This window comes from Leucoraja erinacea, chromosome 6, assembly GCF_028641065.1.
Source record: "Leucoraja erinacea ecotype New England chromosome 6, Leri_hhj_1, whole genome shotgun sequence".
Lineage (NCBI taxonomy): Eukaryota > Metazoa > Chordata > Chondrichthyes > Rajiformes > Rajidae > Leucoraja > Leucoraja erinaceus.
Window position 1 is genome coordinate 332,287 of NC_073382.1, and position 72,089 is coordinate 404,375.

The 72,089-nt window shown below is 45.1% G+C and overlaps 1 protein-coding gene and 1 long non-coding RNA gene across 2 annotated transcripts; one reads left to right on the top strand and one right to left on the bottom strand.

Annotated features, from left to right (window-relative positions):
* Positions 1-19,221: 19,221 nt before the first annotated feature.
* Positions 19,222-24,217, bottom strand: LOC129697816 (uncharacterized). Its single transcript, XR_008723580.1, has 2 exons — positions 23,247-24,217; positions 19,222-19,357 (listed from the first exon to the last, which is right to left on the bottom strand). It is a non-coding gene; the product is annotated as an uncharacterized LOC129697816 (long non-coding RNA).
* A 26,195-nt stretch (positions 24,218-50,412) lies between these two features.
* LOC129697789 (P2Y purinoceptor 8-like) lies at positions 50,413-51,932 on the top strand. The gene has a single exon (XM_055636418.1). The coding sequence runs from the start codon at positions 50,431-50,433 to the stop codon at positions 51,517-51,519; it is 1,089 nt and encodes a 362-aa protein (XP_055492393.1). The 5' UTR covers positions 50,413-50,430; the 3' UTR covers positions 51,520-51,932.
* Positions 51,933-72,089: the final 20,157 nt, after the last annotated feature.

The window sequence follows — 72,089 nt, forward strand, 5'->3', positions numbered from 1 at the left end:
GGTGGTGCTGGCTCGAAGGATCGAATGGCCTACTCCTGCACCTATAAAAATAATTGAAAAATAAAGAAATAATGTGGGAGGAAAGCAGAGCATAGTAGTGAGGTCACAGTGAGAAGGTGCAATCTGAATGCAGACAGCACCCGAGGCCCGTATTGAAGCCTGGTCTCTGGAGCTGTGAGGCAGCAGCTCTACCAGCTGCACCACTTTGCTGTCTGTGGATTGCAGCAACAAGAAGGCTTTAGCTTCAACCCTCAGTCCAGAGACATAGAAACATAGAAAATAGGTGCAGGAGGAGGCAATTCGGCCCTTCGAGCCAGCACCGCCATTCATTGTGATTAAGGCTGATCGTCCCCAATCAATAACCCGTGCCTGCCTTCTACCCATATCCCTTGACTCCACTAGCCCCTAGAGCTCTATCTAACTCTCTCTTAAATCCATCCAGTGACTTGGCCTCCACTGCCCTCTGTGGCAGGGAATTCCACAAATTCACAACTCTCTGGGTGAAAACGTTTTTTCTCACTTCAGTCTTAAATGACCTCCCCTCTATTCTAAGACTGTGGCCCCTGGTTCTGGACTCGCCCAACATTGGGAACATTTTTCCTGCATCTAGCTTGTCCAGTCCTTTTATAATTTTATATGTTTCTATAAGATATCCCCATCATCCTAAACTCCAGTGAGTACAAGCCTAGTCTTTTCAATCTTTCCTCATATGACGGTCCTGCCATCCCAGGGATCAATCTCGTGAACCTATGCTGCACTGCCTCAATCACAAGGATATCCTCCCGCAAATTAGGAGACCAAAACTGTACACAATACTCCAGATGTGGTCTCTGAGAGTTGCTAAGGTTGAGAGTGGCGGCACGGTGGTGCAGCGCTAGCTTGGCTGCCACTTAGGCGACTTTTCAGGCGACTGCTGGGACTGTCAAGTCACCGGCAGTTGCCTGATAAACCGACAACAGGAACGGCGAATGTCTGAGTAGAACACACACATACATCGCTTCCTTCACCAGCCCGTTATGCAGGCGGGGGACAGGGCAAGTGGGGGAGCGCAGTCCGAGTGATATTCACACTGTGTGCAAAGCCAAGGTGATACAGACACACACCGCGATGAGCAGGAAGGTTGGCGCTGTAATTAAGACGGTGAAAGCACAGTTTACGGGAAGGGTCACGTAAGACCTTTAAAACAGGAGGGGAGAGGGGGGGCGAGAGGGGAGAAGGAGTGGAGACAACATTTAAGAAGCCAGAGATACACGGCTGTGAAGCTCGGCGGACATTGACATTACCGGTCGGTTATCCTTGGTTTTGAAAACTACTGTTTACGTTTTTTTTTCACCCAATGAGCCAATGAAATTCACCGGTCAGCACCGGCTACAACCTACGAGAACCTTCGACCTCCTGGCGACCCACCTACGGCACGAGAATTCTCGCTAATCTCCATGGCGGCTTCATTCCAGTCGCCGCGAATTTTTCAACATGTTGAAAAATTCTCAGTGACCATAACATCCGGATGCGACTCGGTCTCAGAATGCGGGAACTCCTCCCGGCCACGAATGCCACTACCCACTAACCACCCGCGAACATGTGGTGACCATTAGGCGACTGCATAGTCTCCTGCAGTTGCCTAATAAGTCGACTAAGTGGGACAGGCCCATTACAGTGCTTGCAGCGCCAGGGACCTGGGTTCAATCCCGACTATGGGTGCAGTCTGTACAGAGTTTGAATGTTCTCCCCATGACTGCGTGGGTTTTCTCCAAGATCATTTCCTCGCACACTCCAAAGGCGTACAGGTTTGGAGGTTAATTGGCTTTGTGTCAATGTAAATAGTCCCTAAAGTGTGTAGGATAGTGTTAATGTGTGGGTATCGCTGGTCGGGCGGACTCGGTGGGCTGAAGGGCCTGTTTCCGCGCAGTATCTCTGTATCTCTAAACACTGAACACACAACACAAACTCCCAGTGTTGATCTAAGACAGAGGTGCCATCTAGTGGATGGTGAGCGAAGCTCACACTGTTTGTTGATGTTAAAGATCCTTTGTCTCTATATAGGAGTCACCCTCAAAGTCCGGGCCAATTCTGATCCCTCGTCCGATATTTACCAACATGATCATAATGGGAGTTCTGCAAGTCCCGATTGTCAGCTCAGTAGCCCACTGCAATCCCTCTCCCATCCCATATAACCTTATAACAATTACAGCACGGAAACAGGCCATCTCGATCCTTCTAGTCCGTGCCGAACACATAATCTCCCCTAGTCCCATATACCTGCGCTCAGACATAACCCTCCATTCCCTTCCCATCCATATAACTATCCAATTTATTTTTAAATGATAAAAACGAACCTGCCTCCACCACCTTCACTGGAAGCTCATTCCACACAGCTACCACTCTCTGAGTAAAGAAGTTCCCCCTCATGTTACCCCTAAACTTCAGTCCCTTAATTCTCAATCCCCTCCCCTCCTTGGCCCTCTGCCGCCACTAAAAGAAGATAGACACAAAAAGCTGGAGTAACTCAGGCAGCATCTCTGGAGAGAAGGAACGGGTGATGTTTTGGGTTGAGACCCTTCTTCAGACTGCTCTGGTGAGAAGGAATAGGCCTCCCTCCACTAAACGACGCTTGACCAGTTACACAGTTTGCAACGATGTATCCCTCTTGGATCCTTGGGCAGAAATCCCAGGGGGACACATCACTCCCAGTGGGGGGTGTCAATGTTGTTAAATGTTTCTATTAACATCGTATTAACACGATGTGTCACCAATTGCGTTTTGACCTTCGAGTATTACTGAAGGAGAATTTTTTAAAGCTGTCTAATGCGGGTACATTTACCATTTGATCTAATTGGGTGTATTGGTGGATGGGAAAGATTTAAACAGGTATCGGGTTTAAACGGGTCAGGGCTCCGGTCGAACGGGTTTCCTGGCTGGCTTGCAGGTAGGTCCCTCATTCACGGTCACTCACGTTATTTAGTATGTTTTTCCCATCTCTCTCTCTCTCTCCCCCCTCGAAGGTTGGTTCTGTTTGCCTTTATTTGCTTCAGATTTATTTGTTTAACTGTTATTTATCACATTGTAGCTTTTGAAAGATTCAAACGGGTATCGGACGCTTTCTAAGGGCTGAATCGGCCCGTTCTCGAGGCCTTTCATCGCCCGGTGCAGCTTGAAATCAAATTGCTGCATCAAAGCGATCGAGGCTTCCGATGTTGAAGCCCCCGCCGACTGGTTTTAAGCCATGCCGGGGATGAAAGGCCCCGTGAACGGGCCGATTCAAACCCCACAATTTGGGGCAGACGAAGCTGCTGTTGCTGGAGTTCGGAGTCGGTCACCAACCAGGTTATCTCCCGATGTTACCGTCCACAGAGCCCAAGGCTGAAGCCTCCGAAGCCTCGTGTGTGTGTGGGCGCATGCGCATGGACACCAAGAAATTGTGTCCCCCCCATGTTTTGATGGCAATTCCCGCCCCTGCTTGGATCACACTGCCCCTCGTCAACAGTTGACCTTTCAGAGAACCTCCCTAACCAGAGGTCATCAGTTGCTGGCACTGATTTGTCCTGGTCTTTTCTTGCATCCAGCCCCCCCCCTTCCTCCCCCCCCCCCCCTTCACCTCCCTACAATCAGTCTGAAGAAGAATCCCGACCCAAAATGTCACCTATCCATTTTCTCCAGAGAAGCTGCCTGTCCCAATGAGTTTCTCTTGGAACTTGTTTCTATCTTCAGCCTGCAGCAAAGCTACGACCACACTTCTAAAGTATTGCAAGGAGCACTCACGATACGATACGATACAATACAATGCAATATGATAGAATTCTATTTATCCCAGGAGGGAATTGGTCAGCCATGATTCATAAAACACAACAAGATACACAGAACATGAAATTAACGTGACAAGTGGAAAGTCTAGGCTTGAGGATGTGCAAAGATTGGAGGGGGGGAGGGGAGTCAGTCTACCCCACAACAGGGGCGGGAGGAGTTGTACAGTTTGATAGCCACAGGGAAGAAGGATCTCCTGTGGCGTTCTGTGTTGCATCTTGGTGGAACCAGTCTGTTGCTGAAGGTGCTCCTCAAGTTGACCAGTGTGTCATGGAGGGGGTGTGAGCTGTATTGTCCAGGATGCTCCGCAGTTTGAGGAGCATCCTCCCCTCCAAGACCGACCTCCCGTGAATCCAATTCCGCCCCCAGGACGGAGCCAGGTATGGTGGTGCAGCGGTAGAGTTGCTGCCTTACAGCTCTTACAGCGCTGGAGACCCGGGTTTGATCCCGACTACGGGTGCTGTCTGCATGGAGTTTGTACGTTCTCCCAGGATCGCTGGTCGGTGTGTACCAGGTGGGCCGCAGGGCCTGTTTCCGCGCTGTATAACTCAACTAAACTGAACTAAACCTTGCGATTGTGTGAAACATATACAAGTATAAACATTTATTTTTACTTTACAGGTAGAGGGCGCCAGACCACTGGACTGTTGCAAGACAAGGGAATCATTAAAGGCTCAGCAATATGGTAGATAACCTATCTGACTTAACTGATGTTAGTTACAAACCAAATAACACTTTGATCGCAAGAACATTGTGTACGTTGAGTGCCTGGAATTTAAAAGGTAGTTCAGCGCCACCAGTTGGCCATGGCTTGCAACTGCACAATTAAAAAAAGTTGCCAGTGAATATAAAGAGTAACTCAGCGGGACAGGCAGCATCTCTGGAGAGAAGGAAACGGGTGACGTTTCAGGTTGAGACCCTTCTTCAGACTTCAGTAGTCCAACGTCCACTCTTGCCTCTTTCTTAATGGCCTGTCCCACTGTACGAGGTAATTCAAGAGCTCTCCCGAGTTGGAAAAAAAAACAAACTCGTGGTAACACGTAGAATGTACGTAGCATGTACGTCGGAGATCAGGACGTCTCTTAGCGGCTCGTAACGCTAACGGCAGGTACTCGGGGAAACGCGGTAAGCTCAGGAAGATTTTTCAACATGTTGAAAAATGTCCACGAGAGCCCCGAGTACCTACGAGCGGCTATTACCGTAATTCTCCTAGTTCGAATCAGTGGAAACTCGGGAGAACTCTTGAATTAGCTCGTACAGTGGGACAGCCCCATTACTCTTTATATAAGTGAAGAAACTCTTGCTGTCCTCTTTTATATTATTGGCTAGCTTACCTTCGTATTTCATCTTTTCTCCCCGTATTGCCTTTTAAGTTACCTTCTGTTGTTCTTTAAAAGCTTCCCAATCCTTAGGCTTCCTACTCATCTTTGCAATGTTATACGCCATTCGCCCTCTAGAATCTTTCTTCCTCTTTGGAATGAAAAGATTCTGCATCTTCCGGATTATTCCCGGAAATTCCTGCCATTGCTGTTCCACCGTCATCTCTGCCAGGGTACCTTCCCAGTCAACCTTGGCCAGCTCCTCCCTCATGCCTCTGTGGTCCCCTTTGCCCAGCTGCAAGATCGACACATCCGATTTCACCTTTCCCTCTCAAATTGCAGATTTAAAACTTATTTGATTTAATTTAATTTATTATCATTGTCTTCAATGGAGAGACAACAAAATTATTTTTTCCTTACAGTCATACAAAATTAAAAATAAATAAATAAATAAATAGATAAATAAATAAAATTTAAAAAACACAAAACACAGAACACAGTAGTCCGCAACACAAACATCCCCACAGCAGCATCAAAGTTCCCCACTGTGAGGGAAGGGACCAAAGTCCAGTCAACCTCCTCGCTGATGTTCCCCAATGTTCACCCGTGGTCGGGGCCTCCTGAGCACCGTGTAGAATAGAATAGAATATGTTTATTGTCATTGCACAAAACTGAGCAACAAAATTCCATTTGCTTCTCCTCCGTTAAAAGAAATACAACACAACACCAATGCACATATGTACAGTTAATAGTAGAATATAAATACATTTTTAAAAGAGTTTAAAAGAATTTAGCGGTATTCCTCGAAGTTACTTCTTGCTTCCCAGTGTTCACTATTGGAGTTAAGCTCTTTTATCGCACAATGGTAGAAACTATTTTTTAGTCTACCAGTGCGAGCCTGCAGAGACCTGAATCGCCTCCCGGAGGGTAGCAGAGTAAAAAGGTGGTTGGCAGGGTGGGATGTGTCCTTCTTGATATTTATGGCCCTGCGCAAGCATCGGGCCTTGTATATGTCATCCAAGGAGGGCAGGTTAGCGTTTGTAATGCGCTGCTCAGTTTTTATAATTCCCTGCAGCGCCCTCCTCTCAGCCACAGTACAGCTGGCAAACCACACCAGGATTCCATAGGTGAGGATACTTTCCACGGCGCATCGATAGAAGGACAGCAGCAGTGGCTGTGAGACGTTAGCTCTCCATAGAGACCTTAGGAAATACAGCCGCTGATGAGACCTCTTCACGAGAGTGACGGTGTTCATTTGCCATTTGAGGTCCTGGGAGATGTTTATTCCCAGGAACTTAAAGTCGTTGACTCTCTTCACCATGTCTCCTTTGATGTGTAAGGGAGCAGGTTCCTCTCTCCTCTTCCTCCTGAAGTCAATGACAAGTTCTTTTGTCTTTGATGGGTTTAGTAGCAGGTTGTTTTTGGTACACCAGACGGTCAGTTTTTGGACTTCATCCCTGTAGGCAGAATCGTCATCGTTGTTTATCAGTCCCACCACAGTCGTGTCGTCCGCAAACTTGATGATCCTGTTTGTACTGTGTGTTGGTATACAGTCGTAAGTGTATATTGTATACAAGATGGGACTCAGCACACACCCTTGTGGCGCTCCTGTGCTGAGCGTCAGGACTGGGGAGTAATTGGACCCCATCCTGACAGTCTGTGGACGGTCTGTTAAAAAGTCCTTAATCCATCCACATGTGTTTGCATTAACACCTAAATCAGACAGTTTGTCCACCATTCTGCTGGGGTTGATAGTATTAAATGCAGAACTAAAATCTACAAATAACATCCGCACATATGAGCCAGGACGCTCCAGATGTGCCAGTGCAGAATGTAGAGCTGTGTTGATGGCATCTTCCGTTGACCTATTAGCTCTATACGCAAACTGATGCTGATCCAGGGTGGGTGGGAGTGAGGACTTAATGTGGGCCATGACCAGCCGTTCAAAACATTTCATCACGGTCGAAGTGAGAGCAACAAGTCTATAGTCATTCAAGCTCATAATGAATGTTTTTCTGGGTACAGGCACGATGGTAGCAGTCTTAAAGCATTTAGGGACAGTGCACTTTAACAGAGAGAGGTTAAAGATTTTGCTAAAAAACCTCCGCTAACTGGTCTGCACAGTCCCGCAATACTCTCCCTGGGATGCCATTTGGTCCAGCAGCCCTCCTGGGGTTGACCCTGCGGAGTGTTCTTCTGACGTCCTCCGTACTCACAGCTAGTGGCGGGTTGCCGCTACAAGCGGCCCAATGTCTTATCATATTGTGGTCACCAGCTTCTTCCTAGTGGCTCCTTTACCTTGAGTCCAGTCTGTCTAGCCCTTCATCAGCCCAGCTATTCCATGCATTGGTTTATCACGAGAGAGTAAAGAGAGAGTCAAGAGTGATTTCTTGTCCTATGTCCCAGGTAGAACAATGAAATTATTACTTGCTGCAGCACGACAGAATATGTAAACATAGTACACCATAAAGAATATAATAAACGAGAGAGAAAAGAAAAATTCAGTGTGTGTACATATACACATAGTCACAAATACACGACTGATAGCCAGATTGAAGAAGGATCACCTGTGGCGTTCTGTGCTGCATCTTGGTGGAACCAGTCTGTTGCTGAAGGTGCTCCTCAGGTTGACCAGTGTGTCATGGAGGGAGTGAGCTGTATTGTCCAGGATGCTCCGCAGTTTGAGAAGCATCCTCCCCTCCAAGGCCAACCTCCCCATGAATCCAACTCCAACTCCGCCCCCAGGATGGAGCCAGCCTCCCTGATGAGTTTGTTAATCCTTTGTGAATTAGGAGTAGTCCATAAGCATGTGAGGAAGGAGAGGTTATGGAGTCAATCTAACAGTAGGCGTCGCCTTGATGGGCTGAAGAAAATTCTTCTTTGCCACAAGAAATAATGGCAGCACCACTGGGATATTGAAAATTGAATTGGGAGATTTGTTGGTGTTGTCACCCAGATAGTTGTGAATCTGAGGATTTATCTGCCTCAGAGGGCGGCGGAGGCCAATTCTCTGGATGCTTTCACGAGAGAGTTGGATAGAGCTCTTAAAGATAGCGGAGTCAAGGGATATGGGGAGAAGGCAGGAAGATGATCAGATATGATCACAATGAATGGTGGTGTTGGCACGAAGGGTCGAATGGCCTGCACCTATTGTCTATTGTCAGGAAGCGCTTAGAATGATATGACACGGAAACAGGCCCTTAGGCCCAACTCACCCGTGACAACTAAGTTGCCCACCCGAGCCTATTGTCTATTCATTGAAACATATAAGATTGTTAAGGGCTTGGACACACTAGAGGCAGGAAACATGTTCCCCATGTTGGGGGAGTCCAGAACCAGGGGCCACAGTTTAAGAATAAGGAGTAAGCCATTTAGAACGGAGACGAGGAAACACTTTTTCTCACAGAGAGTGGTGAGTCTGCGGAATTCTCTGCCTCAGAGGGCGGTGGAGGCCGGTTCTCTGGTTACTTTCAAGAGAGAGCTAGATAGGGCTCTTAAAGATATCGGAGTCAGGGGATATGGGGAGAAGGCAGGAACGGGGTACTGATTGGGGATGATCAGCCATGATCACATTGAATGGCAGTGCTGGCTCGAAGGGCCGAATGGCCTACTCCTGCACCTATTGTCTGTTGAGTTAGTGCTGGTCCATAACCAAACCTTTCGAAGAGCTTTGTTGTACCCGTCGATGCACCTTATTTGCAACCTCCTTTACCACTTCCTCTGGCAACTTATTCTATACATTTACCACTCTCTGTGTGAACAAGTTACCCCTCAGGTCCTTTTTAAATATTTCCCTCTCACTTCAAACCAATGCCCCCTCATTTTTACACTACCCTATTCTAGGGAAATGAGCAGGAAACATAGAAAACAGGTGAGGAGTAGGCCATTCGGCCCTTCAACCAGCACCTCCATTCAATATGATCATGGCTAATCATCCAACTCAGTATCCTGTACCTGCTTTCTCTCCATCCCCCGATCCCTTTAGCCTCAACTGCCTTCTGTGGCAGAGAATTCCAGAGATTCACCACTCTCTGTGTGTGAAAAATGTTTTCCTCATCTCAGTCCTAAAAGATTTCCCCCTTATCCTTAAACTGTGACCCCTTGTTCTGGATTTCCCCAACATCGGGAACAATCTTCCAACCCCTTAACAATTGAGGAGTTGGCAGAGAATTCCACAGATTCACAACACTCTGCGTGAAAATGTTTTCCCTCATCTCAGGCCTACCCCTTATTCTTATAATGTGACCTCTGGTTCTGGACTCCCCCAACACTGGGAACATTTTTCCTGCATCTATCCTGTCCAATCTCTTAATTACTTTACATGTTTCTTTACGATTCCCTCTCATACTTCTAAATTCCAGTGAATATAAGCCCAGTCGATCAATTCTTTCATCATACGTCAGTCCAGCATTCAGGGAATTACCAGTAACCTTGTGAACCTACGCTGCACTCCCTCAATAGCAAGAATGTCCTTCCTCAAATTAGGAGACCAAAACTGTACACAATACTTCAGGTCTGGTCATGCCAGGGCCCTGTACAACTGCAGTAGGACTTCCTTGCTCCTATACTCAAATCCTCTCGCGATGAAGGCCAACATGCCCTTTGGATTTTTTTCACTGCCTGCTGGAAGGAACTGCAGATGCTAGTTTAAACCAAAGATGGACACAAAAAGCTGGAATAACTTAACGGTTCAGGCAGCATCTCTGGAGAAAAGGAATAGGTGACATTTCGAGTCAGCCTAAAGAAGGGTCTCGACCCGGAACGTCACCTATTCCTTTTCTCCAAAGATGCTGACTGACCTGCTGAGTTACTCCAGATTTTTGTATCTAACTAGGGAAGTGAGTGGTGGCTATTCAATATACAGTATCTGCGCCCCTTAGGGTATAATATTAATCTGAAAATAACCTCACCTATTACCTGCCATGTTTTGCCTTCCCCTCCTCCCTTCTAACTCTTTCACAGGTGCTGTCTGTACGGAGTTTGCACGTTCTCCCTGTGACTGCGTGAGCTTTCTCCGGGATCCCTGGTTCCCCCCCCCCCACGTATAGTCTTGTCGGTTAATTGGCTTGGTATCAATGTAAAATTGTCCCCACTGTCTGTAGGATAGTATTAGTGTACGGGGATCGCTGGTCGGTGGGCCAAAGGGCCTGTTTCCACGCTGTATCATAAACTAAACAAAAACAGGCAGGTGGTGCTGGCAAATGTTAAAAAAAGAACATGATTCGATGCTGTGTAAACAAATGAGTGATTGACTCTCCTCATAGAAAATAATTTGCAGGAGTCAACATGATCATGGCTGATCTTCCAAAATTAGTACCCCGTTCCTGCTTTTTCCCCATATCCCTTGATTCCGTTATCCCAAAGGGCCTGTCCCACTATATGAGTTTACCCAAGAGCTCTCCCGAGTTTAAAAACAAATCAAACTTGTGGTAAGTACGTAGAACGTACATAGCGGGTACGTCGGAGCTCGGGACGTCTCTTAGCGGCTCGTAATGCTAACGGAAGTTACTCGGTAACATCGGTAAGCTCGTGACGTTTTTTTCAACACGGTGAAAAATGTCCACGAGAGCCCCGAGTACCTACGAGCGGTTATTACCGTGATTCTCCGAGTTCATAGAAAAATAGACATAGAAAATAGGTGCAGGAGTAGGCCATTCGGCCCTTCGAGCCTGCACCGTCATTCAATATGATCATGGCTGATTATCCAACTCAGTATCCTGTTCCTGCCTTCTCTCCATACCCCCTGAATCAGGGGAAACTCGGGAGAGCTCTTGAAGTACCTCGTACTGTGGGACAGGCCCTTAATTCTCCCTTGAAGACATCCGGTGAATTGGCCTCCACTGCTAATTCCCAGAATGTCCTGCATTTTACCAGAAATAGAACAAAACCCATTGAGCTCTTTGTTTCTCGTTGACTCATGACCTAAATTACAAGACAAATCACAGATAATGACTGGGCATGAATTTCAAAATCAATCATTACCACAAATGTTATTCTGTTTCAATGTAAACTTCCATTGAGATTAAACTGTTTTGTGTGGTGTGGGTTTAGGTGTATTCAACAGGAAACTGACTTTAGTCATCTTTACCCATCAGTCATCTCCTTCTATCAGATGTGCCACTGTTGATGAAGGGAGTGATTTTCAGCTGGGTTGCCAGAGTTTGGGGCCATTTTATTCTCCCAGATACATATAACATTGTACAATGTAGCTGAAGACAGGGCAGAACTACCTTCAGAGTCCATGTTTACAGTAATATCCTCTGTTAGTTGACTGTACATTGCAGAGATAGTGCAACAAGCGTGGAAACAGGCCCTTCGGCCCAACTTTCCCATATTAGCCAATGTGTCCTATCTACACTAGTCCCACCTACCTGCATTTAGCCCAAATCCCTTGAAACCTGGTCTATCCATGTACCTTTATTGCACACCAGAAATGTAGTCCATATTCATAGGTCATAGCAGAATTAGGCCTTTCGGCCCATCGAGCCTACTCCACCATTCAATCCTGTCTGATCTATCTTTCCCTCCCAACCATCACCAGGAGGTGTCGCACGATGGCAGCCTCGCCAACAGTCTGTCAGTCTTTTCGTCTTTTTTTTTGTTATTTTTAGTGTGTTTTAAAAATGTGTGTTAAAGTTCTCTGGTTTGTTTTATGTGGGGGAGGGGGTCGGGGGAAATTGTTTTTCAGTCTGCTACCTTGCCGGAGATGCGATTGTTTTCCGGATCGTATCTCCGGACACTCTGCAGCCTAACATCGTGGAGCTGGAGGCCTCGCTCGGGCCTGACTTTGAGCCCCACCGCGGGGACGTGGACTTACCATCGTAGCCGATCCCTTGCCTGGGATCGACGCTCCAACCGCGGCCTGCGGATTTCAACATCAAGGAGCTCGCAGTCTCGGGTAGAGACCGATGTCGGGAAGCTCCAAACGACGCGGAAGGTTTCGACCAGCCCCGACCCAGGGTCAGATTGCCCGGCGCAGGGGAGCTGAGATGCAGGAGCTTGATCGTCCCGACGAGTTGGGCCCAAATGCCGCCGATTACAGGAGCTAAAATCGCCCCGTCAACGGAAGGCTCGAGGCCCCCGACTGCGGGAGAACAAAGATGGGAAGAGATTAAACTTTTTTCCATCACAGTGAGGAATGTGGAGGAGTCACTGTGGTGGATGTTTATGTTAAAATGTATTTTGTGTAGTATGCTCTTGCTTTTTATTGGTATGACTGTGGCAAATGAAATTCCTCGTATGTTGTAAAACATACTTGGCTAATCTTCTTCTTTCGTGTGGCATGCCCAGCTTAAAGTTGTAGGACAACTTGTTCTATTTGATCTTTTATTTGTGCATGTCTAGTTGATTGCATTAGTCGAAACAGGGCGGACCACATGAAGTTTGTAATCCTCCACCCCACTTGGCTAATAAAATATTATTATGATTATGAACCCCATTTTCCTGCCTTCCAGACACATTTGACACCCTTACTAATCAAGAACCTGTCAATTTTTGCTTTAAAAATACTCATGACATGGCCTCCACAGCCATCTGTGTAAATGAATTCCACAGATTCACCACCCTCTGGCTAAAGAAATTCCTCCTCATCTCCTTTCTAAAGGTACGTCCAGATCCATTCAATCATTAGAGCATTGGCTTTTCCAATACTAAATGAAAATCAAACTGCTGATGCTGGACATGTAAAATGACAACTTTACTTGGACCAACTCCGACACCTCCCTCCCCACTCCCCATCTCACAGTCTCCATCACAGGAAATACACTATTGACTGACATCGTACATCTTAAACCTTCCCAGTCTGAAGAAAGGTCTTGACCCGAAACGCCACCCATTCCTTCTCTCCAAAGATGCTGCCTGTCTCTCTGAGTTACTCCAGCATTTTGTATCTATCTTCGATCTAAACCAAATCTACCTCCAGAAGCAGGATAGCGGAAGAAGATTTAGTGGCAGCTTCTTCCTCTATAGGTTCTTCCCATTAACCAAAGTGTAGTCCCGATCCTCCAACCTACCTTGTTGTAGACCTTGCACTTTTTCTGTAACTGTAACTGTAACACTACAATGCCTCAACATACCGTGCATTCTTGTATTTATCTCTGGGCATTACTAGTGTACTTGTGCATGGCTCAACTATAATTATGTACAATATGGTTTGACTGGGTAACAGGGAAAAAAGCATTTTGCTGTGTCTCGATACATGTGACAACAACAAACCAGCACCAAGGACAAGATTAAATGATTCAAAGGGGAACTGAAGATTGTAAGAGACATAAGTTGCAGAACAAAGGGGAAAAGATGGGGAAGTGGGACTAGCTGAACTGCCTTTGTGTAGAGGGGCAATCAGCCAAATAGACTTCATTCTGTGTTGTAACACTTCTGTGATTTAGTAAATCCTGTGGGCAGCTCAGTAGTGCAGCGGTAGAGTTGCTGCTCTACAGCGCCAGAAACCCAAGTTCGATCCTGACTACGGGTGCTGTCCACACAGAGTTTGTACAAATTCTCCCTGTGATCTTGTGGGTTTTCTCCAGGTGCTCTGGTGTCCTCCTACATTCCAAAGACGCTCGGTTTTGTGGGGTTCCTGTCCCACTTGCCGATTTTTTTCGGCGATTGCCGGTATCATTGACTGACGTGTCAGGTCACCGAAAATGTCGCAGCATGATGCAGTGTAATGACATATTGACATATTGACATAATTGCGTTTCCTCAAGTGTTGCAAAATTTTTTTGTCGCCGCTGGATTTTGAAATGTTCAAAATCTTTCGGCAACCCAGTCAATGACGCCGGCAGTCGTCGAAAAAATCGCCAAGTGGGACCGGCCCTTTAATTGGCTTCTGTAAATTGCCCCTGGTGTGTAGTATGCAAATGTGGGAAAACGTGGAACTAGTTTGTGGCCGATCATTGACCCGGTGGCCGAAGGGGACGTTTCTATGATATGATATTTCTAAACTAAGCTAATCGATGATTGAGAGAAATGAGACTAAATGGGTGAAATGATACAAGGCTGCTCTTCCATGAAGTCACTGAATGCCAAAATAGGTTCCCGAGTACAAGTTCCAGTGTTCCCATAACAGAGTGGCCAAAACTAAACACAATACGCCAAATGTGGCCTCATCAATGTAACTTAACCTCTCAACCTCTATATTCATTACTCTGACAAATGAAGACCAATTTGCCGAAAGCTTTCTTGACCTATGACACCATTTTCAAGAAGCAATGTACCTACACTCCTAGATATTTCTGCTCTGCCACTGACTCTCCCTATTACTAGCACTCCCCAGAGCCCTGCCATTCACGGTTAGATCCTACCCTGGTTAGACTTCCCAGAATGCAACAACTCGCCCTTCTTTGTATTAAACTCCATCAGCCATTCCTCAGCCCACCTGCCCAATCGTTGAAGGTCCTGTTGCGATTTTTGACAATCTTCACTATCCATAATACTACCCACTTTAGTATTCCGTTTCCTTCCATAAAGCCATTTTTCTATCCATTCAGATATCTCTCCTTGGATCCCATGCGAGATAACCTTCCAAGGCAGCCCAGCATGCAAAACCTTGTTAAATACTTCGCTGAAACCCATATATAAAACTTTTACAGATCTGCCCTCATCAACTTTATTGGTCACACCTTCAGAATAGAGATAAAATCAGTGAGACACAATCTCCAGTGTACAAAACCTTGCTGACTATATATACCTAATCATAAATGTGGGGTTAACCACTTTGGTAACAAAAACAGGAAGGCAGATTACTATCTAAATGGCGTCATTGGGAAAAGGGGAAGTGCAACGGGATCGGGGATCCTTGTACATCAGTCTATGAAAGTAAGCATGCAGGTGCAGCAGGCAGTGAAGAAAGCGAATGGCATGTTGGCCTTTATAACAAGAGGAATCGAATATAGGAGCAAAGAGGTCCTTCTGCAGTTGTACAGAGCCCTAGTGAGACCTCACCTGGAGTCTTGTGTACAGTTTTGGTCCCCTAAGTTGAGGAAGGACATTCTTGCTATTGAGGGAGTGCAGCGTAGGTTTACAAGGTTAATTCCCGGGATGGCGAGACTGTCATATGCTGACAGAATGAAGCAGCTGGGCTTGTACACTCTGGAGTTTAGAAGGATGAGAGGAGATCTCATTGAAACATATAAGATTGTTAAGGGCTTGGACACGCTAGAGGCAGAAAACATGTTCCCGATTTTGGGAGAGTCCAGAACCAGGGGCCACAGTTTAAGAATAAGGAGTAAGCCATTTAGAACGGAGGCGAGGAAACACTTTTTCTCACAGAGAGTGGTGAGTCTGGAATTCTCTGTCTCAGAGGGCGGTGGAGGCAGGTTCTCTGGATGCTTTCAAGAGAAACCTAGATAGGGATCTTATAAATAACGGAGTCAAGGGATAAGGGGAGAAGGCAGGAACGGGGTACTGATTGGGGATGATCAGCCATGATCACATTGAATGGCGGTGCTGGCTCGAAGGGCCGAATGACCTACTCCTGCACCTATTGTCTATTTTCTATTGTCTATCATGTGTCTATCTAAATGCATGTATACATGTGGAGAGGATGTTTCCACTGGTGGGGGAGTCGAGGTCACAGCCTTAGAATTAAAGGACGTTCTTTTAGGAAGGTGATGAGGAGGAATTTCTTTATTCAGAGGGTGGTGAATCTGTGGAATTCTTTGCCATGGAAAGCTGTGAATGCCAACTCAGTGGATATTTTTAAGGCAGAGATAGATTGATTCTTGATTAGTACGTGTGTCAGGAGTTATGGGGAGATGGCAGGAGAATCGGGTAAGGAGGGAGAGATAGATCAGCCATGATTGGATGGCGGAATAGACTTGATGGGCCGAATGGCCTAATTCTGCTCTTGTTTCTTATGATTTTATGATATCTTATACAAAGATATCCTTCTCCATTCCTTCCACCTCTCCCCTCCTACCCCTTTCACAATGTATTCTGTTCAATTTCCAATTTCAGTGCAGGGTTTTCTCTCCATAGAAACATAGAAACTAGGTGCAGGGGGAGGCCATTCGGCCCTTCGAGCCAGCACCGCCATTCATTATGATCATGGCTGATCGCCCCTATCAATAACCCGTGCCTGCCTTCTCCCCATATCCCTTGACTCCACTAGCCCCTAGAGCTCTATCTAACTCTCTTTTAAATCCATCCAGTGACCTGGCCTCCACTGCCCTCTGTGGCAGGGAATTCGATAAATTCACAACTCTCTGAAATAGATACTGTTTTTTGTACAGCGTGCATCCAATGTTTCCAGTTTTCCATCACTTACATAATTTCTATCCATTCTGCCATTGCCTTTAGCTATCATGAGTTTTTAAAAATAGAAACTCATTTCTCCTTTTCACACGTACTTATTACTTCATGGCAGACGATCAGATGGTGGAGGCTAATGTTTTCACACAAGAAACTGCAGAACCAAAACTACTCTCCAGAGCAAAACACGGAGTGAAAGTTACAAGGAAATCCCGGATGAGCCAATGAGGAATTTCTTTACAAAATTCGTGCTAAGGTTCACTTCTGTAAGAATGATGTCGATTTTCGTTTTACCAAAAGCAACACATGAACCTGTTTCTTTTAGTTTATTGTCACAGGTGCCGAGGTACAGTGAAATGGTTTTGTTGTGTGCAAACCAGTCAGCATAGGTTTCACCTGAAGATGGACACAAAATGCTGGAGTAACTCAATGGGACAGGCAAAATCTCTGGATAAAAGGAATGGGTGGAGTTTCAGGTCGAGGACCTTAACATCACCCATTCCTTCTATCCCAGAGATGCTGCCTGCCCCGCTGAGTTTTTACTCCAGCATTTTTTGTCCATCTTTAGTGTAAACCAGCATCTGCAGTTCCTTCCGACACATTGGTGTCAACCAAAGCAGTTTGTTTTGTCATGTGTACCAAGGTAATGTGAAAAGCTTTGTTTTGCGTTCTACCCCATCAAATCAGATATTGCTATACATAAGTACGTATAATTAAGTCAAATTCAAGTATAATAGGAAGAGCAAAGGGGGGAAGTAAAGATCCCATCTGATCCATTGATAAATTCCAATATCTGGTCATAAGGTCGTAAGTGATAGCAGCAGAATTAGGCCATTCGGCCCATCAAGTCTACTCCGCCATTCAATCATGGCTGATCTATCTCTCCCTCCTAACCCCATTCTCTTGCCTTCTCCCCATAACCCTTGACACCTGTGCTAATCAAGAATCTATCTACATCTGCCTTAAAAATATCCATTCACAAGAATTTGCCATATTCATCACCCTCTGACTAAAGAAATTCCTCCTCATCTCCTTCCTGAATGAATGTCCTTTAATTCTGAGGCTCTGACCTCTAGTCCTAGATTCTTCCACTGGTGGAAATATCCTCTCCACATCCACTCTATCCAAGCCATTCACAATTCGGTAAGTTTCAATGAGGTGTCCCCTCATCCTTCTAAACTCCAGCGAGTACAGGCCAAGTGCCGTCAAACGCTCATCATATGTTAACCCATATGGTTAGCGGTGAAAGCAGAGGGGTAGGATAATGAATGACCAATGTGGGACTGGTCTTTGATCATGTTTTTCTGCTTTTCGGGGGCCGTGTGGAGAGCAGCTGGGGTCAATGGTGGGGAGTCTGGTTTGCGTGATAGAATGGGCTACATCTATGAAAAACCTACTTATTTTAACTACTAAACCAGGTTCGCTTCTTAATAAACAGACACCACACAAACTGTTTGGTAGACCAGTTCAAAACTTTACTTAACATCGGCCGATGGAAGGGAGGGAGAACTCCAGTCAAGTGACCAACACAGACACTTGACTGTCCTCAGCCACCTTCCCCTAACAACAGAATTACATTGCCTTAAATAGGTTTTTTTTGTCCCCTTAGCACATTCCACAGACATTAGTCATGGTCAGAGGTACAGGAAAAGGTTTCCACAGAATGCATCACATCAAACCTTTTGTTTACATGGTACAAGATATACTGAAAACATTGGCCATCTGCTTTATCTCCAAATAGACCACCCTAGCTCTCTTTGCTGCTTCCTCTGTCATTTGGTCCCTCATAAACATAGGTCATTTGTTTTTATGGCATCCTTTATTGCCTCCTCCCCATAAACATTGGTCATTTGGTTTATGGCATCTTACTTCAAAGATATCTCTAGCTCCTTCTCTCTGCCTGTCACTTGGGAGACAATGTTATAGGATTTATTATCTCACACACCCCGCAACCTGAGGAAAGCCTAATTTGACACTAAATATAAGCTGTAAGCTAGCCCAGAAACCAATTTAATATCTTCTTATATTTTTAACTAAAATTCGGCTTCATCATTCCATCCTTTTATCAAAATTTTGATAACAACTACAGTCCTTGCTGAGTACATACGAAAGACCATAAGCATCTCATCAGACAAATTAATAGTACACTAGTAACACAATCAATTCATAGTGGACAATCGTTCCACAAGTCCCTCCAAACATTTTAAATGGCCACCAACCTCCCCCGGACGTGACACTAAGATACTACCATAGGACAGGAAAAGGATCATAAAAATTGCTCAGCCTTTATTCGGCTTCATTTGGAATTCCCCGTGTGCTGGTGTAACTGGTTCATGCTTCTCTTGTGTGGCACTGCATTTGCAACATAACAATGCCCTGTCACAAATATACTGTTTCCTTAAAATACACCAGTGCCTTGGTTGTGGCAAAAACAGGTAGATTTAACTGGCCTTTGCAGACCTCTTACTGTCTGTAGTCAGGGTATCTTTGCTGCGCTTGTCATGTTTGACTTCAATCTTGTTTAAAAGGAGGTGTGTACCATCCTTTAAATGTGGGTTAGTCTGCAAGTTTGCCATTCTGAAGAAAGTTCAGTCCATGTGGGCTGGGCCACCCCAGAATAAAGGAACATCAATAGCCCATCGTCCTTGTTTCCACAAACTGTTCACAGTCAATTCAGATTCAGATTCAGATTCAGATTCAATTTTAATTGTCATTGTCAGTGTACAGTACAGAGACAACGAAATGCATTTAGCATCTCCCTTGAAGAGCGACATAGCAAACGATTTGAATAAAAGCATGAACATCAATCAAATGTATCCAGCGACGATGATCTTTCATCTTTACAGCAGTTCATGTTGTTAGCAACACTTGGTTGTTTCTTTCAACAGTCTCAATTTCTTCTTGTCCCAGCACCCCCATCGTATAGCCTTTATGGCCTTGGTCACTGGTTTCCAGCAAAAACTCCTCCAACCTGGAATGTAGATCTGGCAAGACATGGGTTAATTGCCGACCATACATAATTAGTTAATTGCCCAGGGCCTGTAAGTGGCTTCCCCCCACTCTCCAGGGGCAATAAAAAGTTGTAAATCTTGTTCACCAGCTGAGTTTCTCCAGCACTTTTGTCTACCTTTGATCCTGCATGTTCCTTCCTAACACTTACTTCGCTGTGAATTTATTCTATAATCCGATTATACCCGAAGAGGCTCTCCCCACCTAAATATTCAATTCTCCAAATATGTTCTCTTCCCCAATCTACTTTATCTTCTCACCTTTTATCCCTCATTGTGAGTTCCCTCAAACCTCCTTTTGTAAGTCATAAGACAATTTTTCATCTACCTTCATTTCTCTCACACAGCACATGCTACAGCAACATCTCTTTGTTTGCTTGAAAACAGTAATCTTGCTTCATTTACATTTTAAAAGACAACCTCTGTTATCATATCAAAACAATCTTTCCCAAAAGAACTCATTCAGAATCAGTAATCAATAATACATTTACTTTTCTCTGTAATTTTGACATTTCCAATCTCATTTAACACTTTAATCGGGATGAGTCTTTTTTTTAACTTGGTTCAAAAGATTTATAATCAACCAACACATTAGCACACCATAAACTTTGTCTATTTGCATTTTAAAGGACAAACTATTTAAAGCGACACACAACTTTGCTCATTGCTTTGAATTTCACACATTCCACATACAAAAACATTGTTTTCCAAGCAGTACATATACAAAAACATTGTTTTACCAGCAGTATATAATATTTCATTTTTAAAGACATCTCTTTGTAATTTACTTTCCCTTTTTCTGACAAGACTTCTGTTTACCAAAATCCTGGTTACCTAACCCTAATTGGACATTGATTCAGATCATGATTAGTCAGACTCCCCTTGACTTTTCAGTCTCCCTATCCTATCCTCATTTCACCATTGAATTTTCCTGCATCCCCAATTTTTTATAACATAGTTGCTTGTCAGAAAAAGGATTTACCTCCGGGGTAATTTTGTTTTGCAATCCCCATTGACTCTTTCCACCATCCCAGATACCTGTGGGTGGTGTGTACAGTGAATTGCTGTCAGATATTAAAATGTGCACATTTTTCCTTATTAATAGTGGTTGGTAGAGCTTCACTCCACCTACTAAATAAATCTAAAATCAATACGCAATATTTATAACACTGGGCCCTTGGCATCTCAATAAAATCAATCTGTATGCATTCAAACGATCGTGATGGCATTGGCGTCACCCCTGAGGGTATCCTAATTGGTTTGCCTGGATTATTTCATTGGCAAATTTTACATTCAGAGGCCTGCTTCAGTGCCTCATCAAATTTTCGGGTGCCACCACATTTCCTTTGTTATCCTATCATTCCCTCCTTACCAGCATGGGTAAGACGGGTAAAAATGTATCGTATACACCAACTTGTCCAAGCGGGGTGTGCTGAATCAATGGCACAGCCCTCTTGTTTCCATAGTTGTTTTTATATACAAGAGGCGTCCCTCTGTAATATACATACCTCCCTCATATCTGGCAGGACCGTTCTATTTGCTAGTATCTGTTTACCAGATGTCACCACGCATTTGGATGTACAGGCTGCTTGCTTGGATACACTATCAGCAACTCATTGCCTTTTGCTATAGGGTCCCCAGCACCAGTGTGTGCAGTACATTTAATAATGATCAGCTGTTCTGGTAGCATCAATGCCTTAAACAAATTACACACAGAAAGGCATTCCCGTGCTCCCACTCCTGGAGAGCTTTGTAAGGTCAGAACTTCAAGTTATAGGGATGTTACTGGCGGAACTGTCCCAGGTAAAGATGCCATTGCTACTGGTGGACATCTCCCAAGATTATCTAACGCCTCATCTTCATTACCAAATAGGGTCGTCGTGCCAGACATGAAGTCTCCTCCAGAGGATTTACCAGTACTGGGTTTATTTTTTACTAACCATCACTTGTTTCTCACCTCCTGTCTGTCTTTTAATTCTATTCTCTTGTTCCTCTGCCCACTGGCATTCTAGTTGCAATAATTTCCATCCTTTCCTAGTGCTATCCTTGTTTCTTAACTCTATCTAGCAATGTTACAAAATTGTGAGATTTAAAAAAAATCAAATCTGCAATTTATCCCATCAGATAAAGCATAACAATAAGTTTAATTTGACACCTAATTCACTTTCATATCTCAAGTAATAAAAAACGGTATGGCCATTTTCATACTCGGAAATTAGCATCTTGTTCCCTATTGATTTTCTATGGACATAACAAAAAAACTGTGATCATGGACAGTCAAAAGCCCATAACCTTCTTAAAAATTAAGAGAACTGAATGAAATTTTCAGTTATCATAGATTGAACCATTCTGACACAAATATAAGATAATCTTACTTGGATGACCTGAAATGAAAGCATATAATTAGTTAGTTACCCAATTGTAGCTAATTTCAAACTTCAATTACTAGATCTAAACATCTATCCATTTCTTAATAAATGATTAACATTTTTAAATAGCCTAAGTGTCCAAATAATATTCACAAATAATTCACAATAAAACATGATTTTAAAATCTCATTTACATCAATTTATAGGCCGAATGGAAGGAATTTAGTGTTCAATTGCCGTAAATCAAAGTCTATGTTAAATCAGCTTTCTAGTGGGTTCCTGTGAAGAAAAATACTGCGGGATATAAAAAGCCCAAAATGAGCTACTCGCTATAGAAAACTTTATTTACAGGGTTCTTAAGAAGCCCCTTTTAATGTAAAAATAAAGTACATACCGGTACTTGTTTGCTTTATAAAACCCTGGGGCTGCGAGAGGTCGCGGGTTTAGAGAGTGATATTTAAACTACTATAACTATTATACAAGGCCATAAAAACTAATAATACCTTTTGCGACGGGGTCTTTCAGCGATTTTCCGTTAATGATTTACTAGGCTGAACATTTTCGATTGCAACAGCCTAGTAAAAATCGCGTTTTAAACCTGCCCCCTCTAAACAGCGCCAAAATCACGCACACGGCCTCTTCTTACATGCAGTATCCATCCAACTTCGAACTCTACTCTCCTCTGTTCCTGATTTCCATGTTTTAATTCCTTTCTTTCCCATATCAACACCTCTGCTTTTTTAATTGTCTCAACATTCCATGTGCCCCCTACTGGCCAGGCTTCATCCCCCAACCATTTGGTCAACTTGTAACTTAACATTCTAAATTTCTTATTATACTTAGGATTCAAATAACACATATATAGGACTGGTTTCCAGAGCATTCCCCATAGATAGAGAAGAAAGAGAGAGAGAGAAAAAACAGACTTCTTAATTCCGAATCGTTCCAAATATATCAACCAGGCCGACTCGCTACTCGAGACCCCAGTTTCTCAATTTGGCTGACCTTTTTTAACTCTTTAATATACGACCCAAGTGTCTCAACGAGGCCGACTCGCTAACCAAGACCCCCGTTTCTCAACCTGGCAGACGTCTTAACTCTTAAAATAAGCCCCAGGTGTCTCAACGAAGCAGACCCGCGAACCGGGACCCCCGTTTCTCAACCTAGCAGACTTCTTAATTCTTTAATATACAACGCCACTTATTTCTCAATCCGACAACGCTTCGGATGTCTCAATAAGCCTGACGCACACCTCAACCCCCGTATCTCAACCCGACAAATCACGGATGTCTCAACGAGGCCGATGAGCCCTTAGTAGAGAGAGAGAAAAAGAGAAAACAAAGAGAGATAGACAGAGAGAGAGAGGAAACCGCTCAAGTCCTTCTTAACAATATACACAAGCCCTTCTTAAAAATACATGCACAATTCTGTCTTAAAAATACATACACAATATCCCTTCTTAAAAAAAAAACCATATAAAGCCCAACTGGTCTTACCTGTGTCTGTTTCTAAGAACCTCGGCAGGGAACCAATTCAATGTCTGATGAAGGATCACAGATGTTCCCGGGAGTTTCTAGGGAGTCGGTCTTACAAGGGGGCCGATAGAGCTCAGTTATCTCCCTTCCAATCCCGGCAACCTCCGCAACCTCTTGCACAGTCAGCCGTTGATGTGGTCCCAGCGAGGCCTGCATAACTACGCCAATGAAAAAGCTACTTATCTTAACTACTAAACCAGGTTCGCTTCTTAATAAACAGACACCACACAAACTGTTTGGTAGACCAGTTCAAAACTTTACTTAACATCGGCCGATGGAAGGGAGGGAGAACTCCAGTCAAGTGACCAACACAGACACTTGACTGTCCTCAGCCACCTTCTCTTAACAACAGAATTACATTGCCTTAAATAGGTTTTTTTTGTCCCCTTAGCACATTCCACAGACATTAGTCATGGTCAGAGGTACAGGAAAAGGTTTCCACAGAATGCATCACATCAAACCTTTTGTTTACATGGTACAAGATATACTGAAAACATTGGCCATTTGCTTTATCTCCAAATAGACCACCCTAGCTCTTTTCGCTGCTTCCTCTGTCATTTGGTCCCTCATAAACATAGGTCATTTGTTTACAAAGATGTGACTGGCTATTTCTCTCTTCCTTTATTGCCTCCTCCCCATAAACATTGGTCATTTGGTTTATGGCATCTTACTTCAAAGATATCTCTAGCTCCTTCTCTCTGCCTGTCACTTGGGAGACAATGTTATAGGATTTATTATCTCACACACCCCGCAACCTGAGGAAAGCCTAATTTGACACTAAATATAAGCTGTAAGCTAGCCCAGAAACCAATTTAATATCTTCTTATATTTTTTAACTAAAATTCGGCTTCATCATCTACAGCCCCTCTGCAATTTCTTGTGGTCTTGCCTACAGCTGTAACCAAACTGAGTTACAAGTCAACAGTACGATTTCTAAGGTGCATCTGTAGATGTTAGTATGAGTCATTGGAGATATGCTGAATTTCCACGGTTTTAAAATCGTGTTCTGAGCAGAAGATGCTCCCTAACCTGCCGAGTTACTCCAGCACTTTGTGTCTTTTTTTGTAAACCAGCGTCTGCAGTTCCTTGTTAGTAATGCACATTGCATGGCTCTGGGGAAAGAGCAAAGTAGTGGAGATAATTAATGTAGGAAGGAACTGCAGATGCTGGTTTACACCAAAGATAGACACAAAATGCTGGAGAAACTCAGCGGGATCAGGCAGCATCACTGGAGGAAGGAAAAAGGTCCCCCCTATTCTGCAGAGATGCTGCCTGACCCACTGAGTTATCCCAAAATGTTTGTGTCTAACTTCGGTGGAGGCAGTTAGATAGGTTCTCTGTAGGAACTCTTTATACATTGATCATGTGCACAGAAAAACCAAACAGTTTCCTGCAAACTGTAAAAGAGCAGGAATATTTTTGTTTAGTTTAGAGATACAGCGAGGAACCAGGCCCTTCGGCCCACCGAGTCCGTGCCGACCAGCGATCCCCTCACACTCACACTATCCTATACACATTAGGGACAATTTACAATTTTTCCAAGTCAATTTTACCTACAAACCTGTACGTCTTTGGAGTGTGGGACAAAACCGCAGATCCCGGAGAAAACCCACGCAGGTCACGGGGAGAACGTACAAACACCGTACAGACAAGCGCCTGTAGTCAGGATCGAACCCGGGTCTCAGACGCCGTAAGGCAGCGACTCTACAGCTGCACCACCGTGCAACCCAACATGTCAGATCATCTGCGAAGGCGGAGATGAAGCTACGAACTGCGTAATAATAAACATGCACCACTAGCTGTTGCTTCATTCTGTTGAACACACATGGAGAAAAAAAATCGTGTGGCCTGCCTTGTCATTTCCTTTGGCTTTTCTGCTGTGTGATAAATCAGTATTTTGTAAAGAAAAACACGCCTTTGAGAACAGCCTACCTCGCTTTCAGCTTAGTTCAGTCCTAAGCTCAATCTCAATAGATCAACAGCGGCAAGCAAGGGCTCTCAAGGCAAAGACATAAGGTATTATTACAGCACTATTGCTTAATGTTCTTTGATTTAACTCCTTGTTCAAGGCAGTGTCCCTTCAATCCAAAGCAGCTTTGCAAAATGATGGGAATTGGACTATTGCCCTCAAATGGCTACAAACCCATGGCAAGTTTTTAAATTGGAGTTTTGTTAGTTCTGTTTTCTGTGTTACAATTGTGGTTGGAAAAATAACTGAGGAAGTGGAAAGAAGCTTTCAAAATTCAAGAGAGAGTTAGATCTAGCTCTTGGGGCTAACGGAATCAAGGGATATGGGGAGAAAGCAAGAACGGGGTAATGATTTAGATGATCAGCCATGGTCATATTGAATGGCGGTGCTGGCTCGAAGTTACATGATCTACTCCTGTACCTATTTTCTATATGTTTCTATGTTTAAAAGACTGTTTTAGATCTGATGTGTAGGAAGGAACTACAGATGCCGGTTCAAATCGAAGGTGGACACAAAAAGCTGGAATAACTCACTGGTCAGACAACATCTCTGGAGAACAGGTGACGTTTCGGGTCTTGGTTTCTTGGTCCTCCAAAATATTCCAAATGGAATTTAAACTGGAGGTGGTGGAGGGATGACTTAAGCCAGAAATGGTTTTTAGGAAGAAAGAGCTACCTTAAATTTAGTTGTATCTGGTTGGGTAACTATGGTAGGGTGAAGATTATTCCATGCTTTAATTGTGCGGGGGAAGAACAAGAGACCCTTCTTCAGACTGAGATTCAGGGGAGAGGGAAACTAAGGGTATGAAAAGGCACGGAACTAATCGCAGCCGGCACGGATGACTCAAGACCACAATGGTCCACTGTTGGCTGTGGGCGAGGTGATAATGAAGGGATACGAACAGTGAAACTAGCAAGACGACTAGGGTGGGAGAGGGACAGAGAGGGAGGGAATGCAAGTGCTACTTGAAATTGGAGAAATCAATGTTCATTCCGCTGGGCTGTATTCACTGGAATTTAGAAGGAAGAGAGGGAATCTTATAGAAATGTATAAAATTATAAAAGGATTGGACAAGCTAGATGCAGGAATGTTTTTCCCCAATGTTGGGGTAGTCCAGAACCAGGGGGCACAGTGAAAGAATAAAGTGGAGGCCATTTACAACTGAGATGAGAAAAAACTTTTTCACCCAGAGAGTTGTGAATTTGTGGAATTCTCTGCCACAGAGGGCAGTGGAGACCAATTTACTGGATGAATTTAAAAGAGAGATTAGATAGAGCTCTAGGGGCTAGCGGGATCAAGGGATATGGGGAGAAGGCAGGCACGGGTTACTGATTGTGGATGATCAGCCATGATCATAATGAAGGGTGGCACTGGCTCGAAGGGCCAAATGGCCTCCTCCTGCACCTATTTTCTGTTTCTATGTTGTAAGTCAAGTCAAGTTGAGTTTATTGTCGAGTGCATTGAGATTCAGATACATTGAGAGACCTGCTAGCAGCAGCATCTCAGACACATAGACACTTAGAATACAAGTGCTACTTTAAATTAGAGAAATCAATATTCCTACCGAGTGTCCAGCTGGAGTAACTCAGCTGGACACGCAGCATCTCTGGAGAGAAGGAAAGGGCGACGTTTCGGGTCGAGACCCTTCCTCAGACCGCTGGGTTGTAAGTCCAGTCAAGTCGGGTTTGTCGTCATATCCACAAGTACATTGAGATGCTGACACAATGAAAGACCTGCTTGCCGCAGCGTCCCAGACACATCACCTCAGACGGTGCAGAAATTACATGTACGAGCAAAAAGAAAGAAAATTGTGCAAAAAAAAAGCAAGACTTTAGGCAGGTAGACAAAAAATCTGGAGAAACTCAGCAGGTGAAGCAGCATCTATGGAACCCCCCCCTGCTCCCGACGTCAGTCTGAAGAAGAGTCTCGACCCGAAACGTCGCCTATTCCTTCGCTCCATTGATGCTGCCTCAGCTGCTGAGTTTCTCCAAATTATTTTGTCTACCTTCGATTTTTTCAGCATCAGTAGTTTGTTCTTAAATAAGGCTTTCGGCAGAGCTAGATGCCTCCTTCTTGAGGTACATGTTTTATATGGAGTCCACCCCCTGAGGAATAGGTGAGCTAACCTTCATTTATTTAGAAACTATAGCGGCGCCTGCTAGCGAGCGCGAATATCGAACCCGGCGTTCGGAAGCCGCGGTCACGTGACTCGGGAGGGGCTGTTGTTTTCGCGCGGTTTTTCCCCTGCGTGCTAGATCAGCGCTGACCACCGATGTGGCCAGACGTGTCTATTGAACCCGTATGCTGCAACTTGAACTTTCGAATAAAGTATTGTTGAAAACTCCAGCAGTCGTTTATCAGACCACTAAACAACTTCCTTTATAGAAACATAGAAACATAGAAAATAGGTGCAGAAGTAGGCCATTCGGCCCTTCGAGCCTGCACTGCCATTCAATATGATCATGGCTGATCATCCAACTCAGTATCCCGTACCTGCCTTCTCTCCATACCCCCTGATCCCCTTAGCCACCAGGGCCACATCTAACTCCCTCTTAAATATAGCCAATGAACTGGCCTCGACTACCCTCTGTGGCAGAGAGTAGATACTGGCGGCATAGGTGGTGAGAGCAGAGATTGAGTGGGACACCAGAACTAACTGTTGAGCCTTCCCGAGGTGTCATGGGCCTAACTCAACGAAACACCAGTGAAGGGAGGTGCCCACTTGATAACGCCCATTAGACATTTGTATCTCCAGGATTCGGACTTTTTAAGAGCTGGTTAATATGTAGGTAGCTGATTTTTTGCATGTGGAGTTATTTATTGTAAGTCGGTATATTTAGTTAGATAGTTAGGTAATACGTTGGCTTTGGGCTTGGATTTCTTGGTTTAGTGCTTATCCTGGAGTTATTGCACGTTCTTTGTGTTTAATTGGCATTTAATAGTTTAGTTTAGTTTATTATTGTCACGTGTACTGGGTTGCCGTGAACAACTCTTGGTTTGCATGCTATCGTGCCAAAGAAAGGATACAATCAAACGCAGATAAAATATGAAGTGCTTGACATTTAGTGAAAGATATAACACTGATGGCTGATAAAGTCAGATCAAAGATAGTGCAAATGAGGTGGAAAGGTGGTCAGAACTGCACGCGTGCTGATGACAGGGCAGTTCAGTTGCCTGACAACACCAGGGGAAGGAACTTCCTGAATGTGGAGGTATACCTTTACAAATGCCTATACTTCTTGCCCGATGGGAGGGGGGAGAAGATGGTGTGACTGGTGTGGGGATACCGTTAGAATATTTCAAAGTGGGATTTTTTTTTTGTGTTTTGCATTAGTTTTACGGTCAGGAAAATGGTGAGGTTTCAATATCACCGCTGTAGAAATCGCTGGTTTGGTAAGACTGGTTCTGTACCTCAACAACTAAGTTACAGAGATAGGTTGAATAAGTTAGGTCTTTATTCTCTGGAGCGCAGAAGGTTAAGGGGGGACTTGATAGAGGTCTTTAAAATGATGAGAGGGATAGACAGAGTTGAAGTGGACAAGCTTTTCCCTTTGAGAATAGGGAAGATTCAAACAAGAGGACATGACTTCAGAATTAAGGGACAGAAGTTTAGGAGTAATATGAGGGGGAACTTCTTTACTCAGAGAGTGGTAGCGGTGTGGAATGAGCTTCCAGTGGAAGTGGTGGAGGCAGGTTCATTGGTATCATTTAAAAATAAATTGGATAGGCTCTGCACTCAGCTGGCTCCGTTCCCACCTTTCCAACAAATCCCACTTCATCTCTCTCCACAACCACACCTCTGCTACAGCCACAGTCACTCAAGGCGTTCCCCAAGGCTCCGTACTCTGCCCCCTCCTCTTCATCATCTACATCCTCCCCCTTGGTCAGATACTCCGCCACTTCAACCAGGACTTCCACTGTTACGCCGATGACACCCAGATCTACCTCGGCACCAAATCCCCCCACAACCCCCCAACCCCCCCTCTCCCATATCAACTCCTGTTTGTCAGCTATAAAAACCTGGATGCAACATAATTTCCTCAAACTCAACAGCGATAAGACAGAATTCCTCCTCATAGGCTCCAAAGCCACACTCAGCAAAATCAATAACCCCACTCTCACCATCGACGGCACCACTGTCTCCCCATCTCCCCAGGCCTGCAACCTTGGCATGATCTTTGATTCCACCCTCTCCCTTGAGCCTCACATCCGCCATGTCATTAAAACCTCCTTCTTTCATCTCCGCAAAATCGCCAAACTCAGACCCTCTCTCACACCGCCCGCTGCTGAAAGACTCATCCATGCCTTCAACTCCTCACGACTGGACTATTGCAACTCACTTCTCCTTGGCATCAGCTCCACCTACATCAACCGACTCCAACTGGTCCAGAACGCAGCCGCCCGACTCATCACCCATACCAAATCCTGGCATCACATCACTCCAGTCCTCAAATAACTTCACTGGCTTCCCATCTCCCACCGGATCAACTACAAAATCCTGATCCTCACCTACAAAGTCCTCCACCATCTAGCCCCCCCCCATATCTCACTGACCTCCTCTCCCCCTACCAACCCTCACGGTCCCTCAGATCCACATCAGCCGGTCTCCTCTCCATCCACAAGTCCAACCTCCACAGTTTTGGGGACAGAGCCTTCTCCAGGGCAGCTCCCAGGCTCTGGAACTCCCTCCCCCAACTGATCCGCAATTCCGCGTCCCTCACCATCTTCCAGTCCCGCCTCAAGACCCATCTCTTCAATTCTGCCTATCCTTAGCCCCACGTGCTGTCCCTTTTCATCTGTGCATTAATTGCCTCATATTGTGTTTTGTATTGAATTCTGTCTTTACTTTGTGTACTAGTCATGTCTCTACTGTTTATTTCATTCCCCTTACATTTTTTTCCTCTACCTGCTAAATTTTTGTAAGGTGTCCTTGAGACTCTTGAAAGGCGCCCATAAATAAAATGTATTATTATTATTATTATTGTCATGTGTACCGATGTACAGTAAAAAGCTTTTCTGTTGCGAACTACCCTATCAGGGGAAAAACTGTACAAATTGCAAATTTTTTTTCCAAATGTCAGAAGACTTTGAATATAGCCAGCAATTGATGTGGTTCAACTGTGAAGTAAAATAAATAATGGCTGCAAAATTTTAGCTAGTGGTCTCCACTATTCAAACTTCGTGGATACTGAATTATTTCCAATCCAGTGATCAGTTTGTACATGCATATTTGCCTGCTAGGATTGGGTCGGGTATCTTTCGGCGCCGCTGTTTTTGATTGTCCCCCCGTTTAATATAAATGTAGATTTCTGTTGTCCCCTATAAATTGTGTCATGAATTTTCCTATGCCCAAAGTTAAAATAACCAGCCGCTAACTAATCTTTATTCATCTAACCTTTCATCTTAATTAAGTATATAACACTGATAAACCTGAAGCTAAACCAGTAGAATGCATTTTGAGACTTTGTAATCATTTACTGTCTACTTTGTTAATGATTGCACTTTAAAAATGATTTGCTTTTACCCTCAATCTTCTGCTCTCTACCTGGTTGTAGTGGTTTTGGGTGTGTTTAGGTCTTTATTCTCTGGAGCGCAGAAGGTTAAGGGGGGACTTGATAGAGGTCTTTAAAATGATGAGAGGGATAGACAGAGTTGATGTGGATCAGCTTTCCCCTTTGAGAATAGGGAAGATTCAAACAAGACATGACTTCGGAATTAAGGGACAGAAGTTTAGGGGTAACATGAGGGGGAACTTCTTTACTCAGAGAGTGGTAGTGATGTGGAATGAGCTTCCAGTGGAAGTGGTGGAGGCAGGTTCGTTGGTATCATTTAAAAATAAATTGGATAGGCATATGGATGAGAAGGGAATGGAGGGTATGGTGTGAGTGCAGGCAGGTGGGACTAAGGAAAAAAAGTTGTTCGGCAAGGACTTGTAGGGCCGAGATGGCCTGTTTCCATGCTGTAATTGTTATATGGTTATATGGTTATATGTTTAATAAGACATTCTCATGAATTAGCAAAAGGTCGATGCCTCCAAACGGAGGCACAGAAACAGCGGTGCTGAAATGGAGGCGCCGAATGGTACCATTCCTGCTAGGATCAGCAATAGGATTCCCGCTCTGCAAACTCTGCTCCACTGTTCGAACAGATCGTGGCTGATCTAATTGCACCCACAGCACTGGATTCGCGTTTACTCACCGTAACCTCTCATCCACATGCTGACAAGGAATTTATTTGCCTCTGCACTGAAAATATCAAAAATCTCCACTCCCCTTCAAGGAAGAGTAGACTTTTGACTTTAGACTTTTGGACTTTAGAGATATTGTGTGGAAACAGGCACTTTGGCCCACCGAGTCCACGCCGACCAGCGATCATCCCACACACTAGCACGATCCTACGAACGAGGTTCAATTTACATATTTTACCGGTCAAATAACCTACAAAGCTAAAAGTATTCCAAAGACTTATGGGCCCGTCCCACTTAGGCGACTTTTTAGGTGACTGCAGGAGACTACGCGGTCGTGGGTGGTCGTCACAAGAGCGCGGTTGGTTGGTTGCCGGGAAGTCGCGTTCATGGCCGTGAGGAGTTCCCTCATTCTGGGAACTAGTCGCGGCCTCATAATGGTCGCCCCAATTTTTTCTTTTTTTTCTTTTCTTTTTTTTAAATGTATATTTTTATTCGAAGCAGTGTACAAAAGTAAAAACCGCGGCAGATGACACAATACATTTATTGTACAGCTTCCATTTTAATTTTAACAAAGATGAAATAGAAAAAGAGAGAAAAAGCAAGAAAGAGTGAAAGTGAAAGTGAATGTATAAGAATAGTACCCCTAAACTACCAAATGAGTGTAGTCACAGAGTCAGTAAGTAAAAATAGAAAAAAAAAATAAAAAAACAAAAACGGAAAAAAGAAAAAGAAAAAAAAGTGTTGATATACCTGCTTCATTTCACTCCCCTCCCATCACCCATAAATTGAAAGTTTGACATGGTGACAAATTAGCGGCGACCAGAATGAAGCCGCCATGGAGAGAAGCGAGAATTCTCGTGCCGTAGGTGCAGCGGTAGTGGGTTGCCAGGAGGTCGAAGGTTCTCGTAGGTTCTTGTAGGTTGTAGCCGGTGCTGATCGGTGCATTTTATTGGCTCATTTGGTAAACAAAACGTAAGCAGTAGTTTTCAGAACCAAGGATAATCGACCGGTAATGTTAATGTCCGCTGAGCTTCGCAGCCGTGTATCTCTGGCTTCTTAAAAGTTGTCTCCACTCTTTCTCCCACCTTCCTCTCCCCCCTCTTTTAAAGGACTTACATGACCCGTCCCGTACACTGTGCTTTCACCGTCTTAATGACAGCGCCAACCTTCCTGTTCATCGCGGTGTGTGTCTGTGTCACATTGGCTTTGTACCGTGTGAATTTCACTCAGACAGCGCTCCCCCCGCTTGTCCTGTCTCCCGCCTGAATAACGGGCTGGTGAAGGAAGCGATGTGTGTGTGCGTGCGTTCCACCCTGACAGTCGCCGGTTTTTCAGGCGACTGCCGTCAACTTGACAGTCGCCGGCAGTTGCCTAAAAAATCGCCTAAGTGGGACAGGCTCATTTTGATTCTCCGAGACCCTCATCCCATTAATTTCACTGCACCTTTGGGCGCATGTGACCAATAAAATTGTCCTTGACTTGGGCTTTGATCTCTGTCTTCTATGGCAACCCTTCATTTTTTAAAATCATTTTTAACCATTTATCCTTTATTTTTAAATACTCACTATTTTTTTTGAAGGAACAGCTTCATCCCTTCTGTTATCAGACTTTTGAACAGTTCTGCCATTAGCTGAGGTGTGGTCCATATTCTCCAACTACCCCATTGTGGGCATTGAACTTTGGAAATGTTGTGTTACAATTCTGAGAAACTGTCTTCTGTATTGTATCTCTTTCTCTTCCCGGGATGGCGGGACTGTCATGTGCTGAGAGAATGGAGCGGCTGGGCTTGTACAATCTGGAGTTTGAGAAGGATGAGAGGGGATCTCATTGAAACATATAAGATTGTTAAGGGCTTGGACACGCTAGAGGCAGGAAACATGTTCCCGATGTTGGGGGGGGGTCCAGAACCAGGGGCCACACAGTTTAAGAATAAGGAGTAAGCCATTTAGAATGGAGATGAGGAAACACTTTTCCTCACAGAGAGTGGTGAGTCTGTGGAATTCTCTGCCTCAGCGGGCGGTGGAGGCAAGTTCTCTGGATGCTTTCAAAAGAGAGTTAGATAGGGCTCTTAAAAATAGTGGAGTCAGGGGATATGGGGAGAAGGCATGAACGGGGTACTGATTGGGGATGATCAGCCATGATCACATTGAATGGCGGTGCTGGCTCGAAGGGCCGAATGGCCTACTCCTGCAACTATTGTCTGTTGTCTCTTCAAAGTACCCCTGTTTGGCCTAATTATATTCATGCATAATAGTATCTGATTTGATGGGCTAGCAAGCAGACTAAAACATTTCACTGCACCTCCATACCTCCATACACACGACATTAATAAACCTTAACTACACAAAAAACCTAAACCTCTCAACATTGAATCTATCAAGACTCCTCAGGACCACACCCCAAATTCTAAGAGCCACAAACTTAACCTGCCTACCTGCCTTACTGTTAGAGTCATAGAGTCACGGAGTGATACAGTGTGCAAACAGGCCCTTCGGCCCAACTCACCCACACCGGCCAACAATGTCCCAGCTACCCTAGTCCCACTTGCCTGCGATTGGTCCATAACCGTCCAAATCCATCCTATCCATGTACCTGTCCAACTGTTTATTTAACGATGGGATAGTCCCAGCCTCAACTACCTCCTCGGGCAGCTTGTTCCATACACCCACCACCCTCTGAGTGGAAAAAGCTACCCCTCCGATTCCTATTAAATATTTTCCCCTTCACCTTCAACCTATGTCCTCTGGTCCTCGATTCCTCTCTTCTGGGTAAAAGACTCTGTGCATCGACCCGATTCCTCTATTCCTTCTCTCATGATTTTATACACCTCTATAAGATCTCCCCTCATACTCCTGTGCTCCATGGAATAGACACCCAGCCTACTCAACCTCTCCCTATAGCTCTCACCCTCTAGTCCTGGCAACATCCTCGTAAATCTTTTCTGAACCCTGTCAAGCTTGACAATATCTTTCCTATAACATGGTGCCCTATAACATTTCCTATAACATGTTCTCAGGACTAGAGATCCTGAGCTATAAGGAGAGTTTGAGCAGGCTATGACTTTATTTTTCATGGGGCCAATTCACAGTGCCTCAATGTTCCTGGACCAGTCCGGTTTACTGTCCAGGTAAACTCCAAGGCACTTGAACTCCTTGGTAAACTGCACATCCAGACCCTTGATGGAGACAGGGGACAGGCGTCCCGGAGAAAACCCGCGCAGGTCACGGGGAGAACGTAGAATAGGTTTGAGTGATTGGAGGTGGGGATATTCATTGGCAGGTGTCCATATTCGAGTCCTCAGCAAATGATGCAGCAAGAAGCAGTGGTGCAGCGGTAGAGTTGCTCCCCTTACAGCACCAGAGAGCTGGGTTTCTAACCTGACCCCGGATGCTGTCTGGACGTTGTTTTGTACGTTCTCCCCGTGACCCGCGTGGGATTTCGCCGGGTGCTCGCGTTTCCTCTTATGCTCCAAAGACGTGCAGGCTTGTAGTGTTGCTGCACCCGCTGAGTTTCTCCGGCTTGCAGTGTTAATTGGCTTTGTATAATTGTAAGTTGTCCCATGGGTAGTGTAAGTGTACGGGGATCGCTGGTGGGCGTGGACTCGGTGGGCCGGAGGGCCAGTTTCCAGGCTGTATCTCCAAACTAAACTAAGTACTAAGGAACATTTGTGCATGGACTTCATGGAAGATAATGCCATAAAGGTCACTGTGAATGATAGTTTACAACCACCTATCCTTTCATGATTTTGATCTCATTGAGCACACACTTTCAACACAGTGAAGGCCAACATTGTCTATAACCTGCCGCATAAATGCTGTTGCCACAAATGTAGGTCACCAGCTTGCTATATACAATAAGTAGCCCGCTTCCGCACATCCTACAGTCTTCCCACCATCTTCAAAGCAGAAAATAAGAGTTGGTGATGAAATGTGTCTGATTACATGTAGCCCCAACAACCTTCAAGAAGCTCAATGTTATGCAGCCTGTTGCCAGGACTCGAGGGTCTGAGCTGTGGGGAGAGGTTGAGCAGGCTGCTCCTTGGAGCACTGGAGGATGAGGGGTGGTTTTACAGAGGTATACAACATCATAAGATGAATAAATTGGGTAGATGCAGAGTCTCTTGCCCAGTGTATGGGGATCAAGAAACAGAGGACATTGGTTTAAGGTGAGGGGGGGGGGGAGATTTACATAGAAACATAGAAAATAGGTGCAGGAGGATGCCATTTGGCCCTTTGAGTCTGCGCCCGCCATTCATTGTGATTATGGATGATCATCCACAATCAGTAACCCGTGCCTGCCTTCTCCACATATCCCTTAATTCCACTAGCCCCCAGAGCTCTATCTAACTCTCTTTCAAATTCATCAGATTTAATAGGAATCTGAGGGGTAACTTCTACACAAAGGGTGGTGTGTGTATGGAATGAGCTGCTGGAGGATGTACTGTGGTTGAAGCAGGTATTATCGCAACATTTAAGAAAGATTTAGACGGGTACATGGATAGGACAGGCTCAGATGGATATGGGTGAGATACAGGTTGGTTGGACCAGTGTAGATGGGACATGTTGGCCGGCATGAGTGAGTTGGGCCGAAGGGTCAACTCTACAACTAGCTGTATTACTCTATAACTATGGCAAATCCTTTGCTCGATTGGCACCCTATCCACTGTCCTAAACGTGTATTCACTGCACCTGTGGCCCGCTGTAGCAGCCGTCTGCAGCATCTACAACACGCACTGTGGTTACTTGTCCAGGATAATGCAACAGCACATCCTAACTGGCGATGTTTCACACCCAAAAGGGACAAGGGCAGCAGACTCAGCGGGTCAGGCAGCATCTCTAGAATATCTAGCTCTCTCTTGAAAGTATCCAGAGAACCTGCCTCCACCGCCCTCTGAGGCAGAGAATTCCACAGACTCACCACTCTCTATGAGAAAAAGTGTTTCCCCATCTCCGTTTTAAATGCCTTACCCCTTATTCTTGAACTGTGGCCCCTGGTTCCAGACTTCCCCAACATCGGGAACATGTTTCCTGCCTCTAACGTGTCCAAACCCTTAATAACCTTATATGTTTCAATAAGATCTCCTCTCAGCCTTCTAAATTCCAGAGTGTACAAGCCCAGCCCAGCACTTCAGCCCAACTTGCCCACATGGGCCAACAATGTCCCAGCTACACCAGTCCCACCTGCCTGCTCTTGGACCATACCCCCCCAAACCTGTCCTATCCATGTACCTGTCTAACTGTTTCTTAAAAGTTGGGATAGTCCCAGCCTCATCTGCCTCCTCTGGCAGCTTGTTCCATACACCCACCACCCTTTGTGTGACAAAGTTAACCCTCAGATTACTATTAAATCTTTTCCCCTTCACCTTGAACCTATGTCCTCTGGTCCTCGATTCCCCGACTGGGTTCAAGAGGCTCTGTGCATCTACCCGATCTATTCCCCTCATGATTTTATCCATCTCTATAAGAACACTCCTCACCCTCCTGTGCTCCAAGAAATAGAGACCTAGCAATATAGAGAGAGACCCAGCCTAATAGAATGTTTGTCGTGCTCAATAGCCTGATAGTTGTTGGGAAGAAGCTGTTCCTGAACCCGGAGGTCACAGTTTTCAGACTCCTGTACCTTCCTCCAGATGGCATGAGTGAAATGAGAGCGTGGCCAGGATGGGTCCGAAATGCATTACTGGGTTTGTTAATTAAAGCAAATTCAATTGTTGCACTCAGAGGTATATCAAAGTGAAAAATGGTAGTGGAATCATCTGGGTTGCTCTTACATAGAGTCAGTACAGACTCGATGGGTCAAATCTTTCCATGCAGTAACTATTTTTGCGGTTCATCTCTGCTCTACACTTGGTGTAACCAGTCAAAGGACAACTGCAGACAATGGTAACACCCACTATCTTTGCTCTTATCACTGTTCCGACTGCCCACTCCTGAAGTGCAGATAAGCCTTGGTAACTGTTCGCAGAACGCGGCCTTTGGTGTCTACAGAATAAGTTTCACCACAAAGCCCCAACCAACAGAGGAAACTAAAGCATGAGAAACTGCTGTGCAAAAATGTATCTGTAATAAACTAATTCAAGCTCAATATACAAAATGAATGATGTTAATGGACACAGAATGCTGGAGTAACTCAGCAAGACAGGCAACATCTCTGGAGTGAAGGAATGGTTGACTCGGGTCTGAAGAAGGGTCTCAACCCAAAACGTGTGTGGAATTCTCTGCCTCGAGACTTTCAAGAGAGAGCTAGATATTCTAGAGGGCGGTGGAGGCAGGTTCTCTGGATGCTTTCAAGAGAGAGCTAGATAGGGCTCTTAAAAATAGCGGAGTCAGGGGATATGGGGAGAAGGCAGGAACGGGGTACTGATTGGGGATGATCAGCCATGATCACATTGAATTGCGGTGCTGGCTCGATGGGCCGAATGGCCTTCCTGCACCTATTGTCTATTGTCTATTGTCATCTTGTCACCACTTCCTGCTGGTGTTAGTCCAGCATTCAAAGGTCTTTTTTTGCTGTAAACCAATACTGCAGTTCCTTCCTATACGATTTGCTCTTATCACTGTTCCGACTTAGACTCCTGATAGTGCTTAATTCAGCCTTGGTAACTGTTCGCAGATCAGCCGGCCTTTGGTGTCTACAGAATAAGTTTCACACAAAATACATGAAACAACAGAGGAAACTAAAGCATGAGAAACTGCTGTGCAAAAATGTATCTGTAATAAACCAATTCAAGCTCAAATACAAAATGAATGATGTTAATGGACACAGAATGCTGGAGTAACTCAGCAGGACAGGCAACAGCCACAGTGAAGAAGGATCTCCTGTGGCGTTCTGTGCTGCATCCTGGTGGAACCAGTCTGTGCTGAAATGCTCTGCGGGTTGACTTTCAAGAGAGAGCTGTATAGTCTATGCTCCGCAGGGCGGGGGAGCAGGTCCTCTGGATGCTTTCCTCCCAGAGCTAGATAGGGCTCCAAAAATAGCGGAGGAGGGGATATGGGGAGAAGGCAGGAACGGGGTACTGAGTTTGGAATGATCAGCCATGATCACATTGAATTGCGGTGCTGGCTCGAAGGGCCGAATGGCCTACTCCTGCACCTATTGTCTATTGTCTATTGTCTATTGTCACCACTTCCCGCTGTGTTAGTCCAGCATTTTGTGTCTTTTTTTGCTGTAAACCAACAACTGCAGTTCCTTCCTATACGATAAGTTAATGGAATTGCGTAAGAATTAGACGATACGATAGAAATTGATCAGCCGACAGTCATAAAAAACACACAAAATACATGAAACACATAATTAAAATGGCGTGGAAAGGTTTGAGGGGTGTGCAAAGATTGGGGGTGTGGGGGAGGGTGGGGGGGGGGGGGGGGGAGAAAGAGAGGAATCAGTCTACCCGACGACAGAAGGGGGAGGAGTTGTACAGTTTGATAGCCACAGGGAAGAAGGATCTCCTGTGGCGTTCTGTGCTGCATCCTGGTGGAACCAGTCTGTTGCTGAAGGTGCTCCTCGGGTTGACCTGAGGGGGTGTGAGCTGTATAGTCCAGGATGCTCCGCAGTTTGAGGAGCATCCTCCCCTCCAAGCCCAACCTCCCATGAATCCAACTCCAACTCCATCCCCCAGGACGGAGCCAGCCTTCCGGATGAGTTTGTTGATCCTATTGCCCGCAGCCTTCGCCCTGCTGCCCCAGCACACGGCGGCGAAGAAGATGGTACACTCTTCACTCCAAGTATGCCAGGTTCTCTCCAAGGTATTTACAACATGATGTCTACTTTTGTCAGTCATTCAACCTTCCCCATTCACAGTGAAGGGCTACAGCTGGATTCTATACCCTCTGACAGTTTATTGTCCATTGCAGAGATACTGCTCCTGAAATCAGTTCCAGTATGGAAACAGGCCCTTCGGCCCACCGAGTCTACTCTGATCATTGATCACCCACTCACACCAGTTCTACTGTACGTTTTCCCACTTTCTCACCCACTCCCCACACCGCAGTGCAGCTGGTAGAGCTGCTGCCTCACAGCGCCGGAGACCCGTCTTCGATCCTGGTGTCAGGTGCTGTCTGCGTAGAGTTTGGACGTCCTCCCTGGGACCACATGGGTTTCCTCCAGGTGCTCCGGTTTCCTCCCAAATCCCAAAGACAGGCGTGTTTGTGGGTTAATTGGCCACTGTAAAGTTGCTCCAATTGTGTAGAGAGTACACGCAAACGTGGATTAACATAGAACTTGTGCAAACGGGTTATCGATGGTCGGCGTGCACTGGGTAGGCCTAAGGGCCTGTTCCCATGCCGTATTTCTAAACTAAACAGCACACTTGGGCCATATCCCTCTGATTGAGAGATCATTAAAGATACAAAGATTACAAATGACAATTTAGTTTAGTTTTAGTTTAAAGATACAGCGTGGAAACAGGCCCTTCGGCCCACCGAGTCCGTGCCGACCAGCGATCCCCGCACTTTAACACACACTAGTCTACACAAGCTGGGGACAATTTTACATTTATACCAAGCCAATTCATCCACAAAATCTGCACGTCTTTGGAGTGTGGGAGGAATCCGAAGATCTGAGAGAAAACCCACACAGGTCACGGGGAGAAGGTACAAACTCCGTACAGACAGCACTCATAGTCAGGATCGAACCAGGGTCTCCGGCGCTGCAAGTGCTGTAAGGCAGCAACTCTACCGCTGCGCCACCGTGCCGTCCTACACTTTATATACAAATTCTGATATCACAAATCACAGTTTCTGGGCATCACCAGTTCAGAGAAAACTTTGCAGCGTGGGCGCAAGAGATGCTCAACGTGTGCACGCGGAATAAGAGGTTTCGGTCCTGCAATGAGATGGGAAAGAGCTGCTATTGCTTTCTTTCGAAATGATGAAGGAGCGGTCTAACTGGTGCTTAAAACCACGAGAGTCAGAGAGAATGGAGAGAATCATCCTCTTGCTGGCAGGATAGCCAATAGCTAGAGTGTAGTTTAGTTTACTTTAGTTTAGTTTATTGTCACGTGTACCGAGGCACATAGAAACATAGAAACATAGTAGGCCATTCGGCCCTTCGAGCCTGCACCACCATTCAATATGGTCATGGCTGATCATCCAACTCAGTATCCTGTACCTGCCTTCTCTCCATACCCCATGATCCCTATAGCCACAAGGGCCACATCTAACTCCCTACAGTGAAAAGCTTTTTATAACCATATAACCATATAACAATTACAGCACGGAAACAGGCCATCTCGGCGCTTCTAGTCTGTGCCGAACACGTATTCTCCCCTAGTCCCATCTACCTGCACTCAGACCATAACCCTCCATTCCTTTCCCGTCCATATACCTATCCAATTTATTTTTAAATGATAAAATCGAACCTGCCTCCACCACTTCCACTGGAAGCTCATTCCACACAGCTACCACTCTATGAGTAAAGGAGTAAAGAAGTTCCCCCTCATGTTACCCGTAAACTTCTGTCCCTTAATTCTCAAGTCATGTCTGAACCTCTTGTTTGAATCTTCCCTACTCTCAGTGGGAAAAGCTTATCCACGTCAACTCTGTCTATCCCTCTCATCATTTTAAAGACCTCTATCAAGTCCCCCTTAACCTTCTGTGCTCCAGAGAATAAAGACCTAACGTGTTCAACCTTTCTCTGTTGCATGCTGCTTGTTGCATGCTGACCAGTCAGCGGAAAGACAATACATGATTACAATCGATTACCATTTACAGTGTACAGATACATGATAAGGGAAAAATGTGAATAACGGTTAGTGCAAGATAAAGCACGAGAGGTCCGATCACAGATAGTCCGAGGATCTCCAATGAGGTAGATAGTAGTTCAGAACTGCTAGGATGGTTCGGTTGCCTGATTTGGCAGGAAAAGGGCCTGTTCCACTTGGGCGTCATTTGCCCAGGTGGCGCGCGATGATTTTGAGAATCCCAAAATCCTGGAGCGTCGCACGCTACTGCGCAACACTGCCTACGCCACCACGTCTCACCACGCACCATGCGCGCGTAATGCAGCCATGCGCGCGTTGTGCTTCGTGACACGTAAATGATGTCGTGTAAATAAAGCGCAAATTACGCCCAAGTGGGACAGGCCCGTAACTGATTTAAAGTAATTGGCAAGAATTTAGGGAAAATGAAGAGAAAATGTTTTACTCTCAATCTAGAGGGAAAGGCGCTAATGTGCTGGTGCAAACAAGATTTAACCAGAACATTCAAAGTGAAATAAAAAAATACTCAAAATGGAACCACTCATTTCATTCAATCATCAAGGGTGAAGAAGGGTCTCGACCCGAAACGTCACCTATTCCTTCGCTCCATAGATGCTGTCTCGCACCCGCTGAGTTTCTCCGACAATTTTGTCTACACTCATTTCATTCATCTTTACAGTCACAAAATAACCCATGCTCAATCTCAGCTCCATATTTCAGTAATACGTCTAATATTTGCCATTGAAAAACTTACAAAACTATTTTTAAAAGATTGTTATTGCTGTCATTGTTGAAGATCGAGAGTTAGGCAGAGTCTGGGACTCGGAGTGACTGTGCAGTTCCACGTCTAATTTTAGTTTAGTTTAGATTAGCTCAATAATACAGCATGAAATCAGACCCTTCCACACAGCAGAGTCCACGCTGATCATCGATTTCCCATTCACATTAGTTCTATGTTGGCTCACTTTGGCACGCACTCTTTACACACTAGGGGCAGTTGATGGAAGCCAATTAATCCACAGACATTTACTTCTTTGGGATGTGGGTGGAAACCAGAGCACCCGGAGGAGTCCCACGCCGTCACAGGGAGAATATGTAAACTACACACACACACACAGGCAGCACCCAAGGTCGGGATCGAGCTCTGTTCTCTGGCTCTGTGAGGCGGCAGCTCTACTGCTGCACCTCTGCGATGCCCCAACTGAACCACTTCCCTCTCTACTCCACTCCGCATTTCTTTTCGTCTTGACGTTCTCCCTCATGTAAGAAACATAGAAACATTTAAAAATAGGTGCAGGAGGAGGCCATTTTGCCCTTCGAGCCAGCACCGCCATTCATTGTGATCATGGCTGATTATCCCCTATCAATAACCCGTGCCTGCCTTCTCCCCATATCCCTTGACTCCACTAGCACCCAGAGCTCTATCCAACTCTCTCCTAAATCCATCCAGTGACTTGGCCTCCACTGCCCTCTGTGGCAGGGAATTCCACAAATTCACAACTCTCTGGGTGAAAAGGTTTTTTCTCGCCTCAGTCTTAAATGACCTCCCCTTTATTCTAAGACTGTGGCCCCTGGTTCTGGGCTTGCCCAACATTGGGAACATTTTTCCTGCATCTAGCTTGTCCAGTCCTTTTATAATTTTATATGTTTCTATAAGATACTCCCCTCATCCTTCTAAACTCCAATGAATACCATATAACCATATAACCATATAACCATATAACAATTACAGCACGGAAACAGGCCATCTCGACCCTTCTAGTCCGTGCCGAACACATAATCTCCCCTAGTCCCATATACCTGCGATCAGACAATAACCCTCCATTCCCTTCCCATCCAATACAAGCCTAGTCTTTTCAATCTTTCCTCATATGACAGTCCCGCCATCCCAGGGATCAATCTCATGAACCTACGCTGCACTGCCTCAATCACAAGGATGTCGTTCCTCAAATACTTCTAGCTTTTCTGTTTTGTTGCGTGACATCCAGTCAGTGAAAAAAACATATCTGGTTACAATCCAGCCGCCCACAGTGTACAGATACAGGATAATGGGTACAGATACAGGTTTGGAAGGGACATTGGCCAGGAGCAGCTACACAAAAATGCTGGAGAAACTCAGCGGGTGCAGCAGCATCTATGGAGCGAAGGAAATAGGTAACGTTTCGGGCCAAAACCCTTCATCATTGGCCAGGAGCAGGCAGGTGGGACTAGTGTAGCTAGTGGCTACACTAGTGGCTAGGTTCAGCTCCAACTCAATAATTAAGTTTGCTGATGACACTGTGGTGGTGGGCCTGATCTCGGACAACGACGAGAAGGCCTACCGGGAGGAGGTGGCTGATCTAGCACTCTGGTGCCAGGATAACAGCCTCCTCTTGAACATCAAAAAAACGAAGGAGCTGATCATGGACTTTAGGAGGGCACATCATCCGAGGACGTACACTCCATTGAGGATAAATGGGGATCTTGTGGATAGGGTGAACTGTTTTAAATATCTGGGAGTCCACATCTCCGAGGATATGACATGGGCATCACACGCCTCAGCACTCGTGAGTAAGGCAAGGCAGCGCCTTTACCACCTCAGGCAATTGAGGAAATTCAGAGTGTCTCCGAGGATCCTCCAGTGCTTCTACGCAGCGGCGGTGGAAAGCATCTTGTCCGGGAACATTACCATCTGGTTTGGGAATTGCTCTGCCAAGGACAAGAAGGCTCTGCAGAGAGTAATGCGTTCGGCCGAACGCAATATGGGAACTTCACTTGCCCCCCTGCAGGAACTATACATCAGGATGTGCAACTCCAGAGCCAACAATATCATGAGAGACCCCTTCCACCCCTGCAACGGACTGTTCCAGCTGCTACGGTCAAGCAAACGCCTCCGTTGCCACGCGGTGAGAACGGAGAGGTTGAGAAGGAGTTTCTTCCCAGAGGCCATTCGGACTGTAAACGCCTATCTCACCAGGGACTAACTCTACTGAACGCTTTTCCTTCCAATATTTATTATGTAAAAGAATATGTGTGTTATGATTGTGTTTATAGTTTGTTTGGTTGTTTGGTTGTTTGTCTTTTGCACAAAACTCTGCGAGCATTGCCACTTTCATTTCACTGCACATCTAATATCTGTATGTGACAAATCAACTTGGCTTGACTGGACCTGAACCTACCTGATCTCCCAGTTGCCAATCACTTTAACTCCCCCTCCCATTTCCACACTGACCTCTCTGTCCTGGGCCTCCTCCATTGTCAGAGTGAGGCCCAGCGCAAATTGGAGGAACAGCACCTCATATTTTGCTTATGCAGCTAACACCCCAGCGGTATGAACATTGACTTCTCTAACTTCAATATCCCCTTGCTTTCCCTCTCTCTCTCTCCATCCCTCCCCCTTCCGTTCTCCAACATCTGACTGTCCCCAATTACATTTTATCTCTGTTTATTTTCTTGTCAACTTCTCCTAGCTAACAATGACCTATAATATATTTTCCTTGATCCACATCTCATCTGATGTCTCATTTTCACACCTTACCCTTCCCTATCTCCCGCTCCCCTGACTCTCAGTCTGAAGGACCCAAATCATCACCCATTCTTTCTATCCGGAGGTGTTGCCTGTCCCGCTGAGTTACTCCAGCATATTTGTGTCTATCTTCAGTGTAAACCAGCATCTGCTGTTCCTTCCTGCACTTGTGCAGCTGGGACATGTTGGCGTGTGTGGGCAGGTTAGGCCGAAGGGCCAGTTTCCACGCTGTATGACTCTATGACAATGAGATACAGGTCAGTCAGCAACTGTGGGGAGAAGAGGTTCACTTTGAAGAAACATAGAAACATAAAAATAGGATGCAGGAGTAGGCCATTCGGCCCTTCGAGCCTGCACCGCCATTCAATGTGATCATGGCTGATCATCCAACTCAGTATCCTGTACCTGCCTTCTCTCCATACCCCCTGATCCCTTTAGCCACAAGGGCCACATCTAACTCCCTCTTAAATATAGCCAATGAACTGGCCTCAACTACCATCTGTGGCAGAGAACTCCACAGATTCACCACTCTCTGTGTGAAAGAGTGGTCCCAACCCGACCTGTCATCTGTTTATTTCCCTCCACAGATGCTGCCTGACGTGGCATTCCTCCAGCACTTTGTTTTTGATTAGTTAGTTCCTCCTTTTATCGGCTTTGACCTTTGCAATTGGACTTCTTTGTTTACAGCTTTGGCAATGATGAAATAGATTTGACACAGCAACAGAAATAGGAGCAAGTGAAGATCACACAGCGTCTTGAGTCTATCCTGTCATTTGACAACATCATGGTTGAACTCTGTACCCAATTCCAACTAGCAGTTGGCATTGGGTCACAGTTTAAGGCTAAGGGGGAAATCTTTTAGGACCGAGATGAGAAAAACATTTTCACACGGAGAGTGGTGAATCTGTGGAATTCTCTGCCACAGAAGGTAGTTGAGGCCAGTTCATTGCCTATATTTAAGAGGGAGTTAGATGTGGCCCTTGTGGTTAAAGGGATCAGGGGGTATGCAGAGAAGGCAGGTGCAGGATACTGAATTGGATGATCAGCCATGATCATATTGAATGGCGGTGCAGGCTCGAAGGGCCGAATGGCCTATTCCTGCAACTATGTCTATGTTTCTATTTTTCTAACTTAGCCGTCTGATCCCGAATCTCTCCTGGATTTCAAAAAATCCTCGGCGCCCAAGATTAAACCAACAGCATACATTTCACCCACAAACGTTTGGTGCCAATGAGATAATGCTCAGGGGATTAGGACGTAAAGTGCTGGAGTAACTCAGGGGGTCAGGCAGCATCTCTGGAGAAAGTAGATAGGTGACGCTTTGGGACAAGACCCTTCTTCAGACCTGAAACCTGGGCAAAAGAGGACCAGCGGGGGGGATCTTATAGAAACATATAAAATTATAAAAGGACTGGACAAGCTAGATGCAGGAAAAATGTTCCCAATGTTGGGCGAGTCTAGAACCAGGGGCCACAGTCTTAGAATAAAGGGGAGGTCATTTAAGACTGAGGTGAGAAAAAACGTTTTCACCTAGAGAGTTGTGAATTTATGGAATTCCTTGCCACAGAGGGCAGTGGAGGCCAAATCACTGGATGGATTTAAGAGAGAGTTAGATAGAGCTCTAGGGGCTAGTGGAGTCAAGGGATATGGGGAGAAGGCAGGCACGGGGTATTGATAGCCGACAATCAACTATGATCATAATGAATGGCGGTGCTGGCTCGAAGGGCCGAATGGCCTCCTCCTGCACCTATTTCCTATGTTTCTATGCGGTGGATGGCCGCCAAAAACTAAGGGGGTGAGGACCCGGAGTGGGGGGCCGTTGAGAACTAAGGGGATGGGGAGGGGGGGGGACATTTGGGCAAAAGAGGGTACTTTGTCATTTTGTTTGCACCCTCTTTGTATGCCTAGGTATGCAACACAAAGCATCTCACTGTGACTTATCACATGTGAAAATCGAAGGTAGACAAATGTGCTGGAGAAACTCAGCGGGTGCAGCAGCATCTAAGGAGTGAAGGAAATTGGCAACGTTTCGGAACGATGCCTATTTCCTTCGCTCCATAGATGAAAAGTGGCAATGCTCATAGAAACATAGAAACATAGAAAATAGGTGCACGAGTAGGCCATTCGGCCCTTCGAGCCTGCACCGCCATTCAATATGATCATGGCTGATCATCCAACTCAGTGTCCCGTACCTGCCTTCTCTCCATACCCCCTGATCCCTTTAGCCACAAGGGCCACAGACTTTGTGCAAAAAACAAACAAACAAACTACAAACGGAATGGAACAGAATCACATATTCTTTTACATATTACATATTGTGGGTGGAATGGAAAAAGGAAAAAAAACAGCAATTAAAAAAAAAAAACAGTAGAATGGTACAGTAAAGTTAGTGTTTAAGAAGGAACTGCAGATGCTGGAAAATCGAAGGTGCACAAAAATGCTGGAGAAACTCAGCGGGTGCAGCAGCATCTATGGAGCGAAGGAAAGTTTCTCCAGCACTTTTGTCTACCTTCGATTTTGCAGCATCTGCAGTTCCTTCTTAAACACTGTGAAATTAAAAGTATCTCAATCTCAAAACATCACCTATCCATTTTCTCCAGAGATGCTGCCTGACCTGCTGTGTTACTCCAGCACTGCGTGTCGCTTTAGTGTAAAATCAGAGCCTGCAGTTCCTTGACACTGATCAGGAGATGTGGATGGAATTAACCTCTGGCCCGGATGACTAATCATGCAAGGGAGAGATGATTACACCAGTCAGGATGTGTGATCAAAATGCCAAATCAGCTTGGCTCAAATCTGAAGATGTCACGCTGGCTATTTCTGCTTCTGAGTGAGTGAGTGTGTCATAGTTGCACAGCTGTGTGCTGCCCAACTACTGTGGTCAGCAAAAGCCGATTCACCATTGGGAACATTGTGCAACAATTTTGTTGTGCTATCTGGGACATAGAAACATAGAAACATAGAAAATAGATGCAGGAGGAGGCCATTCGGCCCTTCGAGCCAGCACTGCCATTCATTGTGATCATGGCTGATCGTCCCCAATCAATAACCCGTGCCTGCCTTCACCCCATATCCCTTAACCCCACTAGCCCCTAGAGCTCTATCTAACTCTCTCTTAAATCCATCCAGTGACTCGGCCTCCACTGCCCTCTGTGGCAGGGAATTCCATAAATTCACAACTCTCTGGGTGAAAACGTTTTTTCTCACCTCAGTCTTAAATGACCTCCCCTTTATTCTAAGACTGTAGCCCCTGGTTCTGGACTCGCCCAACATTGGGAACATTTGTCCTGCATCTAGCTTGTCCAGTCCTTTTGTAATTTTATACGTTTCTATAAGATCCCCTCATCCTTCTAAACTCCAGTGAATACAAGCCTAATTTTTTCATATGACATATGACATAGACAATAGACAACAGGTGCAGGAGTAGGCCATTCGGCCCTTCAAGCCTGCACCGTCAGTGGAGGCGTGTTGCAAACAGCACTATGGAGCAAAGAATCAACAGCACCCTGGTCACACCTTCGATTTTGCAGCATCGGCAGATCAGGCCCCTCTTTAAACACTGTTCAAATTAAAAGTATCTCAATCTCAAAGTATCACCTATTATTTTCTCCAGAGATGCTGCCTGACCTGTTGAGTTTCTCCAGCACTGCATGTCGCTTTAGTGTAAAATCAGCGCCTGCAGTTCCTTGACACTGATCAGGAGATGTGGATGGAATTAACCTCTGGCCCGGATGACTAATCATGCAAGGGAGAGATGATTACACCAGTCAGGATGTGTGATCAAAATGCCAAATCAGCTTGGCTCAAATCTGAAGATGTCACGCTGGCTATTTCTGCTTCTGAGTGAGTGAGTGTGTCATAGTTGCACAGCTGTGTGCTGCCCAACTGCTGTGGTCAGCAAAAGCCGATTCACCGTTGGGAACATTGTGCAACAATTTTGTTGTACTATCTGGGACATAGAAACATAGAAAATAGATGCAGGAGGAGGCCATTCAACCCTTCGAGCCAGCACAGCCATTCATTGTGATCATGGCTGATCGTCCCCAATCAATAACCCGTACCTGCCTTCTCCCCATATCCCTTGACTCCACTAGCCCCTAGAGCTCTCTCTAACTCTCTCTTAAATCCATCCAGTGACTTGGTCTCCACTGCCCTCTGTGGCAGGGAATTCCATAAATTCACAACTCTCTGGGTGAAAACGTTTTTTCTCACCTCAGTCTTAAATGATTTCCCCTTTATTCTAAGACTGTGGCCCCTGGTTCTGGACTCGCCCAACATTGGGAACATTTGTCCTGCATCTAGCTTGTCCAGTCCTTTTGTAATTTTATATGTTTCTATAAGATTTCCCCTCATCCTTCTAAACTCCAGTGAATACAAGCCTAGTCTTTTCATATGACATATGACATATGACATAGACAATAGGCAATAGGTGCAGGAGTAGGCCATTCGGCCCTTCAAGCCAGCACCGTCAGTGGAGGCGTGTTGCAAACAGCACAACAGCAAAGAATCAACACCACCCTGGTCACACACTCATTCACTCCTGCCCCACCCTGAGACTTTGCGCCCCACCCAAAATGTCCGTGCGGTTCCCGGAGGTTGCAGGTAGTGGAAGCAGGTAGGGAAACATAGAGACATAGAAAATAGGTGCAGGAGTAGGCCATTCGGCCCTTTGAGTCTGCGCCCGCCATTCAATATGATCATGGCTGATCATCCAACTCAGTATCCTATACCTGCCTTCTCTCCATACCCCCTGATCCCTTTAGCCACAAGGGCCACATCTAACTCCCTCTTAAATATAGCCAATGAACTGTGGCAGAGAATTCCAGAGATTCTGTGGCAGAGAATTCAAGAGATTCACCACTCTCTGTATGGAAAATGTTTTTCTCATCTCGGTCCTAAAAGATTTCCCCCTTATCCTTAAACTGTGACTACTTGTTCTGGATTTCCCCAACATCGGGTACAATCTTCCTGCATCTAGCCTGTCCAACCCCTTAAGAGACTGACACAAACCTCTGGGAACCGCACGGAAACCTTGGATGGGGCGCAAAGTCTCCAGAGGTTTCCGTTCAGGTTTCCAAAGTGGGACTGGGGCATAAAAGGCAACAACTCTACCATTGTGCCACCACGAGATTCAGATTCAGATTCAGATTCAGATTCAATTTTAATTGTCATTGTCAGTGTACAGTACAGAGACAACGAAATGCATTTAGCATCTCCCTTGAAGAGCGACATAGCAAACGATTTGAATAAAAAAATAATAAGTGTCCGGGGGGGGGGGTGGTGATTGGCAGTCACCGAGGTACGTTGTTGAGTAGAGTGACAGCCGCCGGAAAGAAGCTGTTCCTCGACCTGCTGGTTCGGCAACGGAGAGACCTGTAGCGCCTCCCGGATGGTAGGAGGGTAAACAGTCCATGGTTGGGGTGAGAGCAGGCCTTGGCGATGCTGAGCGCCCTCCGCAGACAGCGCTTGCTTTGGACAGACTCAATGGAGGGGAGCGTGGAACCGGTGATGCGTTGGGCAATTTTCACCACCCTCGGTCGGAGACAGAGCAGTTCCCATACCATACTGTGATACTATGTGAGGTCAAGTCAATGAATATTTTTAAGGCAGAGATAGACAAATTCTTGATTAGAACGGGTGTCAAGGGTTATGGGGAGATGGCGGGAATATGGGATTAGGAGGCAGAGATCAGCCATGAATGACGAAGTAGACTCAATGGACCAAATGGCCTCATTCTACTCTTATAACTTGTGAACATGGATAATTATGATTAACAGTGCTGTCTTCATGCTCATATTCTTGGTAAAAGTAACGAGTTGTTCCCTTGTTTTATCAGAAGTTGAGCCTGGCATCACCAGCCGGGCACCAGATGACGTGGACATGAACGTTACAGGGTTGGACAATGATACGCTGGAAATGCTGAACAGTGTCGCCGTTAGGACCATCGTTCCCACCATTTACCTGGTCGTTATCATCATCGGCCTGCCCAGCAATGTCATCTCCTTCTCACTGCTTTGCTTCCACACCCGCCCGAAGACTCCCTTGGTCATCTTCATGATCAACCTGGCCATCACCGACCTTCTGCTGGCCATCTTCCTCCCCTTCCAGATCGCCTACCACCTCAACCGCAGCAACTGGATCTTTGGCAGGTACCATTGCACCTTCGTCACCACCTTGTTCTACGCCAACATGTACTGCTCCATCTTGACCATGACGTTCATTAGCATCGAGCGGTACGTCGGGGTGGTCCACCCCATCTGGTACAGCGCAGGGTGGAAAAGCAGGAACGCCGTGATCGCTTGCCTGGGGATATGGGCGACTTTACTGATTGTCCTGCTGCCCTTTGAATACAGCGACCTGACCTTTGACGTCCAGGAGCTGAACATAACGACGTGTTTCGACGTACTCAAGAAAAACATGCTTCCCGACGAGAACGCCTGGGTGTTGTTCCTCTTCACCCTGTTTGTCCTGCTCTTCCTGATCCCGTTTACCGTCACTATCGTCTGCTATGTGCTGGTCATACTGAAACTCTCTCGAACATCTCACAACACAACAGCACACAAGAAGAAGAAAAGAGCGGTCTACTTAGCTGTTACTGTTCTCTTGGTCTTCATCACATGCTTTGCGCCCAGCAATATTACTCTCTTAATTCACATTGTACTGAGGTTCGGATATGACACAGGTTGCTACACAGCCTACAAACTGACCTTGTCGCTCAGCTGTGTGAACAGCTGTCTCAATCCATTTATCTTCTGTTTTGCTTCAACCGAGTTCCAGAAACGGGTGCACCGTTTATTCAATTGGAGGCAGTCTCGTGATCAACAGGGCAGATCTATGCTCCCGTCTGGAAGGTTAAGCTCTGTTCAGAGTAAATGAAATATGCCCAGTCAAGTTTATTCGTCACCTACACATACGAGATGTGCAGTGAAATGAAAAGTGGCAATGCTCATAGAAACATAGAAACATAGAAAATAGGTGCAGGAGTAGGCCATTCGGCCCTTCGAGCCTGCACCGCCATTCAATATGATCATGGCTGATCATCCAACTCAGTATCCCATACCTGCCTTCTCTCCATACCCCCTGATCCCTTTAGCCACAAGGGCCACAGACTTTGTGCAAAAAACAAACAAACAAACGGAATGGAACAGAATCACATATTATTTTACATATTACATATTGTGGGTGGAATGGAAAAAGGAAAAAAAACAGCAATTTAAAAAAAAAAACAGTAGAATGGTACAGTAAAGTTAGTGTTTAAGAAGGAACTGCAGATGCTGGAAAGTCGAAGGTGCACAAAAATGCTGGAGAAACTCAGCGGGTGCAGCAGCATCTATGGAGCGAAGGAAATAGGCAACGTTTCGTGCCGAAACGTTGCCTATTTCCTTCGCTCCATAGATGCTGCTGCACCCGCTGAGTTTCTCCAGCATTTTTGTGTACCTACAGTAAAGTTAGTCCCTGGTGAGGTAGGAGTTTACAGTCCTAATGGCCTCTGGGAAGAAACTCCTTCTCAACCTCTCCGTTCTCACAGCATGGCAACGGAGGCGTTTGCCTGACCGTAGCAGCTGGAACAGTTCGTTGCAGGGGTGGAATGGGGTCTCCCATGATCTTATTGGCTCCATTGGTTACAACTCTTGATGTATAGATCCAGCAGGGGGGCGAGTGAAGTTCCCATAGTGCGTTCGGCCGAATGCACTGCTCTCTGCAGAGCCTTCTTGTCCTGGGCAGAGCAGTTCCCAAACCAACTCATGATATTTCCGGACAAGATGCTTTCCACAGCCGCTGAGTAGAAGCACTGGAGGATCCTCAGAGACACTCTGAATTTCCTCAATTGCCTGATGTGGTAAAGACGCTGCCTTGCCTTACTCATGAGTGTTGTAGCGTGTGATGTCCATGTCATATCCTCTGAGATGTGGACTCCCAGGTATTTAAAACAGCTCACCCCATCCACAGTATCCCCATTTATCCTCAATGGAGTGTACGTCCTCGGATGATGTGCCCTCCTAAAGTCCACGATCAGCTCCTTAGTATTTTTTGATGTTCAAGAGGAGGCTGGTGACCCAATCCAATCCAAATGTTCAGCTCAGAGAGTTCAGTTTGGAGACACAGGGTGGAAACAGGCCCTTCGGCCCACCGTGTCCGCACCGACCCACGATCACTTGTGCACTAGTTCTGTCCTGCTCGCTGGGGACAATTTACAGAAGCCAAATCGCTTATAAACCCGCATAATTTTGGCATGTGGGAGGAAACCGGAGCACCCAGAGGAAAATCCACGCAGTCACGGGGAGAATGTGTGGACTGCACTCATAGTTAGGACCGAACCCGAGTCTCTGGCAAAGCCAATTAACCTGCAGACCTGTGCATCTGTGGAGTGTAGGGGGAAACCGGAGCACCCGGAGAAAACCCACAGGGGGAAAGTACAAACTCCATACAGACAGCACCCATAGTCAGGATCGAACCCGGGTCTCAGGCGCTGTAAGGCAGCAACTCTACCGCTGCACCACTGTGCCGGATATGTTCAGGAACAAAGATATCTAAAAGTCCTCCCAGATTACAGCAGTTTCAGAATCCAAATCACCATCGCTTATTCAAGGACAGCAAAGTACTCACCATCTCAATTCTGTGACATTTATTGCCACACAAGGCTGTGGAGGCCAAGTCAGTGGATATTTTTCAGTCAGAGATAGATAGATTCTTGATTATTACGGGTGTCAGGGGTTATGGGGACAAGGCAGGAGAATGGGGTTAGGAGGGCGAGATAGATCAGCCATGATTGAATGACTGAGTAAACTTGATGGGCCGAATGGCCGAATTCTGCTCATATTCCTCATGACCTTAAAACAAAGCATTTCACCGAATGTGACAAAAACGTATAATTGAATTCATTCATGATTGTGCAATTACCTTCCCTTTACCCAATGCTTATTGTATCTCCTGCCATTGTGTTTGTACAGTGTATGTGGTGCTTACACATCCCCCTTGCTGCTCTTTGCAAGAGAAACTAAACATATACGTTTTGTAAAATAGAGGACACTCATTTTAATACAGTTTTGATGACAATTCAATGGTTTATTTTAGTGAACTTTTTAATGGTATTGTTTTGCATGTGATACAGTAATTTACAACTAAGGTGCGTAGAAACTTCTCAGGGTAAATCGGTGAAACTCCCAATTCTGAAGATTTCTGGGGCCCAGATAATTGGGATTTTTAAAAAAAATATTGGAACATATAAGATTATTAATGGTTTGGACACTCTAGAGGCAGGAAATGTTGCCGAGGTTGGGGGAGTCCAGAACCAGGGGCCACAGTTTAAGATTAAGGGGTAAGCCACATTTAGAATGGAGACGAGGAAACACTCTTTCACACAGAGAGTGGCGAGTCTGTGGAAATCTCTGCCTCAGAGGGCGGTGGAGGCAGGTTAGAAACATAGAAACATAGAAATTAGGTGGAGGAGTAGGCCATTCGGCCCTTCGAGCCTGCACCGCCATTCAATATGATCATGGCTGATCATCCAACTCAGTATCCCATACCTGCCTTCTCTCCATACCCTTTGATCCCCTTAGCCACAAGGGCCACATCTAACCCCCTCTTAAATATAGCCAATGAACTGGCCTCGACTACCCTCTGCGGCAGAGAGTTCCAGAGATTCACCACTCTCTGTGTGAAAAAAGTTCTTCTCATCTCGGTTTTAAGGTTCTCTAGAAACTTTCAAGAGAGAGCTAGATAGAGCTCTCAAAGATAGCAGAGTCAGGGGATATGGGGAGAAGGCAGGAACGGAGTTTTGACTGGGGATGATCAGCCATGATCACATTGAATGGCGGTGCTCCACAGCCTTCTGTGGCAAAGAATTCCACAGATTCTCCACCCTCTGACTAAAGAAGTTCCTCCTCATCTCCTTCCTAAAAGAACGTTCTTTAACTCTATGACTTTCCTAGACTCTCCCACTAGTGGAAATATCCTCTCCACATCCACTCGATCCAAGCCTTGCACTATTCTGCACGTTTCAATGACGTCCCCCCCTCATTGTTCTAAACTCCAGCGAGTACAGGCCCAGTGCTGACAAAAGCTCATCATAGGTTAACCCACTCTTTCCTGGGATCATAGAAACATAGAAAATATGTGCAGGAGTAGGCCATTCGGCCCTTCGAGCCTGCACCGCCATTCAATATGATCATGGCTGTAAACCTCCTCTCCAGAGCCACCACATCCTTCCTCAGATAATGTGCCCAAAATTGCTCACTGTGCTCTAAATGCAGCCTGACTGATGTCATAGAGCCTCAGCATTTCATCCTTTTTTTTGTATTCTAGCCCTCTTGAAATAAATGCAGCATTGCGATGCTTTCTTTCATACCGATTCGAGTTGCTGATTAGATGTTTGGGTATCCTGCAACAGCAATCCCAGTCTTTGCATCTCACTCAAGCCTTTCAAATCTCTGGTGTGAGGAGAATCAACTTGGTGTATGTTGAGGCAACTTGTACACTATGGGTGATTGGTCATTGATTGGTATTGATTGGTCCTGGTCTTTTCACCCCTCCACATCTTCCCCTCCCCCCCTCTCCTCCGACTTTAAGTCTGAAGAAGGGTACCAACCCAAAATTTCACCTATCCTGTTTCTCCAGAGATGCTGCCTGACCAGCTGATTTACTCCAACACTTACGATCTATCTTTTGCATAGGGGTGTGCTTGTCAGCTGAGCATTACAAGGAGAACTATCTTGAGCTACAGAGTGATACAGCGTGGAAACAGGCTCTTCTGCCTAACTTGCCCACACCGACCAACATGTCCCATCTACAGTAGTCCCGCCTGCCCGCGTTTGGCCCATATTGTTAAGGGCTAGAGGCAGGAAACATGTTCCCGATGTTGGGGGAGTCCAAAACCAGGGGCCACACAGTTTAAGAATAAGGAGTAAGCCATTTAGAATGGAGACGAGGAAACACCTTTTCTCACAGAGAGTGGTGAGTCTGTGGAATTCTCTGCCTCAGAGGGCGGTGGAGGCAGGTTCTCTGAATGCTTTCAAGAGGGAGCTAGATAGGGGTCTTAAAGATAGCGGGGTCAGGGGATATGGGGAGAAGACAGGAACGGGGCACTGATTGGGGATGATCAGCCATGATCACATTGAATGGCGGTGCTGGCTCGAAGGGCCAAATGGCCTACTCCTGCACCTATTGTAGCAATGTTACAAAATTTTGAGATTTAAAAAATCAAGTCTGCAATTTATCCCATCAGATAAAGCATAAAAATAAGTTTAATTTGACACCTAATTCACTTTCATATCTCAACTATTTAAAAAGTTATGGCCATTTTCATACTCGGAAATTAGCATCTTGTTCCCTATTGATTTTCTATGGACATAACAAAAAAGCTGTGATCGTGAACTGTCAAAAGCCCATAACTTTCTTAAAAATTAAGAGAACTGAATGACATTTTCAGTTATCATAGATTGAAGCATTTTGAAACAAATATAAAATAATCTTACTTGGATGACCTGAAATTAAAGCATATAATTAGTTAGTTACCTAATTGTAGCTAATTCCAAACTTCAATTACTAGATCTAAACATCTATCCATTTCTTAATAAATGATTAACATTTTTAAATAGCCCAAGTGACCAAATAATATTCACAAATAATTCACCATAAAACATGATTTTTAAATCTCATTTACATTAATTTATAGGCCAAATTTCAAACGCCACACTTTTAAGATGGTGGCGCTGGCTTAACAGCTGCGGCCCACCTGCAGGCCGTCTGTTTTTTTTTTCTTCCGTTTTGCTCCTTGTCATGTTTTAGTTAATTTTGTTTTATTAAGTTGTGTATGTATGTGGGTGGGGTGGGAGAAACAATGCTTTGGCCTCTTCCTTCGGGGGATGCAACTTTTTCTTCGGTCATATCCCCCATCTCCGTCTGCGCCGAGGCCTAATGGCGGAGCTGGCGGCAACAGAGCTGTAGCGGCGGCAGCAGCGGCGGAGACCTGACTCGGCACCGAAGCTGTAGCGGAATCCCGACTCGGCACCGAAGCTGTAGCGGCGGCAGCAGCGGCAGCAGCAGCGGAGAACCGACTCGGCCTCTGAGCTGTGGCGAGGCAGCGACCACCCGCGGAGTTTGAACCGTCGCCTCGGCGCAGAGGGAGAACAAAGAGGTAAGAGCCAGAGACTTTAAGATTTTGCCTTCCACCACAGTGAGGAGGTGTTTGGTGAACTCACTGTGGTGGATGTTAAATTTGTGTTGACTATGTGTTTTGTCATTTTTTTTAATTATATGTATGACTGCAGGGAAACAGAATTTCGTTCAGACCTGACAATAAACAAATCTAATCTAATCTAATTTAATCTAATCAAATGGAAGGAATTTAGTGTTTAATTGCTGTAAATTTGACACCTAATTCACTTTCATATCTCAAGTAATTAAATTAAAGTCCATTTAAATCAGCTTTTTAGTGGGATCCTGTGAACGCGCTGGTTTAGAACGTTCACATTGAGGTGGATTGGTGCTCTCAAATGTCCAGAAAAATACTGCGGGATATAATGGGCCCAAAATTAGCTACTCGCAACATTAAACTTTGTATAAAGGGATCTTAAGAAGCCCTTTTTAATGTAAAAATAAACAGCCTACCTTCCGTTTTCCCCTGTATGAGATCTGGCCCGTTGTCGGCGGTCGGGGGTTTAGAGGTTAATTTTTAACCTACTATAACAATTAAATAAAGCCCTTAAAACTAATCATAGCTCAAGCGAGGGAATCTTCCAGCGATTTTTCGTTAATACTTAACTAGGCTGAAAAACCTCGATTTGAACAGCCTAGGGAAAATCGCGTTTTAAACCCGCCCCCCTCTAAACGGCGCCAAAATGGGACAGATTTTCGACGACAATTCAGGTACGTTTTGCAACATACCTGCCTATTGTCTATTGTCTATTGTCCTCTAAACTAGTCCTATCCATGTACCTGTTTAATTGTTTCTTACATGTTGCGATCGTCCCTGCCTCAACTACCTCCGTCTCGACCCGAAACGTTTTCTCCGTAGATGCTGCCTCACCCGCTGAGTTTCTCCAGTATTTTGGTCTACCTCCTCTAGTAGCTTGTTCCATACACCCACCACTCTTTGTACCCATCTAATAAAAAAATAAAAAGTCTACCGATTTCAACGACATTGACATGTCGCTAGTTAAGATGGTCATTGAGGGGATCTCCAAACCTTTAACATTCATCTGTAATTTATCTTTCCAAACCGGTACTTTTCCAATTCAAATGAAAATAGCAAAAATAATACCAATATACAAAACTGGGAACAAGCATCATTTTACAAACTATAGACCTGTTTCCTTACTCCCACAATTTTCCAAAATACTAGAAAAAATGTTCAATAATAGATTAGATAAATTTGTAGAAAAGAATAAATTAATCACTGAAAGTCAATATGGATTCAGAACAAACAGATCAACATCACTTGCAATATTAGAATCAATTGAAGACATCACAAATGCCATTGATAATAAATTATATGCAGCTGGGATATTTATTGACATAAAGAAAGCATTTGATACAATTAATCACAATATTTTATTTAAAAAATTGGAAAGGTATGGAATCAGAGGAATAGTACTGGACTGGATAAAAAGCTACTTAAGTAACAGGCAACAGTTTGTGAATCTGGGTAGTCATAATTCTACATGCTTGGATATTGTTTGTGGTGTACCACAGGGGTCAGTGCTGGGCCCAAAATTATTTATCATGTACATAAACGATATTTGTAATGTGTCCAATGCCTTGAGGCTGGTTTTGTTTGCAGATGATACACATATTTTTTGTTCTGGGGAGAATTTAAAACAGCTATTGGATAAAATAATAAAAGAAATGGGTAAATTGAAAATATGGTTTGATAGGAATAAAATTTCATTAAATTTGAGTAAAACTAAAATAATGTTATTTGGTAATTGCAGAATAAATAAACTAGTAAGTATAAAGATAAATGGGGTGGAAGATGAACGAGTGCATGAAAATAAATTTCTTGGGGTTATAATTGACGATAAAATAAGCTGGAAGTAACCTATTAAACATGTAAAATTAAAATTGTCAAAAAGTATCTCTGTATTATACAAAGCCAAGCAGGCTCTGGATTATAAATCACTCCGCATTCTTTATTGTTCATTAATCTTACCCTACTTAAATTATTGTGCAGAAGTCTGGGGCAATAACTATAAAAATTCGATACACTCATTAACCATGATGCAAAAAAGAGCAATTCGTATTATACATAATGCCAAGTATCTGGGTCATACGAATCCATTATTTTTAGAGTCAAAATTATTAAAATTAGAAGATTTGGTTACATTCAAAACAGCTCAGATAATGTCTAGGGCCAAAAATAAAAATTTACCTGGAAACATTCAAAAATTATTTAACGAGCGTGTGGGGGGTTACAATTTAAGAGGAATATTTAATTTTAAGAAACAAAGAGTCCGTACGACTAGAAAAACCTTTTGTATTTCGGTTTGTGGAGTAGGAGTGTGGAACAAATTGAACGAGGAATTAAAGCAATGTACAAACATGAATCATTTTAAAATGATATATAAAAAAATAATTTTCAAGGGGTACCGGGATGGAGGGGATGGTTGACAAGTGGGGGTTAATGTTTGTCTATTTCTTTACAATTGTTTACTTATGTTTGGTTACTTCATATATGAAGTTTGTATGTGTATAATAGTTGTATGTATATATATGTCTGTAGGTATTATGGGAAATTGCCTGGGGTAGTATTATTATTATTAATTAATTGATTTTTAAATATGGTAGAAGTGTTGGGGAAAAGGGGTGAGATTTAATAAGTTATTGTTCTTCTAACTCCTTTTCGAGCTTGTACAGACACAGAGTTGGACATTGGAAATTTGCTTTTTGTTCTTTTCATTGCTTGTAAATATTGATTGTAATGTCCAATTGTTTGATAATTTTGATTTTGTTACTATAATGTCTTTAATGTCTTTACTTGTTCGGAATAAATAAAAAATAAATAAATAAAATAAATAAAATTGTCTCTTAAATGTTGCAATTGTCCCAGCCTCAACTACCTCCTCTGGCAGCTCGTTCCATACACCCACCACCTTTCGTGTGACAAAATTTACTGCTCAGGTTTCTATTAAATCTTTCCCCCTTCACATTAAACCTATGTCCTCTGTCAGATTTTGGAAGACTTCAGCCAAGGGTATAAATGCAGATTCTAACATTCAGCCAAAGCGGTGGGGGGGGAATTGAAATGTTGCGAATGGAGGCAGAGAGATGGGAGTGATACACGAGTATCTTTAAAGCACAACCAAGATGGGTCGAATGGCCTCCAGCACTGGTGGTTTCCCAGTACGTACACAACACCGCATTAGTCAGCTCTGTATGAGCGGGTCTCAGTGTAAATGGCAACCGCATACATCAGTAAGTGTTGCTGGTGTGAGTGGTGCAAAGGGACTTTGCAGCTTTGAGGCTGTTTTAGGTATCTCGAAGTGACTGAAAGAAACCGTCTTGACGATGCGCAAGGTTTTATACATGAGGTTAAACTGATGCCTGCTTTGTTGTACATCCTTGTAATGACCAGAAAAATCAGTGTCACAAAAAACGAAGGTAACTCAGCGGGGCAGGCAGCATCTCCAGAGAGAAGGAATGGGCGACATTTCGGGTGGAGGCCCTTCTTCAGACTGATGTCAGGGGAGGGGGGCGGGACAAAGATAGAATGTAGGTGGAGACAGTAAGACTAGTGGGAGAACTGGGAAGGGGAAGGGGATGGAGAGGGAAAGCAAGGGCTATCTGAAGTTAGAGCAGTCACTGTTCATACCGCTGGGGTGTAAACTACCCAAGTGAAATATGAGGTGCTGTTCCTCCAATTTGCGCTGGGCCTCACTCTGACAATGGAAGTGTAATCTACCCAAACATGGTGAAACTGAAATAAGGACTAACAGTTATCAGAATTCACCAGTCATGTCAGAACTCATAGACGATGCAGTGGGAACAAGTTGTCCTCGATGCTGAGACAGTGGTTAAGACTTTCGACTTTAGTCATACAGCGTGGAAACAGTATAATATGTTATGTTTATAATATGTTTAGGGCGGCACGGTGACACAGCAGTAGATTCGCTGCCTTACAGAGCTTTCAGCACCTGCGACCCGGGTTCGATCCCAACTACGGGTGCTGTCTGTACGGAGTTTGTGCGTTGGCCCCGTGACCACATGGCTTTTCTCCAAGATCTTCGGTTTCCTCCCACACTCCAAAGACGTACAACTTTGTAGGTTAATTTGCTGGTATAAGTGTAAATTGTAAATTATCCCTAGTGTGTGTAGGATAGTGTTAGTGTGCGGGGACCCCTGGTCGGTACGGACTCAGTGGGCCAAAGGACCTGTTTTTGAGCTGTATCTTGAAACTAAACTAACATAAAAAATAGGTGCAGGAGGAGGCCATTTGGCCCTTTGAGCCAGCACCGCCATTCATTGTGATCATGGCTGATCATCCCCAATCAATAACCCGTGCCTGCCTTCTCCCCATATCCCTTGATTCCACCAGCCCCTAGAGCTCTATCTAAACTAAACTGAGCTATAATGTTATAATGGGTCAATGGATTGTATTGAAATGTCACTTTCCCAACTGCAGATCCAACACAAAGTCATGTCAGAACTCATAGACGATGCAGTGGGAACAAGTTCTCCTCGATGCTGAGACAGTGGTTAAGACTTTAGACTGTAGAGATACAGCGTGGACATAGATCCCCACGGCCCACCAAGTCCATGCCAACCAGCAATCACTTCATATACTATCCTACACACACTAGGGACAATTTTATAACAACTTACCAAAGCCAATTAATCTACAAACCTGTCATTCTTTGGAGTGTGGGAGGAAACAGGAGCACTCACGTGAAAACCCACATGGTCACATGGAGAACATACAATCTATACCGACAGCTCCCGTAGTCAGGATCGAACCCGGGTCTCGGGTGTTGTGAGGCAGCAACTTTATCATTGCGCCACCATGCTGTCCTTAAGATCGACCTAACTTGAGGATGAAAGTTACGAAGGAGTGACGTGTTCGAGATTGCATTTATCCATCTTTAAAGGAACATTTTTGAAAGCTGAGAACAAAAAAAAGGAATGTTTCCCTGGTATTTTCAAAAGCTAAGATTAGTTAAATATATTCTTTAAACCAAACGTCTGGTGATAACAAACCAAGTCAAATTGAAAGATTTGCAAATGTATCTAGTATGATTACGGGGAAATGAACACCAGACTACTTGCATCATGACACATTAAAGTAAAACGTCATTAGTTTAAACAAACCTTTATAGCAAGATCTTTAGTGTTAATGTGCGGGGATCGCTGGTCGTAGACGGTTGTAGCTGGTGCTGACTGGTGAATTTCATTGACTCATTGTGGAAAAAAAGGTGAGCAGTAGTTTCCGAACCAAGGATAAGTCAAGTCAAGTCAAGTCAAGTTTATTTGTCACATACACATACGAGATGTGCAGTGAAATGAAAGTGGCAATGCTCGCGGAACAACAAAACATCCAAACAAATTTTAAACACAATCATAAAGGACTTACTGTATTTTCCATAATAAATCTTTAGAAGCAAAAACGTTCTGTACAGTTAGTCCCTGGTGAGAAAGGCGTTTACAGTCCGAATTGCCTCTGGGAAGAAACTCCTTCTCAACCTCTCCGTTCTCACCGCATGGCAACGGAGGCGTTTGCCTGACCGTAGCGGCTGGAACAGTCCGTTGCAGGGGTGGAAGAGGTCTCTCATGTTTGTTGTTTGCTCTGGAGTTCCACTCTGACTGTTGTATAGTTCCTGCAGGGGGTGAGTGAAGTTCCCATAGTGGGACAGGCCCGAACGCACTACTCTCTGCAGAGCCTTCTTGTCCTTGGCAGAGCAATTCCCGAACCAGATGGTAATGTTCCCGGACAAGATACCTTTCCACCGCCGCTGCGTAGAAGCACTGGAGGATCCTCGGTGACACTCTGAATTTCCTCAATTGCCTGAGGTGGTAAAGGCGCTGCCTTGCCTTACTCACGAGTGCTGAGGCGTGTGATGCCCATGTCATATCCTCGGAGATGTGGACTCCCAGATATTTAAAACAGTTCACCCTATCCACAGGATCCCCATTTATCCTCAATGGAGTGTACGTCCTCGGCTGATGTGCCCTCCTAAAGTCCATGATCAGCTCCTTCGTTTTTTTGATGTTCAAGAGGAGGCTGTTCTCCTGGCACCAGAGTGCTAGATCAGCCACCTCCTCCCGGTAGGCCCTCTCATCATTGTCTGAGATCAGGCCCACCACCACAGTGTCATCAGCAAACTTAATTATTGAATTGGAGCTGAACCTAGCCACACAGTCATGTGTGTACAGGGAGTACAATAGGGGGCTGAGGACGCAACCCTGGGGCGATCCTGTGCTCAGGGTGAGGGACTTTGATGTATTCCCTCCCATCTTGACTACCTGGGGCCTGGCGGTGAGAAAGCCCAGCTGCTCCCAGTCACACGTGTATAAATACTGGTAATGTTAAATACTCACCGAATCTCCACCGTGACCTGGAAATTAAAAGTTGTCCAGACAGACATCAAAAGCCCCCCCCCCCCCCCCAGACCGAAAGAAAGTCTTTTTAAAGGACTTACTGTATGTCCACTTAAGCCATCTTTTTACAGCACCAACCTTCCTGTTCATCGCGGTGTGTGTCTGTTTCACCTTGGTTTTGCACCGTGTGAATTTTTTAGACAGCGCTCCCCCCGCTTGCCCTGTCCCCCGCCTGCATAACGAGCTGGTGAAGAAAGCAATGTGTTTGTGTGCATGTGTGTGTGTGTTCCACTCTGACAGTCGCCGTTTTTTTAGGCTGAAAAATCGCCTAAGTGGAACAGGCCCATAACCTGCTGAGTTACTCCAGCACTTTGTGGCTATCTTGAATAGAAGTTAATGTTTCACTTCAAGTACCTTTCTTCAGGATTAGGAAACCTTAGATAGCAAGGTGAGCTATCACCTTCCTTTAAACATTACCTGCATGTCTGGACACACAGCAAGTAGCTTAAAATAGATAATGGACAATAGACAATAGACAATAGGTGCAGGAGTAGGCCATTTAGCCCTTCGAGCCAGCACCGCCATTCAATGTGATCATCCCCAATCAGTACCCCGTTCCTGCCTTCTCCCCATATTCCCTAACTCCGCTATTTTTAAGAGCCCTATCTAGCTCTCTCTTGAAAGCATCCAGAGAACCGGCCTCCACCACCCTCTGAGGAAGATAATTCCACAGACTCACCACTCTCTGTGAGAAAAAATGTGTTTCCACGTCTCTGTTCTAAATAGCTTGCTCCTTTTCTTAAACTGTGTGGCCCCTGGTTCTGGACTCACCCAACATCGGGAACATGTCTCCTGTCTCTAGCGTGTCCAAGCCCTTAACAATCTTATATGTTTCCATGTGATGCCCTCTCATCCTTCTAAACTCCAGAGTGTACAAGCCCAGCTGCTCCAAGTCACCAGTGTATAAATAAGGATGTTGACTACTCAGCTAATCTCCACACGAGACCTGGAAAGGAAACAGGGTTGATGCAGACAGACATCAAAAGCAAAAGCACACAAACCAGACCGAAAGGAGGTCGCGTGGGAGTTATCAGTGGCCATGTGAGTTTACAGTCAGAAAAAATTACTCTGAATGCAGATTAGGCTCAATAAGTTAAGATAATAACTCAACAAGAACAAGTTAGGGCTTTATTCTTTGGAGCGCAGAAGGTTAAGGGGGGACTTGATAGAGGTTTTTAAAATGATGAGAGGGATAGACAGAGTTGACGTGGAAAAGCTTTTCCCACTGAGAGTAGGGAAGATTCAAACAAGGGGACATGACATGAGAATTAAGGGACAGAAGTTTTAGGGGTAACATGAGGGGGAACTTCTTTACTCAGAGAGTGGTGGCTGTGTGGAATGAGCTTCCAGTGAAGGTAGTGGAGGCAGGTTCGTTTTTATCATTTAAAAATAAATTGGATAGTTATATGGATGGGAAGGGAATGGAGGGTTATGGTCTGAGCGCAGGTGTATGGGACTAGGGGAGAATACGTGTTCGGCACGGACTAGAAGGGTCGAGATGGCCTGTTTCCGTGCTGTAATTGTTATATGGTTATATGGTTATATGGTTAATATGGAAGGGAAAACCCTTCCAGGGGGGTGACTCTGTGGAATACTTTGCCACAGAAGGCTGTGGCAGCCGTCAGTGGATATTTTTAAGGCAGAGATGGATAGATTCTTGATTAGTACATGTGACAGGGGGTTTGGGGAGAAGGCAGGAGAATGGTGTTGGGAGGGAGAGATAGATCAGCCATGATGGAATGGCAGAGTAGACTTGATGGGCCGAATGGCCTAATTCTGCCCCTATCACTAATGATCTTGTGATCTCATGAAAACCACTTCTCTGCACTCTCTCCAGTGCCAGCAAATCTTTCCTACAGTGTGGTGCCCAGAACTGCATGCACTACCCCAGCTGATGTCTGACCAATGTTTTATAAACTTGGGGTGCAATCTCCCTATTCTTCGGATGAAGGATTACAGCACGGAAACAGGCCATCTCGGCCCTACAAGTCCGTGCCGACCATATGCCTTCTTAACCAAGTTATCTGCCTGTGCCACTACCTTCATGGTTCGTTAGACTTGTGGACAAGGCCAATTCTCCCAAGATCCCACCATTCATGCTTGCATTTCGTTTTGCAGGGGAATTTAAATTCTTGCATGAAAGCCACTTCTTGTATAAAGGGCACCATGTCACTTTTTGCTGCCGTGTCTCAATAGTAACTCCTATTGATTCATGCATGAAAATCCCTCTGAACACCAATCTTTCACAGCATGACGGTGAGAGGGGCAAAGTTTAAACTGGCAATACAGGGCAAACATTTTTAAATAGAGTGTGGTGGGTGCCTGGAACATGCTGCAGGGGTGGTGGTGGTGGCGGTAGTGGGTTTAATAGCGGCATTTAACAGGCTTTTAGATTAGTTTAATTTAGTTTTGTTCAGTTTAGAGATACAGCACAGAAACAGGCCCTTCAGCCCATCGAGTCCGCACCGACCAGCGATCCCCGCACATTAACACAGTGTTAATAGTGTACATGCACACACTAGGGCCAATTTACAGTTATACCAAGCCAGTTAACCTACAAACCTGTCCGTCTTTGGAGTGTGGGAGGAAACCAAAGGTCTTGGAGAAAACCCATGTGGTCATGGGGAGAACGTACAAACTCAGTGCAGGCAGCACCCGTAGTCAGGGTAAAACTCCGCCGCTGCTCTAAGGCAGCAACTCTAATGCTGTGCCACCATGCCGCTCAGGCTTTCAGATAAGCATATGGATGTGCAGGGAATGGAAGGATATGGATAATTTGCAGGCAGATAATTTGGTATCATGTTTGTCAAGACCAATATGAGTCGAAGGGCCTGTCCTGTGCTCAATATTCTATGTTTGATCTCAATAGACAGTAGACAATTGACAATAGGTGCAGGAGTCGGCCATTTCGCCCTTCGAGCCAGCACCACCAGTCAATGTGGTCATGGCTGATCATCCCCAATCAGTACCCCGTTCCTGCCTTCACCCCATATCCCCTGACTCCGCTATCTTTAAGAGCCCTACCTAGCTCTCAATTGAAAGCATCCAGAGAACCGGCCTCCAACGCCCTCTGAGGCAGAGAATTCCACAGACTCACCAATCTCTGTGAGAAAAGGTGTTTCCTCGTCTCTGTTCTAAATGGCTTACCCCTTATTCTTAAACTGGTGGCCCCTGGTTCTGGACTCCCTCAACGTCGGGAACATGTTTCCTGCCTCTAGCATGTCCAAACCCTTAACAATCTTATATGTTTCAATGAGATCTCTCACCATTAAAACATAGCTGACGTTTCTGTTTTATTTTCATAATATGTTGCATCTGTAACATCGCCCTTTCATTTATCTTTCCGAATTTCCCGGAAACTGCTCTACATCATCTTCAGTGCCCACATAGACTCCGTGCTGTATCATTAGACTGCCTTTGATACAGTGAAATTTGCCAACTGCGGCATTTATTGGCGTTAAAGTCTGAATAATCTCGCACAGCTCTGAACGGCTTGGCATTTCTGTAAGCAGATGCAGGAAGTCGGGTTCCTTCACCACAGTAATGTTACCTTCCAGCCCATATACAGGCCATCTGTGCTTACGTGCATTTTATCGTTAAAGAGTATCTGAATGCTTCCCATGGCCTCAATGCAATGACATCTCTGCAATTGGAATAGAATCATTCAGCTGCACAGCACAGAAACGAGCCCTTCACCGCAACATGTCCATGCCAACAGTGATGCCTAGGCTCACTAATCCCACTTGCTCTCATCAGTATCCCTCTCCAGCTTTCCCCACCCATATGCCTGTCCAAACACCTTTTAAATGTTATAATGTCCCTATCTGTCTCTACCACCTCCTTTTGGCAGCTTGTAACAAGAATGTTTCATTATTTTATGTTCATAAGTTCTAGGGGGTGAATTAGGGCAGTCGGCCCATCAAGTCTACTCCGCCATTCAATCATGGTTAAAATCCCATAAGAGCTTCCTAACCAGCGTCACCCCATTGGAAGCAACACCAACTGAAGCTTGCCTGCAGATGTGGACGAACAGACTCGCCACTGTACCTCATTCCACCAAGATGGACATCCCAGCAGCAGACCGCTTACCACCAGGTGCTGATGAACACTGGCTGAACTGGAGATGTCTCAACCGACTGCGAACCGTGGTCGGGCAGTCAAGGGTGACAATGCACAAGTGGGGTTACATCGACTGTGGCACACAGACCTAGACAATGCAACACCTACTGCAATGCCCATTGCTGGATAATCCCTTTACTACTGCAGACCTTGCACTTAACACTCCAATAGCAACGAATTCCACACATTCACCGCTCTCTGACTAAAGAAATTCCTTCCCATCTCCTTTTAGAATCGCTATTTAGAACGGAGACGAGGAAACACTTTTTCTCACAGAGAGTGATGAATCTGTGGAATTCTCTGCCTCAGAGGGCAGTGGAGGCGGGTTCTCTGGATTATTTCAAGAGAGAGCTAGATAGGGCTCTTAAAAATAGCGGAGTCAGGGGATATGGGGAGAAGGCAGGAACGGGGTACTGATTGTGGATGATCAGCCATGATCACATTGAATGGCGGTGCTGGCTCGAAGGGCCGAATGGTCTGCTCCTGCACCTATTGTCTATTGTCTATTATTGTCTTTCAAAGGGTACGTCCTTTTATTCTGAGGCTATGGCCTGTGGTCCTAGATTCTCCCATCTTATATTCTGGATTTCTACAGCAAGGTATTTTAATACTGCACTGAACTACTTGTGATCTGTTTGATGGTGTGCAGACAATTATTAAAATATGAGTTCTTAAAACTAAACTAACTGGAATATGGGGGTGGAGTGGTTGATTGATCCAGAGGGATTTCAGTGTTAGGATCCCAAAGGGCTGAGTGCCTCCTTCTACCTGTCTTTTTCTCTCAGGCCATCAGACTACTCAACACACTTAAGAAAATTCCATGAACAGTACCCAAACAAAGACAAACAAACTGTGAAAATAACTTTGGCTCAATGTCTCCAGTACGAAATTTGCACTTTTTTTATATATTGCACCTTTCATTGTTGCGCCCTTTTTAAAATACCTCAAAGTTTTTGCTACATTTTGGCACACTGTGAATATTTTAATATTTTAAATAATGTAATGTCTATTGTCTATTTTTATTGGTATGTTGTCTGTCTGTGTTTTTAATATTACTTGCACATTTGGAGTATGGGGAAACGTAAATTCAATCCTCTGTGTAACTACTGTTGCATAATTGAATTAAAGTTTACTTTGAACTATACCATAACAATTCTCCGATTGTGTGATGAATGGACATCTTTATAGAGTCAGACAACCCACAAACAGGACCTTTAGTTGACCATGTCCATGCTGACCATGGTAGTCACACTTGTCAGCACTTGGTCTGTGGCCTTCCATACTTTAAAAAGGCACAGAGCGCTGGAGTAACTCAGTGGGTCAGGCAGCATCTCAGGAGAACACGGACAGGTAAGGTTTCAGGCCGGGACCCTTCTCCAGTCAGCACAGAAGGGTCTTGACACAAGACATCACTTGTCCATGATCTCCAGTGATTTTGCCTGACCTGTGTTTAAGAAGGAACTGCAGGTGCTGGAAAATCGAAGGTAGACAAAAATGCTGGAGAAACTTAGTAGGTGAGGCAGTATTTATGGAGCAAAGGAAATAGGCAACGTTTCAGGCAGAGCCCCTTCTTCAGACTGATTTGAGGGTTGGGGGGGGGAAGAAGAAAGGAAGAGGCAGAGACATTGGGCTGAGGGAGAGCTGAGAAGGGGAGGAGAAAGCAGGGACTACCTGAAATTAGAGAAGTCAATGTTCATACCGCTGGGGAGTAAACTGCCCAAGTGAAATATGAGGTACTGCTCCTCCAATTTGCACTCTGGCCATGGAGGAGACCCAGGACAGAAAGGTCGGATTCGGAATGGGAGGGGGAGTTGAAGTGCTGAGCCACCGGGAGATCAGGTAGGTTAATGCAAACCGAACAGAGGTGTCGGGCAAAGGATAAGAGGGAAATCTTTTAGGACCGAGATGGGAAAATCATTTTTTACACAGAGAGTGGTGAATCTGTGGAATTCTCTGCCACTGAAGGTAGTTGAGGCCAGTTCATTGGCTATATTTAAGAGGGAGTTAGATGTGGCCCTTGTGGTTAAAGGAATCAGGGGGTATGGAGAGAAGGCAGGGATGGGATACTGAGTTGGATGATCATCCATGATCATATTGAATGGCGGTGCAGGCTCGAAGGGCCGAAGGGCCTACTCCTGCACCTATTTTCTATGTTTCTATGTGTTCTTGTTTGTAAACCAGCATCTGCACTTCCTTGCATCTGTCTTCTTCACTTTATGACCTTGTTGTGGATATTTCTTAAATATTGTGAGAGTCTCTGCCTCCACCTCCCCCCCCCCCCCCCCCCCCCCCCCCCACACACACACACACACACAATCCTATCAGTGCATCTAGATTTCTAGATTACAACCTATCTCTTGGTGAAAACTATCTTTCACAGATCCTCTCAGATAAACCACTTACCCTTTACTCTGAACTTGTGACCTTGGCTTTATACATCTCACTTCGGGTAAAGGTTTCCTACCATCTACTGTATCTATATCTCAGAGTTTTGCCGAGCTGTATCACCCCACAGTGTAGTCTTTCCGCTGACTGTATAGCAAGCAGAACAGAAAAAAACCAGAACATTGTCACGTGTACCTCAGTACACGTGACAATAAACTAAACTAACTCAGCGGGTCAGGCAACATTTTTGGATCAGTCTTTGGTTTTTAAGCTAATGGCATGCTGGCTTTCATTACAAGAGTAGTTGGGTATAGGAGCAAAGAGGTCCTTCTGCAGTTGTACAAGGCCCTGGCGAGACCACGCTTGGAGTATTGTGTGCAGTTTTGGTTTCCAAATTTGAGGAATGACATTCTTGCTATTGAGGGAGTGCAGCATAGGTTCACGAGGTTAATTCCCGGGATGAATCTTATTGAAACATGTAAGATTATTAAGGGATTGGACACGCTAGAGGCAGGAAGCATGTTCTCAATGTTGGGGGAGTCCAGAACCAGGGGCCACAGTTTAAGAAGAAGGGGTAGGCTATTTAAAACGGAGATGAGGAAAAACTTTTTTACCCAGATAGTTGTGAATCTGTGGAATTCTCTGCCTCAGAAGGCAGTGGAGACCAATTCTCTGGATGCTTGCAAAAGAGAGTTAGATAGAGCTCCTAAAGATAGTGGAGTCAAGGTATATGGGGAGAAGGCAGGAACGGGGTACTGATTGTGGATGTTCAGCCATGGTCACAGTGAATGGCGGTGTGGGCTCTATTGCACCTGCACCTATTGTCTAAATAGGCATCTGCTATTCCTTCCTACACTTCCCTTGAGAACATGGATAGGTGACATTTTGGGTCAGGACCATTCTTCTGACTGATCGTGGGGGAGGGGCAGGCCAAACTGCGGCGGGTCATAGGTCAACACTAGTGAGGGGAGGGGGGGATGATTGGAAATAAGCCAGGGATGAACACTCAAAAGGTGGGAGATAAGGGGATTAAAGAGTTGTGAATTGTGGAGCTAGATGATTGAAGTGGTGCAAATTGTTGAGGAATGTAGGTGGAGAGGGAGGGGAAGGGAGATGGGTAGGAAGGAACTGGTGTAAACTGAAGATGCTGGAGTAACTCAGCGGGACAGGCAGCATCTCCGGAGATGAGGAATGGGTGACGTTTCGGGTCGAGACCCTTCTTCAGACTCTAGAGATAGGTGCGGGGTTAGCCTGGGCTTAGGGAGAGGAGGGGAGGAGAGGAATGGAGGAAAACAGAGGGGGTGTTATGGGGGAGAAAGGGGAAGGGGGCTGTTTTGTACCGGTCACCTAAAGTTGGAGAAAGGATTCAAACCTTTCATGATAGGATGAGGAGTTGGATGAAGGATCTAGTCTGCCTGAAGCAACTAGTTTTCCAGTGGAAGTACCTCCAGATTTAGGGACAGTTTCTTCCCAGCTGCTATCGGGAAACTTAGCCATCCTACCAACAACCAGAGAGTATTCGAGCTACTATCTGCCTCTTTGGAGACCCTCGGACTATCTTTACTGGACTTTATCTTGCAACCAATGCTGTTCACATTATTCCCTTTATCATGTATCTGTACACCATGGAGGGCTCGATTGCAATCATGTATTGTCTTTCCGCTGAGCGGTAAGCATGAAACAAAAGCTTTTTACTGTGACAATAAACTAAACGAACTAACTAACTAACTAACTAACTATCTAGGTAGCTGCCCACAATTGGCAGCCCCAGATGCAGGACTCTGTGCTGAAGCACGTCTTGAATCCTGGTGAAGCTGCCACAATAGTTCATCAGGGAAAGACCAGGGACAGGTAAGATTGGATTTATGTCACAGTTTAGAGATACAGTTTAGAGATAGATCTTCGGCCCACCAAGTCCACAACGACCAATAATCCCCGCATTTTAACACTCTCCTACACACACTAGGGACAATGTTACGCATACACCAAGCCAATTCTCCTACAAACCTGTACGTCTTTGGAGTGTGGGAGGAAACCGAAGATCTTGGAGAAAACCCACGCAGGTCACGGGGAGAACGTACAAACTCCGTACAGTCACAGCACCCGTAGTCGGGATCGAACCTGCGTCTCCGGCGCTGAAAGAGTTGTAAGGCAGCGACCCTACCGCTGCGCCACCGTGCCGCCCAAGTTGTACAAGGTGCTGGTGAGGTCGCACTTGGAGTGTTGCGTTCATTTTTGGTCACCCTGCCACAGGGATGATGTAATTAAGCTGGAAAGAATGCGGGGAAGATTCACGGAGATGCCGTCAGGACTCAAGGCCATGGGAAGAGATTGGGCAGCTGAGGAATTTACTC

What these genes read in the sequence shown, in the direction of transcription:
- LOC129697789 (XM_055636418.1), top strand. Translation starts at nt 50,431, where the DNA reads ATGCTCATATTCTTGGTAAAAGTAACGAGTTGTTCCCTTGTTTTATCA.